The sequence below is a fragment of the Tetrao urogallus genome (genome assembly GCF_951394365.1).
Source record: "Tetrao urogallus genome assembly, chromosome: 5".
NCBI classification, from domain to species: domain Eukaryota; kingdom Metazoa; phylum Chordata; class Aves; order Galliformes; family Phasianidae; genus Tetrao; species Tetrao urogallus.
The window spans coordinates 17,935,308-17,996,255 of NC_136818.1; the positions used below are offsets into that span (position 1 = coordinate 17,935,308).

The 60,948-nt window shown below is 36.6% G+C and overlaps 1 protein-coding gene across 1 annotated transcript; it reads left to right on the plus strand.

The window, feature by feature from the left end:
- Positions 1-50,518: 50,518 nt before the first annotated feature.
- SLC35A3 (solute carrier family 35 member A3) lies at positions 50,519-60,374 on the plus strand (the record flags this gene model as incomplete). Its single annotated transcript, XM_079535511.1, has 8 exons — positions 50,519-50,613; positions 53,026-53,230; positions 54,245-54,399; positions 54,481-54,603; positions 55,713-55,884; positions 57,454-57,572; positions 58,080-58,213; positions 60,284-60,374. The coding sequence occupies exons 1-8, from the start codon at positions 50,569-50,571 to the stop codon at positions 60,372-60,374; spliced, it is 1,044 nt and encodes a 347-aa protein (XP_079391637.1). The 5' UTR covers positions 50,519-50,568.
- Positions 60,375-60,948: the final 574 nt, after the last annotated feature.

The following is a 60,948-nucleotide window of genomic DNA, read 5'->3' on the forward strand; positions in this document are numbered from 1 at the left end:
CTGTTTCAAGAGGAAAATAATGGAGAAAGCTAGAAGAAAAGTGTTATGGTTTATTCAGTGGTATGAAGTAGTTGGGAAACTGGGATGTTACAAAGCTTTCTAGAAATGTATTGCTTTTAGTGGAAAAAAAGGACTGGAAGGGTTACGTTTTGCACTGAGGGGTTATTATTTAGAACTAAAGTAATGCTCATCAGACAAGTTCTCTGTTTTCAGTAGACAAGACTGGTTGAAATTGGTCTGCACATTCTAAATTGTTCCTCTTCTAGGAATTCATGATACAGATATCTACAATAACTAAGGCCACTTCCTCTCACGTGTGGCATGGACACTTGTGAATTTATTAATTCTTTCAGAAATCAGTCAGAGATGGCAGAGTGCTGTAACGTTGCTGAGCAGCTCAAACACTTCTCAGAAGCATTTGTATTGAGATGATGACTGTGGTCATACAGGCTAAAATATTTTTATGCCAAATAATGGAAATTTTGATTTCCTTTCAGCATTTACAAAATAAGATCTTTATTTTTCTTGCTTTATATTTTGTTTATCATTTTATGGCCATTGTAGTTGTAATGCTAAGCACTCACGGTACAGTAGTTGAGACTGCTCAGCACCAATAAGGACAGTTTCCAAAAGTGTGAAACATTCATGTCATTAGTTCTTGTAAAACAAAATATGTTTTGGAGTGTATTGGAGTTTTACAAAGGAAAAACAGAATTACAGTTTTGTGAGAGTTATTGCGTTTATTAATAATAGGATTGCTTTATAATGGGAACTATTACTATATATGGTGGACCTTCTTATTTTTATATTTCATTGTCTCTGAATAAGGAAAGAGTTTCCTCTTCCTTATATTTAGTTTCAGATTCCTAATTTTCCCATCTCTCTGTAGGTGTATATTACATGGTCAATGTTTGAATTCCAAGCATTTTTTTAAATCCTTACCATTTATTTCTATTAATTTCCCAATAGTGGGAGTTTTAAAATATTTCTTGAATTCCACTGTATGTTCCCTAATACATAAAGTGATAGTGTGCCTTGCTCTTACTTATGATGTGTGGGTGTTCACACATTAACAGTATTAATTGTATTCTCCTTATCATCTGTTCCTTACAAATTCCATGTAAGGATCAGTTAATACTGAGATTGTCTGAAGGTAAGATAGATATGGCAGAGAAATAACTGCTTGGTCTGTTTTCTCCCTAGGGAGGTGCTGCCAATGCGTATAGCCAGAATGCGTGTAAAGATGTAAGCTGCTTATAAGTTTACTTATTTTTACTTGTACTTTTTTGCTTATTTATTTACTAATTACTTATTACTATGCTTATGCTTATTCACTCACCTCCTGATTGTGGATTGCAGTACATTTACTTATACGGAGGTAGATTATTTTTCCTAAACATATTAAAGAAAATGTTGGTGATCTCAGGTACTATTCTGAAACTCATAGCAAGAATTAAAAGTATTACACATTCACTGTCTCAATGAAATCTTGTTAGTCTAACAAAATTGTAGAATTCCTTCTTAGTTCTTAATGCGTGTGATCTATTACTGCAAATCTGATCAGATATTACATAGTAAGTCCTGTAATTTTTCTTAAATGATCTTTGTGTTTAAATCCAGCAACTCTATATTTAGTAGGGATATGAACATAATCAATGTCATTTCTTTCCTTCTCAGTTTAGGGAAAAAAGTATTTTTAACTCTTATTTTCTATTTTAAAAATAATGAAAGGATGTAAAGAGTCTGTCAGAAATATGATACATTTTATACTGCCTGTTTTGAAATGAAACCTTAGCTAAGAAAAACACACAATCATGTGCTTAACTTTAGGTGTAAGATTTGTTAACTCTGGAATATTAAATTGTTATTATACTTATTAAATTATTATCTTTGTTTAATATGCAAGTATAAATAAATTTCATTTGTGATATAGTAACATTAATTTTGTGACTATTAGAATGCTTGAAAAACTTTACTGCTGTAATTGTCAAGCAATTTCAGAATAGTTTTGTGTTACCTTTGATTTGTTAAATATTTAAAATTAAGTTCACTTGAAGTGTAAATACTCTAAGGAGAAAAGCAATGACTTCAGGATATAGTTAACCAATGATTGTGGAAATACAGAACTGACTTATGTTTTGTTTTCAGAGTGCATCCTCATATGGCAGTCTTACCTACGGCCAGGTAACTGTGCTCTCCAACATGCTTTCATTGTCAGCATATTAAGCAGCTGCAGTCAACTTCTTCTGAATAATAATAAAATATATGGAAGGGAAAAAGGGTCTTCAAATAGTTACCTATTCTATCTGGAAATGACTTCAATAAACGGTTTATACATTTAGAGTACACTGCAATATCATACCTGTTAGAAGATATTTACCTTTGTTTTGTGGCTTTACCTATGGAATTGTATTTGTGGTTTGATAAAATAGAAGAATTTGCATGTTATGTAATGCTCCATTTGAAACATTTGTATTCTTATGGTGTTTCCTATTTATACCAGCTTGTGTTTCAACAGTAGATTATTTTTTCAGTGGCTGTTTTATTGATTTTGCTTTTTTTCGATGAAGTTTAGTAAAAGAGATTCATTTTTTTCTACCAGCAGTTATTTTCATTACCAAAAAACATTTTAGTGTTTGAGAAAAGAAATAAAACAAGTGTCTTACTTCTGTTGTTCATTTGTCAGTTACCTGTACATTCTTATTTTCCTTCAAAATGTTATTTTGTTTAGGAATCTAGGAAAATACTGTAATTATCTGTAACATTCTTGTGCGAGATAGTGCTGTATTTAATTTGTCAAACAAACCTAAGCAAAATATGTCTTCCTGTATTCTTTACAGTCTGTTCCTGCAAGTAGTTCAGATTCCAGTAAGAAGGTAAGAGTGCCTTTTCTTTTTAATTCAAAAGAGAAAGAATTCATATGGTTGTAACTTGGCACGACTTCTTTATTTTTGTGGTACTATTAGAAATTTTTGATTTGTATGAGTGGAATCGGTTTGATTCTTCATTGCCATATGCTGCTTCTCTGTGCAGCAGTGCTTTTGTTGACAGTTGACTTACCTGTATCTAAAATGTTAAAATTTCACAATTTTTTATAGATATTTTTTAATTTAAAAAATAGGGTTTTGATTGTGATGTAAATGGACCTTTTAAGGGTACAGATTTCTAATGATTTTTAAGGTAAGTCTGAGAAAATGAAATCGATAAAAATTCATGTATTTGTCTCTTAATATTTACATAGACTATTCCTCTCAGTCCATTCCCCAGAAAGCTCAGAGCTATGACCAATAAACACACACTGTGACCATTTGTCTTCACAGTTAATTTCGTTGCATTTAAATTTCCTCTTCCTTTCAAACTGTACTGATATTCTTTGATAATTTACATTTCAAGAAATTCTGCCTCCTTTATGTTAGAATTCTTTACTTGTGATAACATCAGCTCTTCCTTTCTACACCACTGCATGATATTTTTTTCAGTTAAAAAAAGAAAAGCTTCTGATTGGAAAACATGAATACCTAAGCAGAAGGCACTACTATTGCATTCAAAGTTATTAAAAAAATGAAGCCAGTATTACTCCTGTAGTGGAACACTGAATATAACTGGATTGGTCTTCTACCTCTTGGTGGACAGTAAAAACATCATATATGTGTGTATAAGCCAGTGGTTGTAGTACATTACAGCCTTTACAGCTGAGTCACTGTCTGAATGGAAGCAAATCTCCGTATGCTCTTGTGTATACATTCTTCTTTCATTGCTAGTGTACATTAAGAATTTTTGTTAAAAACAGTAATACTTTGTAAAGGTGATCATCCATAGTGTTATTATCTATGCTTGTAAATTTAGAGAATTCAGCATTTTTTGTTTTTCTAACGTATTTAAAGAAAGCCTGTGATGAGTAAACAAACAGCTCTCTCCATTCTGTCTGCAGATAGTGGTCATCCCCAACAGCAACCCATTTCCACCTGTGGTAAGCAGTTTCTCTCTACCACTCTCAAAGCTTTGACTCAAAGAGCATTTAAGTAGCTTCATGTTTTAATTTGTCAGAAAGATTTCTCATGCATATGGATACAAATCTTTCTCACACAGGGTTTATCCTAGGATCATAATTACTTCTGGGGAAAGACAATAGTGAGATAGTAACTGCATCTACATGATACGACAGGCTGAGTATTTGACCTGAGTCATGATTCTATGATTGCTGTTACCACTTCCGGAGATACTTGATTAAGTTCAGATTCCACGTGTTTTGATATATATAATATCCGTGTTTCTGAGTAGTTTTGGTTTTCTGCTTCCACTGCAATTTTTTTTTTTGTAAATTCACTTCTATTCTTATTTTTAAACTAGTAGATTTCCACTTCACTTACTGGCTCATAATCAGCCAAAAGAAGGTTTTTCTTTAATGTGGTTAAAGTGAGTTTGTATGTCAAAATTGATACGTATGTGTGGTTTTTTTTCATCTGTCCTCTTCCTACTCAAACTTGTTCCAACCTGAATGAATATTAAAATCAATTGCTAATTAGTTATCCTTCCTATATCTTTCTTCCACATTTGGTCGTGTATTGCACCGAAAAGACAGGGCCCTTTTTGTGCTGCAAAATCTTGCTTAGACAAGCCTTTGTGCAGAATACTTAAAGATTTTTGTTTTCATTTGCAGCGTCATACTTATCCCCAGGTAAGCATACTTTTCTTTTTTTTTAATGATTTCTCTAATGGTGACATATGCCTTGTGGGGTCAAACCCGTTACTTTGAAATGGTGTCTACTACCCATTTAAGTTTGTCCCTCATAACTCAAAACTGATCACAGTAATTGACTAAGACAGAAACTGAATTCAGGTATGTGTTGATGTACAGGTGATTGTGAGGTATTTGATTGGTGATGATGTCTCAGCTTCACTCACCCAATTTGGAAAAACTGTGCTAACTGGTACTGCAAAAACCTGTAGCCTGTGCTCTTTCAAGAGTTCTTTTAGAAGGAGATTTAGGCATAGGAAATTATTTCAGTAGTGTGGGGCTCCTTCCCCTTCTGAGCTGAGGATAAACTAGTTTATCTAGTTTTTAACTAGTTTAGTACTGGGTTTTCAGAATACAATGCTTAATACACTATATGTGCTCCCCTTTCCTTTATTATCCCAAGCAAAGTAGTAGAACTAGAAATTTTCTGTTTAACAAATCAAATTTCTTTTCTTTCCTGTTCTGTTTTACAGAGTTTGGGCAATTCTGCTACTAAGATCATAGTACAGGTAGATGTTCTTTCTTCGTGGTCTTTGTGCTTTGTCTCAAGCTCTGCCTCAGTAAACTATGCAATGACTCATGTATTTGGGGATAAATGAGTATGAATATCTTAAATCAATGGTACACGAACTACAGTGATAAAGTAGATGTGTTTCTGCACTTAAAAAAAAGTGATTGTACTTTCTGGTTGTTAATCAACAGTCATTGCAACTGTGTTCTGTAAATACAAAACATGAAAACCTCTGTATTATAATTTCCCAGAAATACCACAAAATGACATAATGTATTGTATAAATAATTGTCATCGTGAAGTATCTTTGTATGCCAAAGTATTTATCACTGTGGCACATTGAGATGGCATAAATAAAGCAAGGAAAGACATAAACTCACTCAAACTGTCCCGTAGGTTTAAAAATAGTGTCTTAGTCATGGTACATAAGCAATTCCTCTTTAAAATGAATAACATTATTTTTTGTCCTGTATAGAGTGGACAAAGGCAGCAAAGCAGCGGTGCTACTTATGTTCAGGTAAGTGAGATTGAAAAGGAGTAGAAATATGCTTCTAGATTTCACTAAAATAGGCTCGGAATAATGATATCTTCCTACACATGTATGTAAATGTATTTCACAGGTTGCAGGTACTTAAGTTGCTTTGGGTTTTGGTTTTCTTTTTTTTTGGCTGTAGTTATTGATTTAGCCCCTTTTGGTTAAAATATTCATAAATGTATTTCTGTATGTCATTAGTTGAAGTGAAATGACTGTTCATCACAATGTGTCCTTTAAAATCTGTAGAAAAGTCATAATACCATGTCAGAAGTGTTTCTAGGCTCAGCATTGCAAGAAGAATCCTATACTGATAGATGCAGACCCATGTATATTAGACCACAAATTTCCATAAGTTGTGAAGGGTGAAGAATGATAGTGAATCATAACTCCATACTTATGTGCAACAAGGTATTTCAGCCTTACTTCAAGCTACTCGTAGGAAGAATAAATGGGTTAAAATATTAACACAATGATAAAAAAAACTTGATTGTGGAGTAATGCATGAGAATATTCTTGGTGTCAACAAAAAGATGAAGTATTCCAATTTCTTGGGCAGTGGTGGTGAGGGAGGACAGGGAGGGAAAAAATTGTCAGTATTATCTATACCACTGCAAGTAGTGAGAAGTTTGACCAAGGATAGCTCTGACTTCTGGAGCTCAGTGCCACAGACATCACAGATAGCACAACCATAAGGCTATCTTAGTGTAGGCCAGGCTCCCCAATTTTGCTAAAGCGAAATGGTCCCTTATGAAAGGATACTAACCAAATGGTTTCCTTGTGCTAGGGTGGGCCAACCTACACTATCAGCAGCAGTTCATACGGACAGGTAAGCAAACTGCATGTGTTCTCTAAAGTTCTTCGCTGATCACTCTGTGATCAGTGGGACTGACGGATTCTTCTATGTTTCCTTTGGCAGTCTGAGTCCCAGTTTGAGTTATGGCTTTTGCCATAGTAGGATGATACGCTGTAGGGGTGATAGCGTACTACTCTGTCTCCTTTGGCTCAGGAGGAGCCTTGTTGGGAAACCTTTGTCCAGCTGTATTTGCGTAATCATTAAGCACTTTATAAAAGCCTTATAAAACAATGACGTTCTTGGACAAGGTGGTCATTTTCTACTCTTTCTTAAAGGGCTCCCGAGGCAGCCAGTCCTATGGCCAGGTGAGGCTTTTTTTCTGAAATATATTGAACTTTTCTATAGGGATCTGCCTTTCAAAAGAATATTCGTTGTTTGTTGGCTTGAGGTCTGAGCATTTTTTGTCGTTTGTTTGTTTGCAAACTTTCTTGCTTTTTCCTTCTTGGTATTTCAGGGTAGTTCCTGGTTTTTGGTCAACTCACAGGATTACCATATAGGAAAACAGAATATAGAATGGAGGATATCTATTGGGCAATGTTTTTATTTTTTTTTGCCATAGCTTTATTAAATCTATAGCTTTACTTACAAATGAATTCTTGCTTTTGTTACAGATCTCTCGGCTTCAACCTGGCAGTTCTTACGGCCAGGTAAGAATTAGTCAGTATATAGCATTTGAGAAAGCAGTGTCTCAGGCACTGCAGAACTTAAAATCGCTTCAAGTGATGTTTCTTCTCTGTTTATTTTGAGTTCTAAAACAGATCTCCAAATCCATTTCAAAACTTTTATTGCGAAAATGATAGTTGTATTTCTTTCAGTAGATACCTGCAAAAGCATGAGTTCCTGTCTCTATAATCTTTTAAAAAGGACATTAAATTTGAAAATTTATGGTAGAAATATTTTCCTCGGTGCTGTTTCTCTTCCAGTTGATTGATATGGTAAAACAAACTTATAGTCAGTTCTTCATTGTCCGCTTCAATCACAGAACAAAGTGTTTAAGGAGTTAAAAAAACATTGGTTGAGGTTCTCCACTGCAGGCAGACTTGATCTTATAGTCTTCAGCTCTAAGATATGTCCTTCTATTGTTAATATGTGAATTAAAGCATTGTAAGGTAGATATAAATTTTCCTACAATTTATGTCAAAGTAGAAGAAATATAGAAGGTGATTCAAATCCTTTTTGTCAGTTTTTGTCTTCATAACTCTCTCGGACAGCTGTGGCACAGCTGTGCTTGTATGTGAAACATTTCCTCTTTTATGACACTGTACTGAAGGTAGATTACGTGAGCAGCTAGTAATTATTTGGTGTCTTTGTTACTAAAAGTTTTTTATAGGATATTAGCAGCCTTGACTAATTTCTTTGACCTGCTACTTTTATTACATCATTTTGTTTTCTTTATATTAATTTATATTTTTAATGGAATTTTTGGTAATTCCAAATATGCCACCTTCATTTCCCCAAAGAGGAAGGGAATTATACAACAGACCCCATCAAAAATCCGAACGTGTCAGCATTGCGGCTACCATTGGCCATCTAAGAAAAGCTTCTGAGAATCAACAGGCAAAAGAAACATCCAGAAAGTGTTGCATCCTTTAAACGTCCTGAAAAGATTCCACAAGCCTAGCACCTCATCTGAGATGTAAAACTAATCCGTGATTGTTGTTATATACGTAAAGTATGCTGGGAAATTAATCCTGAATAACATACATCGAAATAATTCTAGTTCAGAAACAGTGAATTCTGTCTTACTCTTCTCCTTTTTCATAGAAGAGATAAAAGTGAAAGTTGCATCTACCTCACAAATAAAATAATTTTGAATTGATTTCTTTAATTACAGGTCTTCCAGCCGCAAGGAGGTACTTCCTATGGCCAGGTAAGCATAGACTATCACAAGCCAGTATACAGCATCTAAGACAGTTGAGTTCTATGGCACTGCAAAAGCATTACCAATCACTCAGAATTTCAACTTTTTCTCTGATAGTGTGTTCTTACGTTTATAAATTATCTACATGCTATTTATTTGTATGGAATTCTGACATCTGAAATCATCTCATTCAGCATCATTGTGCTGGTCAAGCTGAACAGTAAGAAAAAAATTCGCAGGCAGTGGAAACAAGGACAGATATTGTGGAAAGAGTGTAAGGAAGCTGCAAGGCTGTTTAGGGGTAGGGTCAGGAAAGCCAAGACCTAGCTTGAACTGAGCTTCGCTAGGGATGCCAAAAAGAACAAGGAAGGCTTCTACAGGTGCCTCAATTACAAAAGGAAAGTCCAGGAAGTTGTATTCCCCCCAGTGAGTGGCACAGACAGGCTGGTAACAACAGACAAGGAAAAGGCTGATGTACTTAACAACTTTTTTGCCTCCATTTTCCTCGATAACTGCTTGTCACATGGCCCTCAAACATTTGGTGTGGTTGGAGGAGATTGGGGAAGTAACGTTCCCTCCCACTATAAGTGAAGATCAGGTTCATGACCACCTGAGGAATCTGAACATCCACAGGGCTATGGGTCCCAGTGAGATGCATTCCAGAGTCCTAGGGGAATTGGCTGATGTGGTTGTCAAGCCACTCTTTATGACTTTTAAAAAATCATGGGAAATGAGTGAAGTCCCTAGTGACTGGAAAAATGGAAGCATCATACTCATTTCTAAAAAGGCTAAAAAATATGACCCTGGGTACTACTGACCTGTCAGTCTCACCTCTGTGCTGGGGAAGATCACAGAACAGATCCTCCTGGAAGCTATGCTAAGGCACATGGAAGGTAGGGAGGTGATACAGGAGAACCAGCATGGCTTCACCAAGGACAAATCCTGTTTGATCAATCTGAGTGGCCTTCTATAATGGCGTCACTGCTTTAAAGGACAGGGGAAGAGCCACTGTTGTCATTTGTCTCAACTTCAATAAGGCCTTTGACACAGTACCCTACAACATCTTTCTCTCCAAATTGGAAAGATATGGACTTGATGGATGGACTATTTGATGTCCAAAGGACTAACTGAAGGAATGAGTCCAGAGAGAGTTGGTTGATGGCTCCATGTCTGGATGGAGACTGATGATGTGTGGTATCCCCCAGGGGTTGCTGCTGGGGCCAAAACTGTTTAATATCTCCATCAGCATCATCGACAGTGGGGTTGAGTGCACACACCACAGGTTTGCTGATGATACCAAGTTGTGGGGTGCAGTCAACACACCAGAGGGATGGGTTGCCATTCAGAGCGACCTAGGCTGACTTAAGCAGTGGGCCCAGGTGAACCTTCTGAGGTTCAACAAATCTGAATACAAGCACCTGGCTCAAGACAACCCCCATTACCAGTATATACTGTGGATGAAAGGATTGAGAGCAGCCCTGCTAAAAAAGACCTGGGGGTAATGGTGTATGGAAAGCTGACGTGAGCCAGCAATGTGCCCTGGTAGCCCAGAAAGCCATCCAGGACTGCATCAAAAGATGTATGACCAGCAGGTCGGGGAGGTGATCCTGCCCCTCTACTCTGGATTGGTGTGGCCTCACCTGGAGTACTGCATCCAGATGTGGAGTCCTCAGTACAGGAGAGACCTGTTGGAGCACATCTAGAAAAAGACCACAAAAGTGATCCATGGAATGGAACAACTCTCCTATGAGAACAAGCTGAGAGAGCTGGGGCTCTTCAGCCTGGAGAAGAGAAAGCTGCCAGATGACTTGGTAGCAGCCTTTCAGTATCTAAAGGGGAGCTACAGAAAAATAGTAGATAGGCTCTTTAGCAGGGTCTGTGGTGATAGAACAAGAGGAAATGCCTTCAAGCTCAGGGAGGGTAGATGTAGGTTAAATATAAGGGAAAAAATCTTTTACGAGAAGCATGATGAAGGACTGGAACAGGTTACCTAGTGTTGTGGTTGATGTCCTGTCCCTGGAAACTTTCAAGGCATGGCTGGATGAGGGAAACCTGGTCTGGCTGTGGTGTCCTTGTTTGTTGCAGGAGAGTAGGACTAGATGGCCTTCAGAGGTCACTTCCAACTCTAATGATTCTAAGATTCTATGATTGTGATGTCCAGGAGGAAGTTGTGGCTCTTCATTCTGCCCTGCACTGGTTGAGGATGTAGCTATTTGCTTTTGCTAAAGCAGAATGGTCCCTTATGAAAGGATACTAACCAAATGGTTTCCTTGTGCTAGGGTGGGCCAACCTACACTATCAGCAGCAGTTCGTACGGACAGGTAAGCAAACTGCATGTGTTCTCTAAAGTTCTTCGCTGATCTCTCTGTGATCAGTGGCACTGACAGATTCTTCAGTGTTTCCTTTGGCAGTCCCAGTTTGAGTTATGGCTTTTGCCATAGTAGGATGATACGCTGTAGGGGTGATAGCGTACTACTCTGTCTCCTTTGGCTCAGGAGGAGCCTTGTTGGGAAACCTTTGTCCAGCTGTATTTGCGTAATCATTAAGCACTTTATAAAAGCCTTATAAAACAATGACGTTCTTGGACAAGGTGGTCATTTTCTACTCTTTCTTAAAGGGCTCCCGAGGCAGCCAGTCCTATGGCCAGGTGAGGCTTTTTTTCTGAAATATATTGAACTTTTCTATAGGGATCTGCCTTTCAAAAGAACATTCATTGTTTGTTGGCTTGAGGTTTGTGTGTGTGTGTGTAATGTTTATCTTTTGTTTATTTAGTTTTGGTTTTATTCCTCGTCGGTGTTGCAAGATATTCCCAGTTTTTTGGTCATCCCAAGATACCACACAGTAAAAAGTACACAGCTTTTCTGTGTGGTTTGAAGAGTACAGCTTAGTTTATTAATGGGTTCTTGCTTTTTTTACAGGTCTATCAGCCGCAAGGTGGCACCTCCTATGGACAGGTAAGTAGCAATTAATTACTGGCCAGGATACAGCATTTGTGAAGTGAAGTGCCATGGCTCTGCAAAAGCATTTAGCTGTCATTCAGAATATGTAATTTAAAGGAAATTTTCTTCTTGAGTGTAAAGTTCATTTTCGTATAATAATTACATTGCACTGAAATGTAATGCATACATGTGTTGTCCTCATATGTACATTGAGATTTTCATGAGGTTTGTTTCTTGAAGTAACAGACTAAGTTGTCATTATAAGTGAGATTTTTTTTTTTAATATGGGTCTGGGAACAACAGGCTCAACAGCAATTACAGAAAGACTAAGGTCTTTCTCACATAGAAAGGAGTACCTATAGTCATCTTACCTTCACAAGATTTTACAAGGAAATTCACAGCAGTTCATAGCTAGTCTTCATTCTTTTAAGCAGACAGACAGCTGAATTACTTTTAAAATTTATTTCTTTATTTAAAATGAGGAAAAATTATATTTGAATTACTGAAGTGTTTTGTGTTTTTTTTTCTCCCCAGCAGAGTGGGTCTTCTTCTTCAGGTGGCAGTGGAGGTTGTGGACAAGTAAGTGCCCTTTCTCCAAGGTGTTTCAAAACTAGACTCTGCTTTCTATATATTAGTAACATTTTTCAAGAAACTGTATAATGTCTGTTAGTAGGAATCTTTTGCTGGTACATGAAAATATCTTAAAATATTAGAGGTCTACAAGAGATAAGATTTGTTGATCATTGTAACCAAAATGAAGTGGCTTCTCATATATACAACTACATGCAAGATGAACAAGTAGAAGAACATTTGCCTACTGAGCAGACAGATGTAACCGTTTTAGAGTGAGTTTTGGATGTTTCTCTATGTAGGATGAAATAGGTAAAGAAGGTGACTCGTTAGGTCAGTAGTTGATATCCTGGTTTCATTTCAACTCGTATTCTTACAGCAGTGTAAAGACTGTTACCAGTGATAAGATCCTAGGTGAAGAACAGGGCATGGATGCAGCCTTGACAGTAAATTGAAGTCCAGATGAATACATTGAGGAAAGCAGTGAGACTAATAGAGATAAGTACCGAAACCTCTAGCAAAAGTATTAAGATTAGTACGACTAAAATATGAATGGAAATGCATGGATGAAAGCATAAGAAGCAATACAAGAGTACTGGTGATATGTATCAGTGGGCAAGGATACAGTAACAGCAATGAAACTGAAGAAATGTGAAGAAACACTGAAGAAAGTGTTGCTTCCACTAAAGCTGAATCACAGATGACTTAGCAGAAAAGCTGTGCTTTTTATAACGGGAGGGCAGCAACCAGAGTAGAACACATTGTACTGCTTCACACCTTGCAATTCCAAGAAGGATGCATGCAGCCAAAACATACCCGAAACAGGGAAATGAAAGGCAGTAGCTTTACCTAAGGTCTGTAATGAGTGAATCTAGAAAGATTCTGGGGTAGGGGGTCACACAGCACTAACTATTGGCTCCTAAACGGATTACCCAATGTAATCTTTGATGTTAATATTTGCCAATCAAGAAGAACTTAGATAAGTTAACAGAAGCATCAGTCAAAAAACTACCTCATTTTTCCACATTGCAACCAAATAATCCTGCTTTCATTATCTGTGTTTTGATGCTTATAAGTAGGTGGATATGGAATAGAAAGAGGATAGAGCCACTGACTGAGTGGGTTAAATAAAATTAAACTCATTAAACTCTGTTAACTTTCGGTTTTGTTAGGAACTTTAACAAGAAAGCTACTTTTTTTTTTTTTTTTTTTTTTTTTTTGACAGGGTACTTCGTATGATAGCAATCCCTGCCACCAGGTAAATAGACTTCTTCCTCTAATTTTAAATCATATCCAAAATTAGTTTTGCTGCTGACTCAGCTGGTACTGACCTCAGATTCATGGAGTGCAAATCCATGCAATCTTTACTAACTGTGGGATTAGAGCTGGCTTCCTATATGCGGGAGCACCACAGGAACTTCGTGTCCATTTTCCTATCCCCTTATTTTTTCTTTTTCCCGTAACATTATGTCTGAATCAACTTCAGAGCTGCTCGAGACGTTATGTAAATGAAGGAAGAAGCTCATAGTTCTGAGAACACATTTTAGGAGTGCCATTTGAATTTCGTGAGAGTACTTCAACTCTTCACTGATTTTGTGCAGTGAGATATTGGTAGATAGTGTGTATTTGTTATGATTTTTTACTGCTGGAACACCAAAAATCACTATCATGTAAGATTTCTTTCATTTTCAAAGAAGTCATTTATGTGAACGCTAAAAATCTGTAATAAAAACCAATATTTTTCTCTTTTTTAATTCCTTTTTTATTTTTATTATAAATTTTTAATAAGAATTTTTCAAACTTTTTTATAAAGAGAAGTTATTTATTTCTAAAACTAAAGTAATTACTTAAATTTTGTGCCTTCTAAAAATTGCTAGACATTGAAATATAGAACTTCTTTGGTTTGCTTCCTCTTGCTTTTTCTCGATGAAGTCTCAGCCCCATTTTACCAAATGGCAAATATTCTACTTACATTTCTTATTTCACTTTGAGAAGTTATATCCCTTTTTAAAGGGGTTGTGTTGGAACATATGGAGTGTTTTATTTAAATCCTTTTCCTCAAAGCCCCTATATCTTGAAGCTTCCTATGTACTAATGCTGTCAGAGGAGTTTTTTATTCCATACATGTAAATAAGGTTTTCTACAGGAGAAGAAAATATTGCATTCTCTAGAAACTGTTCTGAATGAAACATACCACTAGTAGGAATTAACTAAGAACACGTTTGTGCTACCTTGCCATGTGTCTCATGGTGTACTTACTTTTGCAGTCTTAACAATCCACGCTTACTAAGTTAGAAATCATACCTTCATTGCATATTTGCCTATGCTTTTTCTTCCTCTGAAAGAAAAAATATCATAAGTTTCATTAAATCTGTAGTCAAACAGTAAGTGTAAAAATTATTTTTTTTTATATAAATTTTTTATATAATTTTTTGTTCAATTTACAGGATGGATCTCAGAGTGGTAGCCAGGTAGGCTGCTTCCTATTATCCACTGATCAAAACTGTCTAATAAGTTCTAATCCATAGTATAATTTTGTTATTTATGAGGGTGTAGATTATTGCATAACCTCCCCATCTCCTTTAATTAATCCCCAGTGCTTTATATCAACACTGAAACTTACATAGAAAGGACTCTATAACCTCATAAAGCTTAACTCTGCATTGTTACACGGTTCAGCTCTACAAGTGTAATATCTGTTGCTGCATTGTTTTCATAGGGTGGGTCATACTCCTCACAAAGCTATGATGGTAGCCAAGTAAGTACTAGGTTATTATTTCTTCTCAATGAGACTTTATTTCACACAGATCCCATAAGCTCTGATCAATATTGTATCTGTTATGTTGTAATACTCAAATTTTGTTGTTGTTGGCAGGGTGGATCATCATCCTCACAAAATTATGGTGGCAACCAGGTAGGAAGAAATTGATTTTCCTTATGTCAAAAGTTGTTATCATATCTGATAAGAAATTTTCGCCAGATTTGTTCTGCATTCTTAGGTGGCTGTTCTGTACCATGCTTGATTAAAATGCTGGAATTGCAGTTACTGTCATCTAGAAAGTTGTAACTGTTTAAAATAATCTCCAGCAATTGTTTATTATAGCTTTACAATCCCCAAATGAAATCACAATTTCTTCTGACATTGGTTTTGCATTTGTTATTTTAAAGGGAGGATCACAAAGCTATGGTAGTGGCCAAGTAGTGCTTTATTTTGCCAATTACAAATTACGTCCTACAAGTTTTAGCCTCTTTGTGAAATCGGGTTTTCTGTATCCTAATATTCTCTGATCTTGATTGGTTTGTTTGTTTTAAAGGGTGGATCGTATTCACAAAACTATGGTGGCGGCCAAGTAAGTAGTGTTTTATTTCACCAATTACAAATTATTTCCTATGAGCTTAAGCTTCTTCTCAAAAGCAAGTTTTCTGTATCCTAATATTCTCTGGTGTTGATTGATTGGTTTATTTTAAAGGGTGGGTCTTTCTCACAAAACTGTGGTGGTGGCCAAGTAAATAACACTTTATTTCACCAATTACACGTCACTTCCTACAGGCTTTAGCTTCTGCTCAAAAATGGGTTTTCTGTATCGTAACGTTCTCTGATTTTAGTTGGTTTGTTTGTTTTAAAGGGTGGATCATACTCACAAAACTATGGTAGTGGCAAAGTGAGTGAATGCTTCGTTTTTCTATTTATATATTGCATCCTACAAGCTTTGGCCTCTGCTCAAATTGAGGTTTCTGTATGTTTGTTTTCTCTGAACTTGGTTGTTGCTTTATTTTAAAGGGTGAATCATACTCACAAAACTATGGTGGTGGCAAAGTAAGTGGACATTTTATTTCTCTACTTATATATCGCATCCTACCAGCTTTAGCCTCTGCTTAAATTTCTTTTTAAATTATTGTAACTTTCTCTGATGTTTGTTGGTTGGTTTATTTTAAAGGGTGGATCATATTCACAAAACTATGGTGGTGGCCAAGTAAGTTATGCTTTATTTCCTTACTTACACATCACATTCTACAAGCTTCAGCCTATGCTCAAAATCATGTTTCCTGTATCCTAATGATCTCTGATGCTGGTTGGTTGTTTCCTTTTTTTTTTCCTGTTGTTTTTATTTTGTTTTTTTTTGTTTTTGTTTTTAAAGGGTGGATCATACTCACAGAACTACGGTGGTGGCCAAGTAAGTAGTGCTTTATTTCACCAATTACACACTACTTCCTACAAGCTTTAGCTTCTGCTTAAAATTGTTTTGTATTTTTCTCTGTAATGTAACTTTCTCTGATGTTTGTTGGTTGGTTTGCTTTAAAGGGTGGATCATCTTCTCAAAACTATGGTGGTGGCCAAGTAAGTTATGCTTTATTTCCTTACTTACACATCACATTCTACAAGCTTCAGCCTATGCTCAAAATCATGTTTCCTGTATCCTAATGATCTCTGATGCTGGTTGGTTGTTTCCTTTTTTTTTTTCCTGTTGTTTTTATTTTGTTTTTTTTTGTTTTTGTTTTTAAAGGGTGGATCATACTCACAGAACTACGGTGGTGGCCAAGTAAGTAGTGCTTTATTTCACCAATTACACACTACTTCCTACAAGCTTTAGCTTCTGCTTAAAATTGTTTTGTATTTTTCTCTGTAATGTAACTTTCTCTGATGTTTGTTGGTTGGTTTGCTTTAAAGGGTGGATCATCTTCTCAAAACTATGGTGGTGGCCAAGTAAGTTATGCTTTATTTCCTTACTTACACATCACATTCTACAAGCTTCAGCCTATGCTCAAAATCATGTTTCCTGTATCCTAATGATCTCTGATGCTGGTTGGTTGTTTCCTTTTTTTTTTTCCTGTTGTTTTTATTTTGTTTTTTTTTGTTTTTGTTTTTAAAGGGTGGATCATACTCACAGAACTACGGTGGTGGCCAAGTAAGTAGTGCTTTATTTCACCAATTACACACTACTTCCTACAAGCTTTAGCTTCTGCTTAAAATTGTTTTGTATTTTTCTCTGTAATGTAACTTTCTCTGATGTTTGTTGGTTGGTTTGCTTTAAAGGGTGGATCATCTTCTCAAAACTATGGTGGCAGTCAGGTAAGTTACTTTACTTCCATACTTATAAATCACATCCTACAAGCTTTAGCCGCTGCTAAAAATTAGATTTTCTGTATCATTATTTTCTCTGATTTTTATTGGTTAATTTTAAAGGGTGGATCATACTCACAAAACTATGGTGGTGGCCAAGTAAGTATCGCTTTATTTCTCTTTTTATACATCAGTCCTTACAAACTTGAGCTTCTGCTCAAAATTGGGTTTTCTGTAACCTAGTTTTCTCTGATGTTTTTTGTTTCATATGTTTTAAAGGGTGGATCATCCTCTTCCGACAGCTATTATGATAGTCAGGTAACTACTTCTTTCTTTCTTCTTATGTATTATTTCTTGCAGATTTTTGTAGATCCTACTTTATTGTGTCATCTTCTCTTAGATCTAATAAAGTGTAATAATTTCTATGCTCTTCTTATTTCTTTCTCATTTTTCTTCTTCTGAAGAGTGGAATGTTCCCTGTCAGCAACTATTGCAACCATGTACTTGACCATTTTTCTTATTAGAAACTTTAACTCAGCAAGCAGTTTTTTGTTTTCATGAGCCTCGATTCTGTCTTGCTGAGTGCAAGATCAAATATCTTTTTAACTATCCATTTTACTGAGGAAATAACTGGATATCTGATGTCAATGTAGGATTCCCAGGATTTCTCAGATGATAATCCCAATGCCTGTGATGATGTGAGTATGCTTTCTCTAATATATTTTCCTCACAACTCTATTCATATAGATGAGAAAATATTGCACTATGAGATGCAGTCTTGTGAACAGATTTCCTGGAGGGAATATTTAGTCTTTGCATGGATAGGTGCTTTAGCAGCTGCATATTTTCTTACTGAAAACCTGTGCTTACTGATGCATTTTGTACTTTTAAATGCATTTACCTTAATGAAATGAATAAAACGATTTCCATTGCTTTGCACAGATGTTTTTTTTTTCCCAAAATGTAAGGATACACTTTACACTAATTAAACAACTATAAAAATAATTACAAATTCCATAGACAAGTTTTGAATGCATATCTTGAAAGATGGAAAAGAGATGAAGAGACAACATGATTTTCACTTTCTATTATTACCAATTTAAGTTTAGTGCTAAATTATTTTAAGTCTGTACACAACATTAGAAAGAATTGAGTTTCTGTGAGCTTGCTGTATTTAAATAATTGATCTTTCTCTTTTCCAGAATGACACTACCTATAGTGCTAATAGTCGGGTAAGGGTTTTTCTTCACCTATGGTGTTGTTATTCTTGTGATTGAGGACAGTGTTAGTAACCGATCACTTCTACTTTGGATCTATGTGTCTCTACTTGTAGTGAATGATTAATTAACTTTATGAAGGGTATTATAAAAACAATCAAGGAGTGAGATTGTTTGATGTTATATTTCTCTGTACTCAATTCCTTCTGTTAGTTCTCAAGGCTGCGGCACAATCTTCTAAAACTGCACAATACTTGTAAGAATGTACTCTAGAGTTTTTATTAGGCCCTTCAGGATATAGGCCATTCAGCACTTTGACTGGATAGTTATTTTGGAATTAGCTATCTGTATATGCGAGACATGTCGCTGTCTCAATCTTTTGCCACTAGTTTTAAATTAAACTTGCATATATGATAGTCTTCTGGGATACTCCTGTCTTGACTGTTCCTTCTGTCCTGCAAGCAGGAATAGTGACTTAAGTGGATAGATTGACAAAGCAATTATTTCATGCCTTCCGTTCATAGAAACTCATTTTTTCCTTTTTTAAAACTGCCATCTAAAGAAATCTTCTGTCATCATCTACTTTCCTTCTCTTCAATTGTCAGCCATGCGCTCAACCGCTTCAGTCTTTTCCCTATTTTTCCTTTCTATTACATTAGTAATTTCTGATTTTGTTGCTGTTCAGGCAAATATACTCAAAACTGGAATTGCTCTTTGCTTTCCTGTGAACATGTATGGAACCTGCTTTAGCAGGGGCAATGAACTAGTTTATCTCCAAAGTCACTTCCAACCCCTACAATTCTGTGATTCTTCAAATATACTGAATTTAGTGGAGGAGGGACATGATGCCACACTAAAAACAGACTTTTCTATCTCACTGTTTATTAGGCATGCATTATGGTGCAGCTAGGTCTGAATTGAAACTGGTTGCAGAGGAAGAAATACACAGATGAGCTTTGCATTCCTATTTTTACAGTACAACGATTTTGGAAGATAAATGATGTTTTTCTCTCTTGCTCCAAAGCTAATCTACGAATGTTAAAGTTATTTGAAAATAAAACTATCTGATACAAATATCTACCACTGTATCATCTGTTGAAAATGAGGCCAACCAAGATGTCGTTTTCAAGGAAGACATTTTCCTTTCCCTAAATATGTTATTTTTGACATTTTTAGATAGAATTTTACAGAAAGTACTTTGTGGGGATATCTCCATCTATAAAACAATAAATAGCTTCTGATTTCATTGCAGAGTTCTAGCTGTGTGAAGAGGAAAGTTGTTGTCAGAGTAAGTAACTCTTTTCTTCCACTGCTTTGCAGGATTATTATCCAAATTATGCCTAATTTGTCATAATTATCCCTATTTTTTTCCCAAATTGTGTTTGACCTAGTTAATGTTCTTGTGTTTAAAGATAAACTAAAATAAAAGAGCTTGTCCATTTTCTCTTTTTGGGTGTCTTATTTTAAGGTGTGTGTGTGTCCATGCCTATCATATATATAATATGAAAAAAATACCTGACATGGAAACTTGTTATGAGATACAGGGCAACTCAAATTTCTGTCCTTCAAGAAGTACATACAGAATTCCTCCGAGCTGTGATTAGTTGAAATTAATAAGTTTTGCAAATAGCGGGCAGTCAAGACATAGCTGAAGATATAATAATGAAGTAAAAACATAGTGCTTGGAAATTTGTTGTGCTTTCTGTTATATGAAGGACGTACAGATACAGTATTATATACCTTCCAGTCATATTACAGTCTACAAAAATTGAGCAAATTATCTTTTATAATAAGTCATTTGTACTCAATATGTGCATTAATGATCTGGAGTAATTATAAATAATGAGTACAGGAAAAAAAAGGCTTATGGCTAGGCTCTTACCATCAAATGTCTCTCTTCTTACAGGATACGTCACATGTTTTAAGCAGAAGAGATTATGATGTCCAGGTAACCATACTCATTACTTTTTATGAACTACTGCTGGTGTTACAGCTACTTTAGTGTACATACAAAAGAAGCATAAAAATTCAGCTTTTCTAACAGATTATTCTGTTTAGAGTTAGGTAGTTCTTTTCCAGTAGAACTGTGTATTTTACTTTATTACCCTCACTGAAAAATGAGTAATTTCTCATTACTTTACAGAATGAATCCTCTACTTCAAACAACAGCCACACTAACTACCAGGTAATAACACAATGTCTACTGCGTCATCTTATTGCAGGAATCTTCCTCATAAATTATATTTCAATTTCTGAAAATTGTTTTCCACTAATTTATCTGTAGTTGGCAATTTTTTTTCCATACTGTTAGAATTTTACAGAAATGAATAATGACAAAGGGCCCAGAATATAACACCTTCTGTGTTCCTACACTTAATAAATAATTAATCCTTATGCAAAATAAATAGTTTCAAAATCTGATTTTTAGAAACAAAAACTAGTGAAGGATAATGGTCAGATATATATTCATGTTTCATCTGGAATTTGGTAACAAGATACATGTTGTGACTTCTGTTGCAAAAGTCTTCATGTTTTGTAGTGCTACCTATCAGTTTCTTAGAGGTCTGTACTCCCACTATGCCCAGCACTAAATAGATATAACATTAGCGTAGTCCTTTGTTTCAAAGAGTTTAAGTTGATAATACTAAGATCCATGAGTTCCAATGAGTAGTACTGCTTTTTCATTAATTTCCCTGGCATCCATTTGGTATGTATTTTACCCAGTCACTAAATAATTTATTTGTGAAATTCAATTGAGAAACATTAATATAAATGTGAAAATTTACATTTTTGTAATGTTCCAAAGTTCTGAATGGATAATTTTGTTTAGTGTGGGGAAGTCATACAAAGGTTGTGGCCTTACATCTCACTGCAGTATTTTTAAGTCATTGAATTCTTTTCCTAGACATACTTTAGATCTGATAAAATGCTTCTATAAAAATGATTGTTTTCTTCACAGGGTGGATCGTTCATTGCAACTGGTGGTGGATCAAGTGGTCAGGTTAGATATTTCTCTATTGTTATCTGGTGTTGTCCAGATAGCTTCCTGGTAATTTAACTAATTAAACTCAGGAGTCAAAGCTTAAGTGCGCTAATTTTGCAATGGAACTTTGGTTATGTTACAGATTAAATTGTAAATTAAATGACCCTGTTCAGATTACATTTATTTGAAATGGCTCCATGAAATTGCTTTTTAACACTTTAAATTTCACACATGGCTTATCAGTAAATGAATGTTGGTACTCTTGACTTCCCAGATTGCTCTCTCTTGATGAAGCATCTAAAATTGAGACAGCACTGAGAGATGTCATGTCAGTTTAACTTCTAAAGCTAACATTAAATATCTAAAACTATGCTGCCCTCTTATTCTTTTCAGTTGTAGGAAAGTCACAGCTACTTTGCAGTCCTCTGATCATTCTTCCTCTAAATATAGTTTGGCATATGAAGTAAGGCATCATTTCAAATTTCCATACATCAGCAACAGTTTCATTGTTTTTATTTATAGGGTGGTTGCATTTGTCCTGATGGAAGCAGTGGTGTTAGACAGGTGATTCTTTTTCCTTAATTTATACTTACATCTACATAATAGAATATTTTAAATTAATCGCCTTGTAATTGTGGACACAGGTAAAACCAATTATTGATAATTTCCTAAGTATAGATAGAATTATATACAATGAAATGTAACTTTTGTTATAAATGTGGCTTTTACTTTAAGTATGTAATTACCATTTGGCCACTAACTTTCTTTATCTGTACGTTGTAATACAAATGCTGTCTGTTGACTGCTACATGCAAATTTTACATTACTGTCAAAAAACCATGTCAGTATGTCCCACAGTAACCACAAGAATTAATCGCATTCAGATTAGATTCCTTGTACTTCTCACTTATCTAATAAAATATTGTGGAAAAAATGTCAAAAATTGATAAGTATTTAAAATGTTCATCTCTTATATCAATATTTGAAGCATTTCTTTCTCATAAAGAGAATCACTGCAACTTCAGTGGCAGTGGCACTTGTCTCTCAGGCAGTGCCTCTGCGTCAGGAAAAGACTAGGAATTTAACCTAGGAATTAAATGGACATTATGGCTGAACTGGTTTCATAGTGCAGGTGAAGGTTCTTTGTCAGTGAAGTGTACTTTCAGCTCTTGTTCTCCAAATACGAGTGGAGCAGTATAAAACAAGTATTAAGAGGCAAAGAATAGGCGCATTTTAATGAATTTTTTAAAATGAGATTTATTAAGGTTTAAATGTAAATACTTTTTTTTTTTTTTTTTTTTCCTCTCTCCAAGGGAAATAATGGTTTTTCTTATGTGGACTAGAAAATTTGTCATGCTGCAGTTATCCCACTTCTTCTCCATAGTTTTTCTAAAGACAAGAACTCAGTCTACAAATTCTCTGAGGAAGCAGCCCAACCGTAATTTTCTTGTCTGTTCAGCACATGAAGCAAATGTATAAATAATAATGGATACAATGTACTGGTAAATAGTGTTTGTCATTTAAGTGGTGAGCTGAAAAATCTGATCAATATTCTGTTTACACTTCGGAAGCTAAATATATTAGCAAATACCAAGGACATGGTCAGGGCCATGATCTGTAACAGTGTAGAGTCTACCAGGCATAACATACTCTTCTACAGGTAGAAAAACTTAGGTGAAAAGGTATTACTTTTTACAGGTCATTTAACCTGAAAAGACCCAGGAACAGGTTTCTTCATTACTAATGAAAATTATCAGCCTTCTCTTTTAATAATTGCAGGAATGTTCCTTTGGAGAGAAAATATTTTGGAAGAAGAGAAACCAAGAATTAGACTCATTTACTTGAATGTCTGTTTGCAATAAAAATAACTTGTGTTTTTTTTTGTTTTTGTTATTTTCCCTTCAGGGAGCCCCTGGTTCTTCATACAGCACATATTCTGGTAACCAGGTAAACATTCAGATTAAGCATCCAATTCAGAAGCTTCATATCAAACCTTTCCAAAAGCAGTAGCAAATATTAACCAGTACTCATTCTGTTCTCTTCTGCACAGGGGGGATCTTCCTTCTACCCTGGAGGATCCTATGGACAGGTAGTTGTTCATCTACCCTTGTTAGGATAACCCAGATCCCCATTATCTTGATTTCTATACTACCAGTACCATGGGAGCTGCAGAATATCGTATTCACAGACCGGACAATAGTCTTTTAGAGAGGCTAAGTTACATCAACCCTAAAGCACCTAGCAGTGTGAAGTTTGACAGAATAGTATGCAATGCAGAACAGTATGTGCAGTTTCTTACAGAAATCATATTTTATTAGGTTGCGAAAATTGCTGCCAGAAGATTTCTTCTATTTTAATAATATTGATCTTAATTTTCATTTAGATACTAAAGATTAATTCAAAACTAGGAGAAAGGGTATAAAATGAAGATCAGGTGCATTCATCTTGCCTGCAAGAAAATAGCTGGTCTGTTGTTTTCCTTTCAGGGAGGCCCAGGTTATTCCCACAGCTCTTATTCTGGAAACCAGGTAAATATTCTGGTTGCTGTACCAGCATGGGAGAAGTCTAAGCATCTTTACTGATCAGACATTTAAACTACAAAACAATAACTTAATGTTTTCTGTACAGGGAGGGTCTTCCTACTCTCCTGGTGGATCTTACGGACAGGTAAGATTTCTTCCTCATTTGTAAAGTCAACACAGACTCAGTATCTTCATTCCTAAGCTCCCCATGTGTAGAGACTGTTAGGAAACACCCTACTTAATTTCTAACAAATTAATCAACCATAATGTAAACTACAACATGAAGTCTGCCAGGGAAAACAAAAACAACAACAACAACAGAAACAAAACTAAATTGTGTTTAGAAATTCCTAAGAGTTGTCTCATTTTGCTGAGAATATTATTGCTATAAAGTTTCTTGTTCTTTAACAATTTTATCCCAAATTGAAGATCAGGTACATTTATTTGTAGCATCCTATTTGCAAGAAAATAGGTGGTCCATACTTTCGTTTCAGAGATTCCCAAGTTCCTCACACAGTGCATATTCTGGTAACCAGGTGAACATTCAGATTAAGCACCCTATCCGTCTCAGACCTTTCCGGAAGGAGTAGACAAACATAAACTAGTAACGCATTCTGTCCTCTTCTGCACAGGGGGGATCTTCCTTCTACCCTGGAGGATCCTATGGACAGGTAGTTGTTCATCTACCCTTGTTAGGATAACCCAGATCCCCATTATCTTGATTTCTATACTACCAGTACCATGGGAGCTGCAGAATATCGTATTCACAGACCGGACAATAGTCTTTTAGAGAGGCTAAGTTACATCAACCCTAAAGCACCTAGCAGTGTGAAGTTTGACAGAATAGTATGCAATACAGAACAGTATGTGCAGTTTCTTACAGAAATCATATTTTATTAGGTTGCGAAAATTGCTGCCAGAAGATTTCTTCTATTTTAATAATATTGATCTTAATTTTCATTTAGATACTAAAGATTAATTCAAAACTAGGAGAAAGGGTATAAAATGAAAATGAGGTGCATTCATCTTGCCTGCAAGAAAATAGCTGGTCTGTTGTTTTCCTTTCAGGGAGGCCCAGGTTATTCCCACAGCTCTTATTCTGGAAACCAGGTAAATATTCTGGTTGCTGTACCAGCATGGGAGAAGTCTAAGCATCTTTACTGATCAGACATTTAAACTACAAAACAATAACTTAATGTTTTCTGTACAGGGAGGGTCTTCCTACTCTCCTGGTGGATCTTACGGACAGGTAAGATTTTTTCCTCTCTTGTAAAGTCATAGAATTGCAGAATTGGAAGGGACTAAAAGAGATCATGGAGTCCTACTGTCCAGTCAGCGCAGACTTCCATAAGTCTGAGATTAAAAAGATTGCACTTTTTATTTTCTGTTCAGGGAGGTTCTTCTGTCAGCGATAACGGAAGTGAATCCTATGGTCAGGTAAATCCTCTTTTTTTTTTTTTTTTTTTTTTTATATATATTATATATATATTCTATATTTTGGCTCTCATATTTTAACAAAGATATATTTTTTTTTAAGGAGTGAAATTACATATACTCTATATCCTGGAAGTTTACAGGAGAGTATGCAAAAAGTGAGGTGCTTCCAATGGTTGCAGCTTGATCACAACAAAACTTTAACTTTGCATATGACAGAGGATTTGGAACTGGATGACCTTTAATGTTCCTGCCAGCTCAAGCCATTCTATGAACTTTGAGTTATCAGCCAGATGAAAGTCTCTGCCAAATTGGAAATACAGTTAGTCCTAAGAATTTGCTAAATTAGTATGTTAAAATTAGTTTCTTACAGGGGTGTATGACTGAGTTGCTCAATATGCATTCTGAGAACTCAGTAAGTATTTGTAGATTTTAAATCTCCCCAGAAAAAGATGCCTACAGTTGTATGCTTCTACAATGAAATCTCTGTTTGCAATATGAAAATGATTTGTGTTATCTGAACAGGATGGATCTTCCGCATATGGTGGCATTGGACCTTATGGTCAGGTAAATATAATTTATTTTATGCATCAAAAGCTGAAGGTTGGTTGCTGGTTCTTACGTGTACTGCCTTCTGTATTTCAATTATTTTTAGTGATGACTGTCTGATACTTTCTGTTTCTCTTTTACTTTGATTTACTTATCTACAACTCCTAATATTTTCAGTAATGGAGGGAAGGTGGTGCACTATATGCTATATGCACTCTCCTCCTTAATATGCTACTGTCAGTCCTCTTATTAGCACTTTTTTTTTTGTCTTAATGTTTTTGCATCAGCTCATTCAAAGGAAAAAGTAATTTGTGAATTTACTTGACACACCTTATTGTGCAGAAGCCCAAGGGGAATGGACATACTGTTTATAAGTCTGTATTTATTTATGTGGACTTTATTATAAAACCATTTCGTAGGGACTACTTTTTTTTTTGGTAAGCAATACATTTTAACCACCCAAAGACATGTAAAATAATTTATTTAAAAATAAGACATAATCTAGGTGTTTTTCTTGAAAAGATTTTTTTTATTGCTACTTATATTGTAGATCCTACAAACAAATCATAGAAAATGAGTTTTTTGAATGTAAAGAATAGTTTATTTCACAAATCAACTTTATCTAAAATGTTTCCTGAAAGATAACATATTGACAAGAAAGTTTTATTCTGTTCTTGTATGCATGTGTTATTGTTGTTTCTTAACCTTCTCTGTTTAAGCAGCAGGTAAAGTAGTATATCTTTTAATTTTCTTTTAATGTGTTTCTACTATTTTGTAGGATTCACCTGCCATGGGAGTTAGTGAATCTGATTACAGTGTAAGCAATCCTACTCAAGTAAATCAATCTCAAAATTTACTGCCTTTTGAGTTCACTAGGTGCTTATGTGGACCTTTACCTATCTCATAACCTTCAAGAGTTCTTTTACAGCATATTCTAATAATCTGCGTTGATTAGTAAGTTTCTGTAAGAACTTCTTGAAATAATTATTGTCTCTATAGATTATTTAGAACTCCATTTTCTTTTATGTCTTTTACTTATTTTAAAGTATGTTAAGGACTTGACACATGAACTTTACAACAGTTCTGATTTGTAACAATCATGCATTTTTTTATATTGCTTATTAGAAGTAGCATGTGCTAGGGAACCTCTTTTCCTTTATTTCACATTTTCTGACGAAGTTCCACATTAGTATATGCTCACAATATACAAAACAACCAAAAACAATGGATTATAATAAGACCTCATTTCTTTATTACTCTGTATTGAATATCTAACTGAGAAAAAATAAATGCCACTCCCAGAATTGAACAGTGAAAGAATGCTGCTTATCCTACAGCCTCCAAATTTAACTGTCTCAACAAGTCACACAAACAAAGCAGTAGTTTTCATCACCTTCTACGTAAACAAAACTGAAGTATTTTTATGAAAAATCTGGATTCTAATATTTTACAGGATTCCACCTCTCCATCTTACAACCGTCAGAGTGAACGGGTAAGCACTTCTTCATGTTACTGTGTTCTCTGCCCCAATGCTTTTAAGGACTGGCAAGTACTGGCTACTTGAATTACAGCTTGTGTGGAAGCTGATATGGCAGTCTTCAGACAAAGTCCTCAAGCTAAGGCACAGAAGGAATGAGGCTAGGGTTGAAGTGGCTAAGGACTATGAAAAATCCCAGCTGATGGCTGAGGTGTAATCTTGAATCTCAGACTCACCACTACAAACACCATGCCACAATTTACTTGTTCAGGTTCCTGTGCATTTTTGCTCATGGTCTTGCTGCAAAAGGCTTCCATACTATAGCATGTCCAGCATTTATTCTATGCAAAACCCTGTGCTTTCTCGTGCTTCATGCTGTTTTATGAGGACTTCCATTTTCCTCCCATTTTTACTTGGCACTCATTTTATTAATTCATATGAAAATTTAGTGACTGGGAAATGATTTTGATGGATGTACAAGAAATTGTCATTGTGCCAAAAATATCTTGTCACCAAAAGACCGTTTAACAGCAGGGACAAAGAGGCATGTGCTGTTCTACGCAGAAAGAAATTTTTCTTTTTCTTGAACAGCCCATGAGAGAAAATTAAGGAATGTGGAGACATAAGAAAGAACATTCAGCTTCCATCATGATCTTTCCATAATACAAAAGAAAGGAAGTCTTGGTTTTTTTTCATGTACTTTCAATACATTTTTCCAGGATTTTTATTCCCCTGGAGGCAGCCAGTCAGGTGGACATGTAAGCATCTATTTTATTCATTATTTGCAGTTCCCTCCCCAAGTGGCAGTTCTATTAAAAGTGATCCCGACAAGTAAATTATGCCTATTTGTCTACTTCTAGAATTTCTCATGACATCTGTAATCTTATCTTGTGAAAGAAATGATAAATTTTATGAAAAACTATTTTATAAAAATGTGTATACAAGTATTCAGCAACACAGTCTTGTTTTCTAGAAGCCATTATAAACAGAAATAAATAGGGTCTATTTTTGCAGGGATTATCTTCTCAAGGTGGTGGCTATTCTGGTGGACAGGTAAATACTAACATTCTGTATCTTTCACTTGAAGTATCTGTTGCACACACACATAAAAAGATTATTCTGCATTACTGAAATTTTTTTTATGAGGAATATTTTTTTTTTTTGTGTTTAAATACTTCTTCCTTGTGTAGCTTTATATATATATCCAAGTGTAAGCAGAGTGTTCAAAATGCTAACATGGAATGAATGGCATTCTGATGTTAAGAAACAAATGAAAGTAATAATATTATTTATAATGTGTATCTTTAACATAGAAAGTAAATATTTTTATTTTTTTTCAGGGCTCGTTCTCATCAGGAACCAACCAGTATGGTGGGCAGGTGGGAAATTTATTTTTTTTTAATCTCCCCCAGTACGTGTTTCAAGAAAATATTGTAGAATTGATAATGCCCAATTTTTTGTTCTTTTTTTTTTTCTGTAGACAAGAGTAGATTCATAATCTTATAGATTATTTCAAACACAGTTTGTAGAGTAAAAGATAATATATTTTTGTCAAACAGACAAGTCAAACTTAAAGATGATCATATAAATAAAAATATAACCATTTTACAGGGTTCACCTTCAAGAGGCAGCCAATCTGGTGGACAGGTATGCATTATGTTCTCAACACCATTCAGCCCTGCTAGTATTACAGGCACTCTCAGTTTACCTTCTGTAGCTTTGCTTCACAAGAAGTGTTCTTCCTCACAGCTGTCCTTCTTGCCCACAGCCTAAGTAGTATGCTGTTCTCTTCTGACATGTCACTCAGAGATCCCAGAGGCTCAGAGTAGCCATCTGTCTGAATGTCAGTTGTCTTTATCTTCATGCCCTCTTCATCCATGTTGCATTTGGGAGACCGAATGGCAAACCTCAGCCATGTCTTATTTTTATCAGATTAGAGCATCTTGCAGGCCTCCACTGAAAGTAATCCTTAGTGTTTTCCATAACATCTGTAGCATGTATGAGTTCTGCATGTATTCCAGCTACTTTAGCTTCTTTTAGGGGAGGGAAATAACCAACAATTTTTCTGTAGCACTCAAACTTTCATTTCCCTTTTGATGAGTTCAGTTCATAAGGTAATGATTGTTGATAACAAATTTAAAGATAAAATTAGAAAGTTTTACCCCACCAGAGCAGTAAGTGCAGGAAAAGTTGCAGACAATGAAAAGAATAAAAATAGATTATGTTCTAGAAAGCACTTGAGCAGATATGAATGTAACTTTATTGTTTGCATGACTGGATTTGCAGAAATAACTTGAATTGTAACCAGAGTCCATTTTGGTACTGTTCTTGAGAACTTAAAATATTTTCTGCATTCTTTACAGGGTGGATGTGATTGCTCTGGTGTAAGTTCTGTAAGTGTTATTTGTTTATTGTATGTTTTTTAATTTTTGTTTATTGTTATGTTTTTATACGTACATGTATGTGTAAGAGAATGTTTACATCATTTGGAAAATTATCTGTAGGCCTATTTATTTTTAAGTTATTTAATTATCTATTTGAATGTACTGTTCAAATTTATATTCATTATTCCTTTGGTAACAATATGCATCACTGACATGATAGAGTCTATTTCTTATGCCGAGATTTCACATGTCTGCAGCTGACAGCATGATGTATTCTCTGAAAAATGGCTGTCTATTGCTATGAAAGTATTTATAGAAACGTATATATACTTCTCCAAAATTAATAACTAAATATTTTAAAGAAAGGTAGTAATGATTTTCCTCTAGAGTATTTGAAATCTGTTAAATACAATAATATATGGTTTTCAAAGCAAGTAGTATGTGGTCAATCATCCTGCTGTATATAAAGGACATTTGCACACTTTGGGTAGAATTCTTGTTTTCTAGGTAATCAGTCATGGGTAGATACGAAGCAATTCTTTGTGATTTACAGTCTTACAGGCCGCAGAAAGACTATTGGCTTTCTTGGCAAGTTACTGAAAGTGAAATTTAAGTGTAACTCAAGTTCAGATTGTCATGTTCTTTCTTTAAAGGAACACAGAAGAGACATTGTAAGGTTTTGTTTCATTTTTTGTTTGATCAAAGACAAGGGCTAACTTTTTCTGTTGTTGCTTTTGTTGTTGTTTTATTTTTCTCCTCCCCTACAGAGCGGATCATCTTCCTCACTCAGAAGTAATTCCTCTTCTAATGTAAGCAGTATTTATCAGCCTTTTAAGGGTACCCTGCGTTTGTTTTGTCAGTATAATAGTTAGAGAGATTAAAAAGAGTTAGCATTGAATAGTCATACACTTCTAAAAAATAACCCACTTCAGTTACTATAAAAAAATATACACAGGACATTTTTGCATCTCAGCTTGTCTTTCAGTCTGAAATAGTATTCATTCAAGCAGAAGTCTTTGAATGAAAAATGTTTGGCAGAAACACAGGTGCATGTCAATATAATTATGTATTTAGGGAATCAGTATTACTGCCTTCTTCGAAATCACGTCAAATCATGTCTTATGGACACAGATTTTTGTTTGTATTCCTTTTCCGTCATTCATTGCAAGAAAAAGATTAGCATTTCATAAGTCAGCAATTTCTTAATGTTAACCTCCTCGTACAAATGAGAACTCTTTTACAGGAGAGACCTGTTTAAGAATCTTCAGAATCTGTTCTGTTCCTCGTGCTTTAGAAAGTCACACCAGTACATTTCTGGCTCCATATGCATGGCACTTAAAGGAGAAAAAGCACTTGGATCTTTCTGTACCTAGCACTGAAATCTGTGTCATTATTTTCAGGTTGCTAGTTGATATAAAGCCAGATTAGACTCAGCTACATGAGTGCACCATGCAGAATTAATACTGTGTGATAAATAAAACTAGCCTTATGCTTTCTTGCAAGAAGGAAGAATGTGTATATATCTACAGTCAGAAAGTAATTCTTACCCTTCATATTATTGATGGTGAGATGTGTTTTCTATGGAACTACCTGTTGGGTCTGAGGCATTTTTATACTGACTTGGCCATCTTCAGATGTCAGTCCTGAATCAGGGATTGTGTATAAGGAACGAGGGAACATAGTGGCTACGTATCAACAAGTACTGCAGATTTATGGAAACAGGTCTACAGAGTGGAATAGTGATTGCTCAGAAACTGATGTTCACATGTCTCAGGAAGTTAGATCTGATCCAATGAACCCAAATGTCAGTTTACTTTTGGAAGGCAACCCTAGAGAACGTGCTGAAATTTAGTGTTATCTGAACAGCATCCAATTTATTGCCTCTGAGTACTCTTCCTGATGCAATCAAAATTGTAGGAACTAGAAACTATCAGGAATATTGTGTCAAAGTTGCACTCCTGATCCAGACTACAATGTATAGATGTTCCCAGTACCTCAGCAGGGAAAAGTGGCTTATGTGTACTTAAAATAGAGCTTAGATCTCTCCGGAATGTATGTTGCAGTCTATCTCAGAATGTTGTCTCTTAGTATCTTCTTTACAGTGCAGTTGGAAAGCCATTTTTGCAGACTAAGGATTCCTTATTAAGTATACATTATTGATAAGAGCTTAGCATGATGTACTAGCCACAAAACTGTCTCATTCCTTAGTGAGCTTAATAGATCTCGTGGAAAAGCAGCAGTACTCAAAATACAACTCTGCAAGAATGGATATTAAAAGATTTTTGCAAGTATGTTGTTCTTTAGCATGTTCACTAATTTTAAACTGAAAGGCATAAGCTACCTATCTTCCAGTCAGATTCTTTGAAGGAAAATAACTGATTTTTTTCAAAGGGACTGTGGAAGCAGCCATTCTGGTGGATATTATATATCTAGATAAAATTCTAGATGTATTAGAAAGATGTATGTACTACTGTCCTTCAAGAAGCCTTCCTTCAAAAAACTTCTGTTATGGAAAAATAACTGATTTATTTTTCTCAGGACACATCTTATTCTGGAGGAAGCCGTTACAGTAGCTATGTAAGTAATCGTTTTGAAAGAAGAGCCAGCTTGCCATTTTGAAGAAGTTTTGGTTTTGATGTGGGAACTTTATTTGAAGAACAAAAACTCAGTTAATGAAATTTGTCATTGAGTTTGATATGTCAAATAGTTGCCTTTATTTTTGTGGAACTTGCCTACTGTAGCTAATACAAAAAAAAACCAAACAGATGTGGTAAATAATGAATGGAAATACAGCATTTTAGATCTCAAGTCAACTTTCTTTCATTAAGAAAAAGAAAAGATAAATCCATTCTTCCCTCTTCAAGGAGGTTTCTTGCTGTCTGATGTGTCAATAAAATTACTTGATTTGATTTTCAGAGATCCCTTAATTAGCCAACCCTTTCTTGCTAACTTTGGCCTTGACATCCAGGTTTCCAAATAAATAAATGCCACTCTCCCAGAAGTGAGCAAAGACAGACCTTGAAGGAATGCTGCTTTATCCTACAGCCTCCAAATTTAACTGTCTCAACAAGTCACACAAAGCAGTAGTTTTCATTGCCTTCTGCTTAGACAAAATTGAAATATTTACCATGAAATATCTGGATTCTAATATTTTACAGGATTCCACCTCGCCATCTTACAACCGTCAGAATGAACGGGTAAGCACTTCTTCATGTTCCTGTGTTCTCTGCCCCAATGCTTTTAAGGACTGACAAATACTGGCCACTTCAATTACAGCTTGTGTGGAAGCTGATGTGGCAGCTTTTAGTGTAGGGTAGAAAGTCCTCAAGCTAAGGCACAGAGGGAATGAGACTATGGCTGAAGTGTTTGAGTACCATGAAGAATCCCAACTGATGGCTAAAGTGTACTACTTGAATCTCTGACTCAAAATTACAAGCACAGTGACATGGAAGAGGTGAGGATAATACTGAGCTTGATAATTAGCAGTGACATATGGTGATTTACCAGAAATAAAGAATTTGATTCGTGGAAAAAAAAGCCTGAAAATCAGAAAACAACCCATGTCAAGGCAAAAAGGCTTTGTTTGTGGAGCCATGCTTTTTGGCTTGGTGGTAAAGAAACTTGATTTAGGCTGAATAATATTTTGTTTTACTCTACACTATCTGCATGTAGAATTTCATTTGGATATGTGATTTTTCTCCAGTAGATTATCTTTCATCAGGTTAGCACTTGCCTCAGAGGTATGTAGGGGCATGTGCTAGATTATGCACAAATAATTTTTTGTTGTTTCTCTTTGAGAGAAATGGGGAATCTGGAGCAGCAAGGTAGAAAATAACTTATATCATGATATTTACAAAGACAGCGAAGTCTCCTTATTATAGCTCGGTAGCAATAGATCAAGTGCTGTCAGGATTACAATGACATCGTATTGTATAGTTATCAAGGAAAACAGAAGCTCTTAAAATACAAGAGTAACAAACAGTATGAGTTGGCAATTCAGTGTTCCTGAAGTGATAGCATGAGCCTTGAAATCTAGTAATTAAAGTATGCTGAAAGTCTTGCTAGTTGTCTTCACTCTTATCTTGCTATCTTGCTCCTGTTGAGAATCATGTTTTAATTTAAGAAATCCTACAGCAGATAACTCCATGTCTTTGGCATTTTTGTTACAGGAGTCATATTCTTCTGGAGCTAGTCAATATGGTGGACAAGTAAGCTCGTACTTTCAATATTTCTGTATGATATGTATTTTACCAATATTTTACTCTTATGGAGTAAAACATTATCAAGATAAATATCTCAGTTTAGTGTTGGGAAGGCCTTATAGTGGTGTATTCTCTGTAGTGTATTAAAAGAAGACAAAATGCGAAGTTTATTCTGTGAAGATTACAAAAAAAAACCCACAGTGAAATAATAAAATACTGATATTTTTGCTTCTGATATCCATCAATCATCTATGCCATGTGAAACAGAAAAAAAAGATTTTTAATATTTTTCCAGGGATCACCATCTTATGGAAGCAGCCATTATGGTGGACAAGTAAGCATTAATAGTCCCCTTAAATATTTTTTACCTATGCATAACTTCAGTGCATTGATTGTCTACCCACCTGTCTATCTTAACTTAATGTAAGTTAGTCTTAATTAATCCATTATTGTAGCATTGTGGTTGCTACCATGATTAAACAAAATAAGCTTAGATTAAGATATTTAAGATTAAGAAGGAATAGAGAGTAAATCATGTGGTTGACTCAGTTGGCTCCTGACACTTGCAGAACTAGGTCACAAAATTGTATGTGAATACAGTTCCTTGGGGTAATGTGTCACATCTCTCTGAAATAAGTTAGTACTTCATGAGGCTGATGAAAAATGTTTAAAGCCTCACGATATGGATAAAAAGAAGTTTCAGTTTCTTTTTTGTTGATGTTCAGGGTTCACCTTACTCAGGAGGCAGCCAGTATGGAGGACAGGTGAGAAAAAATACAAAAACTGTGACAGGCCAGTACTTCCATTGTGTCACCTTAAATACACTTTTAGCCTTGTTCTACCTTCTGACTTACTCTCCTCATTCTAGAACCTACTTGTCTTTTGCTACTGTCGTGGTTCCTTAGCTCTCTAATAGTAAGGAGCGGCTGGAAGTGGGTTATATTTCTCCTCTACCTCAACCAATGAAATACCTCACTTCTCTCAGAACTGAGAGAGAGCTGGCGTCAGAGAAGTGATGTGCCTCAGGAAGGGAACAGAGGGGCAGGTTAAGTGTTGTTAAGGGAAGGTCGTCTGTGCTCTTATGGGGTGAAAGAGGATTGAGAGGGATCCTAGTGTTGTGTTGTGGTGTATTCTTATACAGCAAAATCCTCATCAAACTGGCACTTGGCTTCTGCAAATATTTCTTGTCAGATTTATTGGAAAGGGAATTAGAAGATAAAAATTTTCAGTCAAGTAATTTCCCTCAAAATGCAACTGTGTGTAGAATAATAATAGCTCATGGTCACCTGTGCTATCAGTGTTATAGAAGATTCATACATTACAGACAGACCCTAATTCATATAGGACCAAAAAAATAATATGATTGATTTTCTATAATTTTTCATTGTACAACAGAGAAAGAAAGTAGCCTTTCTTTCAAAAATTCTCAAAGAGCCCTTTTGATAGAAATAATTGGTTTCTTTGTGTCAGGGTCCATATTCCTCAGGTGGCAGCCAGTATGGAGGACAGGTGAGAACTGTTTTTCCTACATGTGGATTGTTGTTCAGTTGTTCATCTTTCTGTCTTCTTTTCTGTGGAAAAACAAGGTCCTTTGTAAAGGCTTGGCTTAAAGCAAAGCACTGTTCAGGCAGAATGGGTGAATGTGACACCTTCTGTGACAGCCCATGCAGGAAAATGAAACACACAAATCTGCCCTGAGCAGTGAGTCACTTGCAGATGGGCCATGCACAGTTGCCTGAAGCTGCCTTTAATTTAAACTTTCTTGTCCTATTTTAAACTGTGTAGCAATTTTAAACAATAAGTCAATATTTTAAAATAGCTTTAAAGAAAGAATTCTTATTCCAGTGGTGTTTAAATCCACGGAGAACAAATAAAATTGCATTTTTCAATAACAGGCTATACATTTAAAAGCATGCAATAAATACAAATGCTTTCCTGTTTCTTTATGGTATGGCTCCAACAGGAACTGTCTATTGCAATAGACAGTGTAGCAGACAAGTAAAACTTATACCTTCATAGTATTTGCAATTTGGTAAACAGTTCAGTAAGAAAACTGACAGTTTTGTACTTTTTTTTGAGCGGGGAAGTAAAACAACATTCTGAGACAAAGTAGCTTTAAGCCAAATTAATTAAGGATTGTGAAGAATAGATCTGTGTGAAATGTGATGATATGAGAGAATGCTTTAGGGGTCTGCTTTGCTGTATTGGAAATGCTTCCTTAAGCTGATTTGTTCAAATGATAATTTTTTATTACAATTTTTAAACAGAAGTGATTTAAAAGATGAAGGACCAGCTACGATAAGTGAGAATGTTATTCAGTAACACAGAAATAATTTGTTTCTTTTTTTATTTTAATTCCAGGGCTCACCTTCAAGAGGCAGCCAATCTGGTGGACAGGTATGCGTTATGTTCTCAACACCATTCAGCCCTGCTAGTATTACAGGCACTCTCAGTTTACCTTCTGTAGCTTTGCTTCACAAGAAGTGTTCTTCCTCACAGCTGTCCTTCTTGCCCACAGCCTAAGTAGTATGCTGTTCTCTTCTGACATGTCACTCAGAGATCCCAGAGGCTCAGAGTAGCCATCTGTCTGAATGTCAGTTGTCTTTATCTTCATGCCCTCTTCATCCATGTTGCATTTGGGAGACCGAATGGCAAACCTCAGCCATGTCTTATTTTTATCAGATTAGAGCATCTTGCAGGCCTCCACTGAAAGTAATCCTTAGTGTTTTCCATAACATCTGTAGCATGTATGAGTTCTGCATGTATTCCAGCTACTTTAGCTTCTTTTAGGGGAGGGAAACAACAAATTATTTTTCTGTAGTGCTGCTCAGAATTTTTTTACTCACAATTTTGGTGTGATTTTTATTATAAACTTAAACAACAACTTGGACTAAATTAAAACAAACAAACAAAAAACCATCAATCAGCAAGCGCAGAGTTTGCCTGAAGGGACAATAGACAGAAAAAGAAGCTAATTTTCAGAGGGTGTAGTGTGAGTCTGTTTTAAGTTAATTTTCTTGCAATAGCAAAATAAGTGTTTGACTTAATTCAAAATCTTCTTACGTTCTTATAATTTCTACAAAATAAGTTTGTTTGTTTTGTGTGTAATACAGGGTGGATGTCATTGTCCTGGTGGGAGCCCGGTAAGTATTCTTTGTCTTTCTATAACTTTCAGAGTAATGTGTAACTAGGAAGTTCCCAAGGAACTACCTTTCTCCAATTAACTTTTTCCAGGAATTTATGCAAGTGCAACCTGTTTAAAAAATTAGGCTTATTGTCATGTTTCTGTTCACTTAGTACGTGGAAATTGGACTAGATGGCTTTCAGAGATCCCTTCCAACTCAAAGGATGCTATGATTCTGCACTTGTCATACTTTTGTAAATATTAAAAAATAAAACAACATACCTGCCTTGTTGAAATTTTCAGTTATCTTTTGTCAAAATTTATTCCCTTTCTCAGATTATGAAATCAAGCAAGAACATGCCATGATTATACCACCGAGTATTAGAATTGTTGAAAACAGCGCATAAACTGTCAGCTTATTTCTTTTTGCAAGCAATATGAGAGAATAAGGACTAGCTGAAATGAAATCCTTTACTTGTTTGATCAGCAAAGTAGAAAAGTATGCTAGTAACCAGTGCAAATAACTTCCTCGGTGTGCTAGGTCAAGATGTTCTCCTATGGTTTTACTCTACCTGAAACTGATTTTTTAATGAAGTAACTATTGCTATTTTTCGTTAAATACAGGGCTCTTTTGGAGGAAGCAACTACCATGGTGGACAGGTAAGTAAGCATTTTTTTGTTTGTTTGTTTCACACTGATACAGATTAGATAAGTAAGTGTGGCTCAGTTTTGCAACGTTTTCCCAGAAGCGATTGAATACTGAGCTTAGTCACAGAAATAGGAACAGTGCTTTCCATAAAGTGTATCTGGCTTTTTATTAAATCAGTCCCTTTACATTTCTGTTATATTTTTTTATAAATATCTGTTGACTTGATTGAAAACAAAATTTTAGTAGTAGGCAAAACTGTAGTTTTAGAAGCCTGCTTACTTTGAAAAAGTACTTGAAATAATATTTCACAGGGTTCATCTCTTTGCATAAACCATTAATATGGTGTGTTGATTAAAGAGCTATTTGTCCCTCTGTTAATGACTATGTAATGTTCTTCTGGTTAATTGGTGCTGTAAATGTTTGTTAGATTAGGTTTAACTTTTTGGTGCCAGGTAGTATTAAAAAGAAAAGAAAAAAAAAAAGCCTAACAAAAGGTGTGAGTTTCACATTTCTTTTACAGGGTTCTTCTTATTCTGGAAGCAGTCAGTATGGAGGACAGGCAAGCAACTCCTCTTTCAAAATGTTCTTCCTACCTGTTACTTATTAAATGAAAAATATTATGCTGTGCATTTAACTGCCAGAAAGTTTTTCAGTCAGTCATTTTATGCTCACTAGGTGTCTGAAAGCAGGGACTGTTAGTAACAAACATGAAATAGTGCTGATAAACTTTAATGAAAAGTAGCTCTATAGATTGCAATTTCAGTTGTTTAACTCTGCAGTGCTACTTTAAGTGATAATTTAAATATTCATTTTCATGTTTCATTTTCACATGGCTATAGCACCAAATTCAAAAGCTATTTTCTGTGTTATTTTTCAATTGTATTAATTAGTAATAATTTTTGCATTTGTTTAGATTTAATACACAGAAATATGATGCAAAACAGACCAATATATGTTGCTTTAAAAATAGAAATTTGTGTGTGTTCCCCATAATAATAATACTTTGCTCATCTTCAGCTGCAATTCAAATCTCTTACTGTAAGCATCTCCTTATATATCTTTTGTGGCTTAGTAGTTTGTCACAGAATGAGAAGTTTTACTGCCCCAAATAGGCATCCGTTATATTTGTTAGCTACCTAATAAGAAATTGGAATATATTTTCCATTGATACTACTGTGATTCCAAAGTTTTATCCAATGATACTAAAAAATAGTCCAATTTCATTTTTCTTCTTCATTGCTTATTTGAAATAATTAGGAAAAAAATCCACACAAAGTTCTCTGAATGCACACCTCACCTAGGAGAGATTCACAGATAAAATAGAATTTCTCTTCCCTTGCAAAGAACCATCCAGAAGGATGCTTTATGTCCAGATATTTCTCAAAGACTAGACTTAGCAGATCTTTGTGATTGCCAAATGTACTACTTTCAGCTGTTCAGCAATATAGAAGAATTATGTCAGAAGTGATTCATTGCATCTTCTTAGATTAATACACTTTCCACATTCCTGTTGTTATCTCAGTCACAAGGTCTTTCTGTGATATTTCATTCTGTGCAGCAGAAAAGAGTAACCATTGTTATTCTGCAAATACTTAAATTTCCTCTGGTTTTGTGGTTTTATTTTTTCTTCTCTTTTTAATAGGGATCTTCTTACTCAGGAAGCAGCCAGTATGGTGGGCAGGTAAGTGAATTCTCTTCCCATCACTCCTAATGCTTTTTGTTTACCGTCTGAGTCAGTTATTTGATGCTGAAATCTGTATTCGTTTTCCTGAGCCTTTGAGGTAAATGGATATAAAAAATTTGATTAAAGTAGTTTAAGCAAGTTGAATAAAGTAATTGGTTAGAATCAATTGATTGCTCCTCTGTGTAAAGCATTTCTTTCAAGCAGTGTTTTAAAACACTGCTTTCTTGATTCAGAATTATATATTGCTGTTGTTTTGATGTGTAGTGGATAGCTGTAGCTTTAAGTATCCCAATCACATTTTGTTCAAACAGCAGTCAAATTAGTTTGTGCTAAGTATGGCACATGTCTGAATGGCCTGAAGATGGTGATAAAATGTTTTGTATTCTAATAAAAGGTGTTTTATTTTTTTCTTACAGGGCTCATCATATTCTGGAGGCCGGCAACATGGTAAACCAGTAAGTAAAAACTTGTCAAGTTTGCCTTATATTTTTCTCATAAGAAAAGTATTTAGTCATCATTTTACTCTGTAAGTGGACTTCTTCTGTCATTCTCTAAATTTCTTTTTTAGTAATTACAGAATGAGATCTTTAGTTTTAATAAGACACTTCTTCAGAACAGTTATTTCTGTTTAAATTCAGCGATCTTTGAATTCATTCAGTAAACTTTGTGTTCACTTTTTCAATTATTTCATATGCATTTGTCTTTGTAAGTATTCCTGCCTTTCTTGGAAAAAAGTATTTTCTTTTTGAAGGTCATAATAGTTGCTACTTTATTACATGTATATTCATATTTTCATTTTAAGCTTTTCAACCACTTAATTTAGATCTTGTCATTGTGTGGTAGGAGATGCAAAGAGTTAGCTTTTCTTATAGAAAGTAAGATACATCCACCTGTTGGTTAACAAGGGGACACAACGGCTCCATTTTATTCCACGTGAATCACAAAGGGGAGACATTTTGTGTACCATATTAGATGGCATTTCTTACAAGTCAGTGGTTGTGAGATTTTGTGTTGGCAGTTTTATTCAAATAAGCAGAACTGCTTCACCAGAAAACTTGTTAAGACCCTTGCAGAATATCTAGCTTTTAAGTATTCACTTTTTTTTTCCAGTTAGATTCCTTCTTAAAGCTTTCTTCAAGCAGAACTGGAGCACAATGTTAATGTTAAATGCCTGAGAAAACCAGATAATAAATTAAAATTGGAAAATATTGTTCAATCTTGAACCTTAGGATGAAGATGTTTTCATTCTTCCCTCTAGCAAAGATATCTCTGTACTTGTTTGAATAAATTTGATTGGATAATTTTATTACAAATGATAAATTTCAATATTAGGGTAACTATTTCAGTTTCAAATTGTGTAGTTCAGCCAGAATGATGCATTGCTTTGCAAATCCTCTGAAACTGCTAATAGAATTTAAAAAAGGGTAGCTGTACTTACACGATACCATTCACTTGAAAAAAGCTGCAAGGAAAAATGTAAAATGAAAATCAGTAACAAAACTAGGGCATTTTCAAGACTAATGTGTGTTCTTCAAACACAGCTCATGAGGAGTCTATTACAATAGAACTAAATGGCTTATTATTATTACTTTACAGGGATTCTCAGGAAGCACTTATTCTGGAAAGCAGGTAAGAAAGCTTTCATCACAGCGTTTTCTTCTTTTCTTGGTAAACAAAGAACCTAATAGATAGATGGTTCATAGAGCAACTTATGAGTGCTTTGGTATGCAGATAACATCGTATATGAGCTCCTTCTGGATTAAACAATATTTAAACAAGCTGCTGTGAAAAATATGGCCTTAACTTGGGAAAACTATTTGAGTATCCGTTATATTCTAAGTCTGAATCTGTCTTGCTTTACGTTGTGATTTGTGGCCCCATTGCATTTTGCTGGCCTCCAATTTTAAATTCCTGTTCTCTAAGTAGATTTTGTAGGCCCTGCTCTGTTAATCCTTCACTGTTGTTTTTATTTTATTTTTTTAATAAACCAGATTCTTGAGTCTTGCAATGACATTCCACTTATTCCTCCCCTGCACTTTTTAATTTCAAGTATAAGACAGGATGAAGAGAATGTGTAACTACAGTGTGTACTTTACCTGTCTAAACCTACTGCCTTCTTAAACAGCTTAAACTATGCTCTGGGTTAAGTTGTTAAAATTTTATTGATTATGGACAAAACTGTGTCTTCAGAAACACAGAGTGGTAATGCTTCTAGATTTCCTTACTTGTTATTTGTTTGTTTGCAGCAACCACCTTCCTCAGGGGGTAGTCAAGTGGTAAGCTTTTTCTGCTGGTGTCTTCATACTTGTATTGTAGAAAAATTAAAGTATTGTTTATATTTGTGAAGTATCTTTCAAATTTCCTGTATGTGAATAAGTATTTTAGAATATGTGAGCATGTGGGAGGGCTGCTCCAAAAGTAGTGCCTCCTATTTTATTATGTTGGCCCTTGATGTTGGAGGCAGTGTTGGTGGTATGGCAGTAGAGGGTTGAACCTTCCCAAAAAATATTCTGTCACACTTTATTGCCATGTTACAGATGGCAGCAGAGGGACAGCCTGACAGAATGGTGTCTGCCATGGAAGTACATAGGAAACAAAAGTGAATTTCTCCATGAGGAAAAAATGGCACACACAAACAACTGTTGACACTTGCTGAACATTCATGGAGACTTTTATTGTTGACTTTTATTGTCAGAAGTATCTATGTAATAGAAGGGTGTAACAAGATTTTTTAAAAACCGACTTGTTTTTAGTAATAGTAATGAATAGATCTGTTTTGAATTTGGCTTATCGTGCTTGTTCTCTGCTTTTATAGAGCTCTGCTGGGAAACACTCCAGTCCCCAACTCCTGCTGTTGTTTAGCATTTTGAGTGCCTTCGCACTCTCTGCTGTTACATCAAAGTGGTCTATGTGAACATCAGAAGATGTGCTCGACATCCTGGACGTGGATTATATGCAGTAATATTAGATTAATTACTTAATGTCGGGGGAAAAAAAAAAAAAAAAAACCAACAACAAAAACATCACCATGCAGTCAAACTGTCAGATGTTACTTGGGCTATCATGTTCCATGTCTGGTTACTATGTCATATCTTTCATTAGTTTCTTTGGGTTTAGTCATTAGTAGATATCATTACTTTTGTCAGTGTTCTAAGCACCATTTTAAGAGAGCGTATTGTACCCTAGCTATATGATTTCATTAAATTATTTTTATGTCCAGTGGAAAATGTGATGAACACCTACCTGAAAACTGATTGGTGTGAGAAACAGTTGTTTAGAAAATACTTGGTTAGTAACCAACACAGAATGTCAGACAAATGGTTTTATTTGCAAAACTTAATTTGAGCACTGTCACTGCCCCTTGCTGCATACAATAAAGATGACCTCTAACTTCTCGTGAGCAATCCTACATGGGATGGCAAAAAGGATGCTAAAATAATATCATACTATCGGCTTTAGTGGAATGTAAACAAATGCATACCCAACATGGAGGTTGCACAGCAAAAAAAAGCCTCAATACGATCTTCACCAGTTGGTTGACAGTTGTTTCTTTGGCCTACGCACTAACGTTCTTTTAATTTAAGCGTCCGCTCTGAACCGGCATTGCACTTCTTTAATAAACCGATGCTGGCTTTCACACGAACCCCCCGCGTCCCTCGCAGCTGCAGCGGCGCCCACGCAAAGGACCCTCGGCGGAAGCGCTCCCGTGCGTTTCGATCCGCGTTGCTAGGTGGCCGCTGCGCTGGCGGCGGGCCGCAAAGGGCGGCTGCGGCGCTGCTCCCGCCCTGCGCGCGGGCTCTGCCCTCCCGCGCTCCGCCGGAGCGGCTCGGGGCCGGGTGGGAGGCACGCCGCGGCCCTGGGAACGGAGCGGGCGGGGCCACGGCTGCAGCCGGAGCCTTTGCGGGACGGCACCCGGAAACGCCCGGTGGCTGCGGCGAGCCGGGCCGGCGGTGAGGGGCGAGCTGGGAGCCGGCTGGGCCGCGGGTGGGAGGTTCGGTCAGGGAACGGCGGCGGAAGGCCGGCCGGGCCGACTTACGCGGGTCTGGGGGCAGAGGCCTGAGGGAGGCCTGGGGTGCGTGGAAGCGGGAGGCGTCTGAGCCGGGGGGTGAATGGAAAGCGGGCTGTTGGGAGGGCTGGGGCCGGACGGGGCGAGAGAGGGGAACAGCGGGACGGAGGGGGAGACCGAGAGGTGTCAGTGAGCGGCATGGCCTGGGCGGGAGGGCGGGAGCAGGAAGGTGGGGCTGTGTGGAGGCAGCTGGCCGCGGGGCGGGGCGGCTCACCTGCCCGGCTCCTTGCGGTGCGGCGGGGCGGGAGATCTGCGCGCTCAGGTGTGTGCGTGGCATCGCGCTGGGAGTTTGGCTTGAGAAGGGCTCCAGCGGTACAAAGCTCAGGGCTCAATTAAAAAAAAAAAAACAAAAAAACAAAAACAACACCCTAAAATGCTAAAGTAATGAATGAGATATGTTATGAAATAGAATGGAAGGTGGAAGATAAACCCCAAAAGGTACTAACTGCAAGTTGTGTTGTATTTTAGTGAATTCTGTAAAGTATGTTGTAAGTGTGACAAACACTTGGAAGCCAGAGCAGAGTTTTGCAAACTGATTTGGTAGAATTCTAGAGATTGAAGCTGCTTTCTACAGTGGAGGGCTGTGTTATCTGAGGTGTAAGCAGTGTATGCAACAAACTTCTACAAAGGAGCACTGGAGTGGGAAGCTGGGCTGGTACAGTGCCTCTGTGTAGAAGGATTGGGATCAAAGGCAACCCTTACTTCTCAGAGAACTGCTGTGCAGGCTGATAGAGTGGGCTTGGGAACAAACAGTCAATTGATAGACTGCTTCATCTAAAATCCATGGGGCTGCCCTTCTTCACAGGCACTGCACATTGCTGTTGGCATATGCTGCAGTGCCTGTGGGCCTCACCTATTCAATTGTACCCAGCAGAGAACTCCATAAAAGCTGTAGCTGTGTAGACATCTGCTGGAGCAGCCTGGCCTGATGACTGATGACTGGGCTTGGTTGTAGCTCAATAATACACACTTTTCTTTTACATAGGAATAAGCAGCACCATATAATTTTTACAGGCTGTAGCGTGAATATTAAGCACAGGATAGCTGTTGATAAACTGATTTGCAATAATCTGTTCCTTCAGAAAACTGTAATTTTTTTGTTCCATTACGTATTGTTAGGCATTATATGAACTTGTGGTAAGAGTTACAGTTCTGGGAGACATGGATTTGCTGGTTTTGGGTGCGTGGTGTTCAGATGCATGGAAGCAGAATGTGCAGTGAAAATGCAGGTTTGAGAACAGACTGTGGTAATAGCAAGTATAAATTTGATTTATTTAGAGCAATGTATTGTTTGAAGCTGCTCTATGTCCATTACAGGCTGCCTGTATGGCCTAATTCCTTGTCTTGGTTATCACACAATCACAAAGGTTGGAGGTGTAGGACCTCTGGGGTCATCGAGTCCAACCCTCTGCTGAAGCAAGAGGGTACTGTACTCCCTACAGTAGGTTGCATAGGAAGGTGCCCAGGTGGGTTTTGAATATCTCCAGAAAAGGAGACTCCTCTGTCATTCAAAGTAAAGAAGCTTTTCCTCATGTTTATATGGAACTTCTTGTGTTCCAGTTTGTGCTTGTTGCCCCTACTTCTGTTGCTTGGCACCACTGAAAAGAGCCTGGCCCTATCCACCTGGAAACCCACCCTGTAGATATTTATAAGCATTGGTAAGATCTCCCCTTGATCTTCCTTTCCAGGCTGAACAGCCCCAGGTCTCTCAGCCTTTCCTCATGCTTGAGACGCTCCAGGCTCCTAATCAGCTACCTAGGTGAATGAAATCACTTGTGTGCTTAAAATAGTTCAGGTTTTGGCTTTGTTAAATGAGGACAACGCATTCTTGATCTTTGGGACGGGTTTGCTTGATGTATCTTCTTCTCTCTTATTGTTCTTCAATTGCTTGCCACCATGGCTTATTCTTCATCAGTTACCTCAGTTTGTGCCTGTATGTGTGGTGCTTCCCATGGGCTCAGTGCCCCAGCTGGAGCTCAGGGATCTGCACAGTTAGCTTGGGGGGAGGGGGATTCTTAAGACGTGTACCTCTTAGGAACCAGCTTAAGAATGTAAGATAGACAAGAGATTGGAGTTTTTCCGTTTGAAAATTTCTACCTTCTTGTCTTCTGCTCAGACCCTTTCTGTTCACTGTTTAGCTGTCTAAACTTATTTGTAATGACTGGCTTTCTGCAAGAACTCTACAGACCTATTTTCACTCTGTATTCAAGCTATGTGGCTGTGTCTGGGGGTGGCTGCATTGCCTGTAGCACACAAAATCACAGATCACAGAATCATAGGATGGTTTGGGTTGAAAAGAACAATCATGATCACATAGTTTCAACCCCCTTGCTATGTGCAAGGTCGCCAGCCACCAGACCAGGCTGCCCAGAGCCACATCCAGCCTGGTCTTGAATGCCCCCAGGGATGGGGCATCCACAACCTCCTTGGGCAGCCTGTTCCAGTGTGTCACCACCCTCTGTGTGAAAAACTTTCTCCTAATATCTAACCTAAACCTCCCCTGTCTCAGTTTAAAACCATTCCCCCTTGTCCTATCACTGTCCTCCCTCGTAAACAGCCTTTCCCCCTCCAGTTTAGATGCTCCTTTCAAATATTGGGAGGCCACAGTGAGGTCTTCCTGGACCCTTCTCTTCTCCAAGCTAAACAATCCCAGTTCTCTCACCCTTTCCTCATAAGAGAGGTGCTCCAGCCCTCGGACCATCTTAGTGGCCCTCCTCTGGACCCGCTCCAAGAGCTCCATGTCTTTCGTGTACTGGAGGCCCCAGGCCTGGACACACTACTGCAGATGGGGCCTCACAAGAGCAGAGTAGAGGGGGACAATCACCTCCCTCTCCCTGCTGGCCACCCCTTTTTAAATGCAGCCCAGAACACAGTTGGCTTTGCGGGCTGCAAGTGCACACTGCTGGCTCATGTCCAGCTTCTTGTCCACCAGGACCCCCAAGTCCTTCTCTGCAGGCTGCTCTCAGGGGGTTCTTCTCCCAGTTTGTGTAAATACCAGTAATTGTCCCAAACCTGGTTAGTGATTCAGAAATAGATGAACTGTGAGCTGCAGTTGAACCCCAGCAGTACTAGGCACTCACTCTCAGCACCTCACGTTGAGCCATGCCACTGCCTTGGAGCGTCTGCAGGAGCTGCAGCAGAGCAGCGCCTGGCTCATCTCAGCCTGATGCTGCACTCCTGTGCTTGCAGAAGAATCGGGACTTGAGCTAAAACCCAGAACTGAATGGCTTCTTGCACACTACCTGGATCTTTCCATACTGTGATCTGTACAATGAATGCAGTGTGTGTACTGTTTGAAAAGGAGAGGCAGGTTGTATCAAATTTCTGCGCTGGCAAGCAGGCGCTGACGTAATAGCCTAAGTCAATATAAAACTATTGCTCTACTGTGCACATATAAGAACTCATTTATCTTATAGGCAGTACTGATGTCAGGTTTAGTTCAGTGAGGGCCTGCATTTTTGGAGCACTGAATATTTATGCTCAGTATGTGATTTCTTTAACACTCATCTAATTAAATTCTCGTCAATCCAAGAAAATCTTATATCTGGGTGCTTAGCTTTGCTGTGAAGGATGAAGTTTGTGTTGGTTGGAGTTCGTGTTAGTTTTCTTGTTGTTGTTTTTCTGGCAGATACAGAGGGGTTAAAGAGTATTTAGCCACAGTGAAGATTTTTATTACATTTAAGATTCATAATTCCCAACTTTGCTTTTTTATACATAGATTAGAATTGTAACTTTTTTTCCATACAAAAATAAAACAAAAATTCTTCTGTAGGGCGTCCAAAAAAATCAGCATTTCAGTACAAATTGAAGAAAACTTGACCTGAGTCCCAAATAAGTTGAAGCACTATCTGGAAACAGGTGTTAGTTAATATGTAATTGCATCTTTCTTGTTGGACTTGGCAATGTCAGTTTTCTGTCGGTGAATCACTGGTACAGCTTTCCAGGGTCCTTTGCCCCTGACCTTAACCAAAGTTAAGAAGAAATCACTGGTTGGTCCTCAGCAGTTACATTTTAATGTGTAACCCATCTGCTCTTGCTGATGTTAAAAGGTCTCAGTGTCGTCGTTGAAAGCCAGGGTTCAGAGTTCTGTCAGTGTTCTGCTGTGTCATACTTGACGTATTCTTCTCATCAAATATTATTTGAATACAGGAATACTTTTTTATTTTCACAAGATTCCTTTAAATGTAAATTGAGAAATTGAAAATGCTACTGTATGGAACCTTCCTTTGAGAGAGAGAAGAAAGAAAACAACAAGATTGTTACTTTCTGCTAGAAAAGACAGGAGAAAACTGTGCTGGTGTATTTAGTTTTTGTAACGCCTAAAAAGAAAAATAGTACACATTGTAAGCTATCAAGCAAGGAGAATGAGTAACAAACTGAAACGCAAGAGAAAGAGCAGGGTAAGTACTAAAATGAGGTGTTTTGCAGTGGTTTAGTTGAAAAGTGGTATGCGTGTGGGAAGGAAGCTGACAGTTACAGTTTGCTTATGGGGGGAACAGTAGAGAAACCCATACCTGGTGTGAGGAAGATGGAAAACGGTGTCAAAAAGTGAGAGGGTGTGGGGTTCATACAAAGCTTTACAGCGTTATTAATTTTAATGGGACGTTGACTGATGTGTGAAGGATTTATGTATTTGGAGCAAAAGGGAAAATAGAAGTGCATTGTTGAATGATAGAGGTTAAATATTTGTGTGTGTGAAATCCTGTTCAGAAACCAGTTGAGCAGCACTCAGTAGATCCTGAATGGTCTTTGCACCCTCTGCTCCATCTAGGATATTTATTTCCATACGTAAAATATTTGTTGCAGAAGCTGTAGATGTAGATGTAAAGAAGATCATGTTGGCTTCTGAAAAAAAGATGTATGGGAGTAGAATTTCCCTCTGAGAAGTACAGCTGTGTTACAGAAAGCTGCACTTTACATGTGTTGTCAGCACTGACAAGAAGGCACTGCACTACTAAAGCATAGAAGGCAGAGTTTTAGGGGGAAAACAAAACAACAACAACAAAAAAACGCCCATATTTTCTTCAGGTTTTGTGAGGTGGCTCTTACCCCACCTTCCTCTTGTGCTTTTCCTCTTTGTTGACGTCTTATTATATTTGTGTGGGAGTAGTATTGGTATTGGGTTCAAATTTCTTCTGAGAATGCAGTCCAGTTTCTTTAATTTGCTATCCTGATTTCAGAGAATGTGCCAGAATGTGTCTATGCCTGTTTCACCAGGGCGAGCTCATGGACTCTGCGCTGAGTCTGCCTTACAGAAGGAAGGGTAGGCGGTTGCTTTCTGGCAGGTCCTAGGCATGGAACTTGTGCAGTGGCACACACAACTTCATGAGCTTTGCATTTTTAAGAGTCTGATTGTCTCATTCTGCTCAGCATTCTATTGTATTGTAAATAAAGTGCCAGTGCTGTTTGTTTGGTTAGGCAACCTTAAACTCACTCATAGTAAAGTGGAATAAGAGCAAACCATAGCAGTAACTTCTGTGCCAAGGGAACCTCAGCATGAAAATAAATGCTTTACAGGTGGGCTGGGAAGAATGCAGTCTGTGTAGTGCCATCACTGAGAACATGGGAAGCATAAGAATCCATGGGATTTTTAGTGTGTGTTTTCAGATTTAACTTGCCTGGTGTAAGGGTAGGGAGGAGTCAAGAACTAGCTGCTGGTAGAAACTATGATATATAGTAGTATATATATTATATGTATATTAGTATATACTTTTGAAGTTCCAGAAATGCAGTGAAAATTAAATTTAATGAAGTTAATTAAAAGTGAGCCAGGTATGGTGACTGCTTTCTAGTATTTCAGGTAGTTCATGAAATAGAATGTGGAACATTAGATAACTTGGGACACTGAGAGAACTTTGACGATAGAAAAATAGAACCTGAAGTGTGAAATGTTAGCCTGTTGTGGAAAGTTACTGAAGGAAATAGAAACCTGCAAATCAGAAATTCATTCATTCTGTCTGAATTAATGGTACGAAGTGGAAACTGCTGATTTTTCACTTTAAAAAAATCTGCTTCCTTTTAAAAGACATTTTTAAAGCTTCATGCAGTGTGATCTTTTTATGAGCTGAATAGTTACAGTACCGATTTTTGTTAAATCATTTGCTCGTGCTGTAAATCCTTTTCCTGGTCTTTCCCCCTTACATTTGAGAGGAGAACAGCTCTTTGTGGAGCATCCTTCTGCACTCTGCCTCTGCACACTGGTGCAGAGCACAGCACCCACAGTGACTTGCCACACAGGCTGCCCTTGGCCTCTTCCCCTGTGTTCCACGTTGCTGTAGGGTGCGTCTCAAGGCATACCAATTAAACTACATAGAAGCAGTTCCTTTTCTTTTTTCTTTTACCTGGACTAATAAACGGAAGATAAGGAACCCAGTAAGGCCTGAGAAATACTGTGACAGCTGGACTCCCAGCCTTTGAACTAGCAGGTGTAAATTGATTTTGTGGCCTGCGGAGCGCTGGGTAGTTTGTCCAAAGGCAGGTAAGCAATCAGTCAGGAGGACTGACTGTGTACAAGCAGTGTGCTGGGAACTTTCATCTCGTTATTGATTTAAGACTGTCAGGGTGTGGACTGTTACTGAAGACAGTGTTTAACTCAGTTTATGACTGCACAGTCTGTTGCAATAAGGGTAGCAGGAGCTGGGTGAGTGTCTCACCTGCTAGCGATGTGTGAATCCAGCCCTGCTGTGGGCTGTTACAAAGTTCAGCTGTGTCAGGTTCAGTACTTGGCTCCTCTTTGGGATCCAGTCCCCAGCTTGCACCAAGTTCTGTGAGCTAATATACAACTGTTATAAAAGAAGAGAGACAAGGATTGATGATAAGGTATTGTGTGTGCTCAGCAGAGGGCGGTAATTTTATTGGTGTGCGTAGGTTTCAGAAGTATGCAGTTCCTGCTTTGTGGAGCAATTAGCTTTAGTTCCACATGAAACTGCTTGTTCTCTGCTAACGTGTCATGCTGACCACTGAGAAGAGAGCTTGTAATCTATGTTCATCTATGAAGCTGGACTCTTGATTTGCTTTGGTGAATTGTTGAAAAGGAATGTGTTCTGCTGCTGGTGCTTTTTAGAAATACGTTGTCTGGCTTCAGAATGCAGCCCGGTGAATAGGACAAATTGGATTTGTGGCTGTGTTGCTGGAAGCAAGATTAAATTGATAGTGTTACTGTGGGAGAAGTTCCTTTTATTTTTTTTTTATTTTTTTTTTTTTTAATCATGATTACTGATCAAGAAAATACTATAGTTCAAGATGATGATTTGGTACGTGTTCCTAACGGTGGGTCTGTTACATTGCTGTGCATGTTGTTATGTTTCCGTACTGAATGTTTTGATAATTGCTCATGAGCAATGTAATGGTGATACACCTTCACACTGTAAGCATAAATAGATGGTTGTATGACAAGAAGTGCACGTGTTAGTTTTTATTCTTGTGACCTATTTCAGTTAAGTTACTGAACTCTGAGTGCTGAGAAAGTCCTAAAATATTTTGTCACCTTACAGGCTCACAAAATGTAAATATTTTAGTCTTAGTTCAGCAAATATGTTCCCATTATCTGTATTTTGTTCAGAAGCATTTTGAAAAGTGAAAAGAAACATCTGTAAGTGTGCTTTTATGAGACTTTGTGTTAATCATCACTGTGTGTTCTTTCTGTATCCAGATTGTCAGGTCTCAATACTAAAAAATTGAGTAGATGGGATGGCTGGAAGAAATGGTGTGTTGGCATCTAAATGCTCATTTTGCTGTCAGCTTTGTCCTGTAGCACAGGTGGACCTTTGTATGAAGTTCTGTTGTGTCTTTTCTCTTGGTGGATTTTTTTTCCCTTTTCTACCTCTGTGTTCCCTGTTCTGTTGGCATTTCTCCAGGGTGAGAGCTCTGACCTTTCATGTCCCTCTACATCTCTTCAGTGAAACTGCTTCTGTTTCTCATCCTTGTTTGCAGCTATAGCAAATACCTGCTCCAAACGTGTTTCTCTTTGACCAAAAGATCTCCTTCATTTGGTTCCTGGGTGTGCATAATTTCAGTTATCTTCATGTAAAGGGTTATTCTATCGGAACCCATTATTTGGAAAAAGTTAGCAAATAGTGAGTTTTGGCTGCAGTTTGTTTCTCTGTCATCTTGATACTTCTGTCTGATTTATACTGTCCTCTGCACTTACAGTATTTGTTTGTTCAGTGAGGTAAATGAAGTCATGGTTATTATAAAAGCATCTTCTGTTAAGCTTCCTTAAGGGAATTATTGTGTATTGCTTCATCTGTTTCTGCATCCAGGCATCTTTTTCTTTCTCCTTTGCTAGTAAGCTTTTACAAATGTTTTTGCAGCCGTACCATTTCTGAAGTAAACAATTTTATTTGTTAGGATACGAGTGTATATTTCACATCTCAGTGACTTGGCAGTTAGTAGTTGTTGGCAGGTTACTGCAGTGTCTCTGAAATACTGATGTTATACAGATATTCTTGTGACCTTGTATGCTTGACTGGAGAAAATCCCCTGAAGCTTAGAGACAGGTTAGGGCAAGTCAGGAATGTTTGAATGACACTTCTCTACAGATCTCTGAAAAAATCCTTGTTGAACTAGAGAAGTTGTGTCAGTGAGGAAACGCTTTGTTTTCAGCTGCAGAGTAGTTAGAGGTATGAGCACGTGCTTCAGCAGTGGGTATAAAAGTGGGTAGTTAAGAGTCAAGCTCCGTGTACCTGTAGATGTGAAACATACGTACACAGGGACAGCTCTGGCATAGGCATCCAATATGTACTACGCACGTCAGCTTTGGGCTTCTGGAAATAAGAACTGCATGCAACATGTGGACTTGTTACTACTTCTCTTGAAATTACTGGTTTTCTTTTGCTTTGGCATTATAAAAACAGCGCTTGGTTTTCTGAATAAGTGGATAGGGAAGGCAGTAAGCTTTTTATGAAGAACATTTCTGTGTACGGGTTGTCTTTGTACTTAACATACATAAAGAACAGCAGAAAAAAATGATACAATGTTCTGAGTAGCAGTGGTAACATAGCCTTGTAACTTTGTCTCCAAAAGCAGCAATACTTCTAGTTTCTTGCATTTACTTGGTGTTAATTGGCAGCAAAGTGCAAAGGAAACCCTGTCAGGACAGCCCTGACTCACTCTTATTCTGATGCTGTGTTATCTGACAAGGCAGAAATTGCAACCTGGAAAACTCTGGGGAGGTGGGAGAATGAGAAGCGCTCCATTCTGGGGATAGCTTGTTGCTGTGGGAATACTGGGCATTCTGCAGTATGGGGCTTTTTATTTTTTATTCTGAAGATATCTTCTGAGCCTTCCTCTGTGTAAAGAGATCTGTGATTGGATTAACTTTAAAGATTCATTTTGTGGAACCAGTATTTGGAAAGGTAACTATAAGTTAGTAGTCCTTATTTGACTGTTTTGTTTTTCACAGATGAGAAATTAAAAGGAATATTTCTGTAGCTGCCACCTCGTCTAATGTCCAGATATGCTTTCCCATATTTAATCATGTATTTAAAAACATTTTTGAAGTGATAATCTCCTTTTTCTCTTGAAATATCAGATAATATTGGTTGTTTACCTTTGCTGGAGGGGTCTGTGGCTAACTTAATATGCTGATTCCAAATGAAAATGTCTATCTGCAGTATTAAATTTTAAGCCTGATTTGTTGTTTGTTTACTTGTTTTCTATTTCAGGAAGAAAGTAATAAAGAAATGTCTACCAATTTAAAATACCTTTCCCTGGGCATCCTGGTTTTTCAGACCACAAGTTTAGTGTTGACAATGCGTTACTCTCGGACACTGAAAGAAGAAGGACCTCGTTACTTGTCCTCTACTGCAGTAGTTCTTGCTGAACTTCTGAAGATTCTGTCCTGTGTTCTACTGGTCTACAAAGACAGCAGTATGTATTCAGTTTTGCACCAAGTAATTTTCTTAATCAATATGCTGTATTGTAATGGGAACTGCAAGGCAGCCGCGTGAGTAGAGGCTGACAAAAAAAGCATTTTGCTTTCTCATTAAAGAGACAGCCTTGGGAAGACTGTAGTCATACTTCACTTTTCAACACACCAATAGAATATTACGTCTGCTGAAGCGAGTTCTCTTTAAATAACTATGCATACTAAGGTGTATGAGAATAAATTTTCTGCTAGCAGCTTGAAGCTGCTTTTTGCTCAGGTATTTTAAGAAATTTATAAATAAAAGTAGGACAAAATGAAAAGCTGCGTGTCTGAAGCATGCATGTGTTGAAGCCTATAAAAAAATCGCGCAGATACAGGAGGGAAATAGCAATTTCATTAATACAAAAAGAAGTGCAGTTTTAAGCTCAAAAGAAAAATTTGGATTTACTTTCATTCTGTACGTTTTATACTGCATTTACCCAATTCCTTGACATGTGCATTAGGTTTTCAACAGTTTAAAGATAACATTGCGCATTCATAAATGTTGATGATTCCGTAGGCTCCTGAACATCTGCATTGTAGGTGGTATCTTTAAGTTATCAGCTTCAAATATAAGTTTTGTTTTAACATCAATTGAATAATTCACAGAATCATAGAATATCCCAAGTTGAAAGGGACATACAAGGATCATCAAGTCCAACTCCTGGTTCCACACAGGAACACCCAAAAATCATCTTGTATGTCTGAGTGCACTGTCCACATGCTTACTAAAACTCAGCAAGTTTAGTTCCACAGCCACTTCCCCAGGTAGCTTGTTCTAGTTCTGATATTCCAGACTACACCAAGAGTTTTTTCAGGTTTATGAAAGACAATTATTCTGTAGTATTTTGGGTTTGTGATAGCAGTGATAGATATAGAAAGGGGGAAATTATTAGTGTTGGAGAACAGAACTTTGCTCTTTATTTTTTTCTTTTCTCCATTTAGTCTACAAGTCTATTTATGTGTTTCTTTGGTAGAGTGCAATTTACGGACCCTGAACAGAGTGCTGCATGATGAAATTCTTAATAAGCCCATGGAAACTCTTAAACTTGCCATTCCTTCAGGAATTTACACTCTTCAGAATAACTTGCTCTATGTAGCATTGTCAAACCTAGATGCAGCCACATACCAGGTACTGTACATCTGGATTGCTCTGTAAGTTTCAAAAACCAAACATGAATTATGTGGTAATAAGTGCTTCTGGTTCTTTTAGGTTACATATCAACTGAAAATTCTTACCACAGCACTATTTTCCGTGTCCATGTTAAGCAAGAAATTGGGTATATACCAGTGGCTGTCGTTGGTAATTTTAATGACAGGAGTGGCATTTGTGCAGGTAAATAAATGCAGTGTGTGTTTACTCAAGGAACGTGCATTTGTATACTGATTGTACAGCTTCCTGATTGTGCAGCTTCCTGGTCGTATCAGCTGCACACTGTACTGGAGTACAGCAGAAGCTGTACCACAACTGGCCATGGCTGGAGGACACCAAAAATGGTTCAAAAGCAAGAGATAAGAGCTCTTCTTGAGTTCTGGTGCCTCTGGATTGGCCTGCAAATAGCAGTTATAAAAGTATTTGTAGTGCACTTCTGACATTAGTTTGGATTCACAGATCTTCTCTGATGGCACAGTCCTGCTGCTCACCTTATGATGTATGGTTTCAGCATGACAAATTAACTTAAATTTTCTCAAGAGCAAAATCTTTTGTAAATGATGGGAGGTATAGGAATTTGTAGTTTTTAGAGTGACTGTGGGATAAGAGATTAAGAGTTTTTAGCAGATTTTAGGGTATTCTAGAAATTCTTGTTGTAAATCTTAAAGATGAAAAGAAAAACTAAGGATTAAATTTTATTGATTTTTTTTCAATTTAATCACTAAAAATAAGAGCAAAACATGCTGGCAGAAATTAACAGATCTTCAGTATGTTTTTTCTGTTGCACTACATTTTATTCTCTTAGCATTAGATACTTCACAACATCTAGCTTGTTTTAGTTGTATGCAAAATCATGAACAGACTCACATACCTACGACAGTTTATCACATCTTAAAGGCATCTGGGCTAAGTGGTGTCCTGACTTGCACTTGTGTATAGAGGAGGTAACCAACTGACAGATGGCAAAAGTCAATGACAGTGAATGACCAGATGAGTAGTGCTGGAATTCAGGGTTGGTGCTGGCTTACGCAAAATGGCAGGTAAAATCCTAGGCCTGTTTAAGATGATGGATTTTATCCCAGGTGAGGCACAGCTGTGCTCCTTACAAGCATGTAGTAAGAAAAGTTATGTCTTTGCAGTTCTTTAAAAGCATTGGTGATGCAAAATACAAAAGGTTACATGATTGTCTGCATTTAGTAATTATTATTGTTGCTTAAAAAAATATCTTGCATTCTATAAATGCTCGTGACTTTATTCAAACTTATTGTTAAAATCACTGTTTTTACATCCAGTGGCCTTCAGACTCTCAAGCAACAGCTGCTAAGGAGCATTCAGCAGGATCTCAGTTTGTAGGCCTGATGGCAGTTCTTATAGCTTGCTTTTCTAGTGGATTTGCAGGCGTTTATTTTGAGAAAATTTTAAAGGAAACTAAGCAGTCTGTGTGGATAAGAAACATTCAGCTTGGTAAGTTTAATTTTAGTTATCTCTTAGAGCAGGAGTACTGCATTGTGATTTAAAATAAATTCGCGGGACTATGAACTATCAAAAATGTAGTGGTCTGCATAAATGTGCTTAATAAATGAGTAGTACACAAGAGAATTCTAGGAATTGCTTTCTGATGTCAACCTAGTTTTTGATTTAACTTTTTTATAGTGTTTGTAAGTTTGCATGGAATCTGTCAATTGATTTTTAGTTAATATGCTCTAAAGAATATTGTCTTGTGCAGATTTTGTGTGTCCTGTGTGTCTTTTGCACAGATTAATCAGATAAGTACATTTAGTATCCTTTCCTCCATATTTTTTCTTTTTTCTTTTTTTTTTTTGGAAAGAGCGACATTAAACCTGGAACATTAAAATAAAATATGTTCCTAAGTAAATGCTTTGAAACCTATTTTAAAACAGAATTTTTTTTATCTTGCCTGGATAGGCAGTTTTTATAGGTTGGCAATTTTAATACAAGAAAAAAGCATGCATGTTTGTGAAAAAAGATGAGGTAATGAATTTATGATTATTTCAGTATGAAGATCAGTTTGTTTTAATTGTGTGAATAATCACCAAATAACTGTGTACGTATGTACAAACGTTCATCCTAACTTTTAATGTTCTTACCTAGTGTGCAGATATCAGTAAGGGAATACCTTCTCTTTCCAAAGTAGTTCTGTATCTTCTAGAGCCTAGATGTTAATGCAGCACAGTTAATTTCAAGAACACCTCAGTGTATCCTTCCTGCTCACTTAAGGCACTATCATTCAGGAGCAAGTGAATCCTGAGCAAGAGCTTTGAAATAGAGCTTTACTCAAAACAACAAAAAAAAACTTACATCGAACCTAATTTTCATTTTCATATCCTTAGAGATTGTAGAAAAAACAGAAACAAAAGTTGGGTAGTTTTTTAAATATGTACCAGTACCTCATTATTTTACCTCTATTTTAGCAGATCAATCGGGGGAAAAAAAGAAGGAAGTAATTAGTTTATCGTGAATCAAATCTGAGCTCTTTACAAAAAGAAGTATTTTGTGTCAAGCAGAAGGTGTTATTTCACTCAAAACAATGTCCTTCTTTTCAGATGGAAGGGAATGCAATGAAAATAGTGCTCAGCTTTTTACAGAATGGAGAGGAATAGAGCCTATTGTCTCCATCACTTTCATTCCTGTAGGGATTACAGAAAATTTCCCTCCTAACAATAGAAAACCTAACAGTAGAAAACTCACTGAATTATAAACTTCTTGTGTAATCTCAGTTGCTTCTTTTGACATTACTGGTAAACTAAGTGAACTGATAAATCTCTTCATTCAGTAGAAAGCAATGAAAGATATGCATATGAAAAACTCCTAGTGGAGACAGACAGAACTTCTGATAAGTGTAGAAAATTGCTTTTTAAAAGAAATTACCTATCTGAATACTGATTGCATTTGGATGTGACGCTGCAAGTAGCATTCCTATTTTAAAATCAGATGTGTGTAAGCAGTCTGAGGACAGGAAACCTGATTGCATGTTTTTCACCTGAAACTTATAAATGAATTTTGTACTTCCAGGATTCTTTGGCAGCATTTTTGGTCTGATGGGTGTATATATATATGATGGAGAGCAGCTGTCCAAAAATGGATTTTTTCAAGGATATAATAAACTTACTTGGATAGTTGTTATTCTACAGGTAAGATATATTATGTTTCTGTCATTTGGAGATTTCCCTTCTGTAAATGGCTGGGGAAATTAATGAATGTAGGTAAAGCTACTGGGATGTCTATAGTCAAAAGTCTGATGTAGCACTGTTAGAAAAAGCTTCTAAATAAAAACTTGGAAATTCAGAGCAGGTATATGATTGTTGTGCAACATAAAATTTTGTGAATTATTTCATTTGCAAAAATTATTTCATTTGCAATGCTTAAAAATATATACATATATTTTAAATACATACTTTCTCCCACAGCTAAAAATGTATAGTACAAATGTTTTCTGCTAATTTTAATCATGTTTTAATAATGTATTTAATAGTATGATAACTTCTCTATTGGGGAATAAAGTGGATTTATGTAACATAAAACAATTGTAACATTTCTAGACATAGACAGAGGCTTTTCCTAAAACACGACTGTTTTGTTAACGTAGATATTCTCAGTGGAATTATTGTGTTACAAATCCAACCTTCAATATTTTTCAGGCACTTGGAGGCCTGGTGATTGCTGCTGTTATAAAATATGCAGACAACATTTTAAAGGGATTTGCAACTTCTCTCTCTATTATACTTTCAACGTTGATCTCCTATTTCTGGCTTCAGGATTTTGTCCCCACGAGGTAAGAATTATTTTTCACATGTACAGAAGAAAGCGGTGATTGAAAACGTAATGCTTATCAGATATAACAGCAGCAATAAATAAATGAAAGGCAGCCTTACAAAATAGTTAGATTCAACTTCCACAGAAAATTTAGTTTCATAACATAACTAGTACTGAAATGTTGTACTATAGTTATCAAGATTAAGTTTTTTGTAAGATAGAGCTCCCACGGATAAGGAATAATTGAATCTCAAGTCTCAGCTTTTGACAGACCTCTCTCTTCCAGGCTCTATGTTCTTTTCTTTTCATCTGCTTTCCCTCAGTTTGTTAAGATTATTCCTCTTTATATCGGATGACTGCCTTGCACTGTGTTTCGCTCTGCTCTTGGAACCAGTTTCTCCCTGGCTGTCGCTGAGTAAGAGCTGAGACAAAGCGATTACTCTTGTTCATTAGTTGTCTCCTAAACTGACATATCTTCTGCAAGTCACCTCATTGCAAGATGACTTATGAGTGAACAACAGTAGTGATGATGATCTATTTATACTGCTCTTCATCTACTCTCTAAACAGTCCCTAGAGGGTATCATTCCAGTCGTATGCAGAAAATTCTACTGCAGTGATTAGTAGGCACCCAGAAGCCCAAAACCAGGGTGTTTTTTTATTTTTAATTTTTAAAATTTTTTTTTAAACAATTCTCTATTAAAGACCTGACTAAGAAGGAGAGAAAAATGCTGTGTGCTTCTAGGTGCAATACACCAAGTTTTGTGAACAGCATTTTAGGAGCTGTGTTTCATACAAAGATACATTGTAGAGTGATTTTCTTCTTAAGGTATGGAGTGTAAAAGTAATATTCTAATTTTTAAATGTATTAATAGGATTTTGCTTATAGTGAAGATGAATTTATCACACATATGCTACACATTCAAGGTATAAAAATATTTCTGATAAAAACTTTTTAACCAGAAGGAGTATGCACAATGTAAGCACGAGTTTGTTTAAACTTTCAAAAAAGGAACTAGAGTTAACTGTGGGGGCTTAAAAATGGGACATGTCAGACTTAAATTCTAAATAGCCTCCTATTAAAATAAACATGGAAAGTGGTATAAGAAGTTCTGTGTGCTCAAATAGAAATTAATAAGTAACTTAGCTGCCTCTGCAAACGGTGAAAATAGAAATTGCTGAATAACTAAATGAAGGAGAGCCAACTCACAGGATGTAAAATTTGAATCCACCATCCCATTTAATAAAGCTTAATCTTTAGTATTTTCTTATGCCAACTGAATTTATGTGAACTTCCTAGTTGTTCCTCTCACTTGAACACGCATTTTTGGTTGGGATAATAGATATAAAATGCTGAAGTGCTTGAAGTTCCTGCAGTAGATCATGTCTGAAGTAAGCAAACTGTATTCTCTGAAGTATTATCATGTAGTGTACCACAGTCTTTTTAGTGTTCAGAAAATCAGGTTGTCAGCGAGGTTCTTTTCTTTAAGGTATACTGGTAACTACTGAAACAATTTGAAAGGCCCCTTTGTGACGACACAAAGGGTGTCTATTATGTTTTTCTTATAAAAATACTCTCATAGCTGCCAAAACTGAGTATAGACTGACTTGCAACTGGTTCTTGGGCAGCAGAAACTAGTTTTAACACAAGTTTGGATTTCAAAGCTATGTTTAGCTCCAAAGGCATGATGTGTATCAAATATTAAAAACAGCTGAGTGGCTACAGTACTTGCACTTCTTTAGCTTCTGCTTGCATTTTGCATAGAGTTTTAGTCAAAAGGAATAGAAATGAAAGGTCAGTCTGATTACCTTTGACAGTTATTCCATGAAACTACGTTTAATTTTCAGAATGTCAGTATAATTATAGATTATTTTGCTTACCTGGATGCAGATAACAGATTTCAACATTTTCCTGCATTCTTCCCCAAGAAATACGTGGACATTTTTCCATTATAAATGGGATGAATATAATTTATTCTTTCTATATTCCCACAGGTTTGGTGTCCTTTCTTTGACTGTACTGCATACAATCACATTAACTAAAACCAGCTAACTTTTTTTTTTTTTTCTTCCATTCCTATTCTATTCAGTGTCTTTTTCTTCGGAGCCATCCTTGTAATAGCAGCTACTTTCCTATATGGTTATGATCCCAAACCTGCAGGAAATCCCATTAAGGCATAGCTGACTACTTCAACCTGCTTCTCAAGATCATACACTGGGGCCTTGCTAAAAATGGCATGTGGAAGGTGCCATTGTGCACTGCAAGGGAAGGATTACTACCCTGAATCGAGTGAAGAAATTTTTATGAGTAGTTTTGAACAGCCAAACGGGTTAAAGATGGATGATGATTCTGACTGGGACAGGTGGAAAAAAATGACAGGGGAAAGCCCAGTGCAACTTGCTAATAAAAACTTGAAGTGAACAAAAAGTTTCCAAGAAACTGCAATTGGGAATGTTTACAGCTTTGACCTGGGATTGCATCAAAAGAATTTACTGTATTGACTGCTGCACTCTGTCCTATGCACTCTTTGAAAGAGCACACGACAACATTGTCAGATTGTATGTTTTTGCAATTTGACTGTATTTAATGTTAGTACATGTTTTTAACTGTTTGTCTATTTACATGAAGTCGACTGAATGCACATCATAGTTCTAAAGTGATGGTTCTAATTAGGTATTCCTTATTAAAACTATGGAAATTGAAGTATGACTGAAAGACATTTTCACAATAACAAATATTTTTATATTTTAGAAG